Source organism: Emys orbicularis (genome assembly GCF_028017835.1).
Source record: "Emys orbicularis isolate rEmyOrb1 chromosome 21 unlocalized genomic scaffold, rEmyOrb1.hap1 SUPER_21_unloc_1, whole genome shotgun sequence".
NCBI classification, from domain to species: Eukaryota; Metazoa; Chordata; order Testudines; family Emydidae; genus Emys; species Emys orbicularis.
Genome location: NW_027045151.1, coordinates 515,666 through 582,601, shown reverse-complemented (window position 1 = coordinate 582,601; position 66,936 = coordinate 515,666). Strand labels below are relative to the sequence as shown.

Sequence of the window (66,936 nt, the reverse complement as noted above, 5' to 3'; positions counted from 1 at the left end):
TCCGGAACCTTTCCCGGTACATCTCAGAAGTCAGCCCAAACTCACGTAGCAGGGCCTTTTTGAATAGTTCATAGTCCCCTTTTTCCGCCTCTTCCAGTTGGCGGTACAAGGCCACGGCTTTGGGGTCCAGTAAGGGGGTGAGAACCCGGAGTCTGTCTGCAGGATCAACCTGGTGCAGCTCGCAGGCCGTCTCAAAGGCATCCAGGAAGTCATCCATGTCCTCACCCTCCTTGCGTGGGGCCAGGATGCACTTATCAAAGCTCCATGCAGTCCTGGGTCCCCCCTCACTCACCGCAGCCGGGGGCTCGCGGCCCTTCAGCCTCGCCAGTTCCAGTTCATGATGCCTCTGTCTCTCATTCTCCTCCTGATCATGCTGTCTCTGTCGCTCTTCATGCTGTCTCTGGTGTTCACGATCCTCCAGCTCTCTCAGTTTTAGCTCTTTCTCCCATTCCAGCCCATTCCGCTCCACGGATGCTGCGCGTGACCGGGAGGATCCCCTGCTGGCCGGGGGGGTCACGGTGCCCTCGGTATTTGCTGGGCTCCTCCCCACCCTTCCCCTAGGCATAGGAAGGAGGGGTCTCGGGAAGCCCTCAGCAGCCGGCTGACCACTCCCAGCTGGGACAGACACTGGGGCCTGCGCTGCATCTGCCAGGCTGCTTCCCTCAGAGACAGGGATCAGCTCATTCGCGCGATCTCCCTTCTCCAGCTGGGCAATGAGCTGTTCTTTGGTGAGCTTCCCAATGCGCACCCCCCTCTGCTTGCACAGCTCCACCAGGTCGCTCTTAAGCCGCTTGGCATACATCTTCCTGCTGGCCACTCACAGGCCTGTGTGCTCACCGCTCCCCACAGTTTCCAGGGAGACCCCTAGTGTGCCAGCCCTTCTCGAGGTCACCACCTCTCTGCCAGGGTCGAGCTGCAGACTCCTCCGCCCCTGGGACCACTCGCTGCGATCCCCCGGGGGACCCTGTTACTGCAAAAGTCCTTCTCGCTGGTCACACACTCCCAGGGGTGATAACCGTCTCTCTCTGACTCCTCAGCACGCCTGGTCCCCGTCAATCCCCTTTCGTTTTACTTCTCCCCAGTCACTTACTGCAGGAAGCGCCGTCCACGGGGTGCAGTAGATCCCGCCGCTGCCACCAGTTGTCACGGAGTAAAGGGGGACTCAGGGCCCTGCACCCCCGGCTTCCTGCGATTCACCATGACTCTCAGCCAGCCAGTAAAGCAGAAGGTTTATTTAGACGACAGGAATACAGTCCGAGACAGGTCTTGCAGGCACAGACAACAGGACCCCCTCAGTTAGGTCCATCTTGGGGTCCTCGGGCACCCCAGCCCCCCTCCAGAGGTCAGAGCCCTCCCTGCCTGCCAGCCACCTCACCAGCCAGCTTCCCCGACTCTGCCTTCAGCGACCCCTCCCACAGCCTTTGTTCAGTTTCCCGGGCAAAGGTGTCACCTCGCCCCAGCCCCCTCCTGGGTTCTCATGTTACAGGCTCAGGTATTTTCAGTCAGACTCCCATCCCCCAATGCAGACTATCCCAGCCACACTCCCCTGTCAGCACTCACAGACCGCAGTAGGAACAGTCCCAGTTCGTCACAGTCCCCTACTAGGGGGTCCGAATCTGGGTACATTATTCCTCGGGGGAGGCCCGGTGCTACCTCTGCCGGGCGACGGGGCACATCCAGAGGGACTGTCCCTTGGCCTGGCACAGAGGAGCATCTGGGACCCTCAAGCTCCTGGTTGCCTGGCATCCGTAGTCACCCCTCCTTCTTCCCAGCCTACCACCGCTCCCACTCGGGCCCCGGGGGCAATCCCACCCCTGTACGCCTGGGCGGGCGGGCCCCACCTCCACTGTGCATGGTCCAAGGGGTCCGTGGAGGAGTGTGCGGTGGGGTTATCGCTGGGTGTGGGAGAAGGCCCATCCCAGGGTCAGTTTTCTCTTCCCCATGCTGCCCCCCTACTACTCTCCCGACGTCCCATCCATAGGTGCTGACTGCGTGGGTGCTCTGGGGCTGGAGCACCCACGGGGGAAAACTGATGGGTGCGGAGCACCCATCGGCAGCTCCCCACGCCCCTGCCTCAACTCACCTCTGCCTCCACCTTCTCCCCTGAGCGCGCCGCCAGATCCTGCTTCTCCTCCCTCCCTCCCAGCGCTTGGGCCGCGAAACAGCTGTTTCGCGGAAGCCTGGGAGGGAGGGGGGAGGAAGAGGAATCCGGCGTGCTTGGGGAAGAGGCGGGGATTTGGGGAGGGATCCAATGGGGCAGGGAGGGGGCGGAGTCGGGGCAGGGCCGGGGGGGTATGGGGACAGGGCGGGGATTTGGGGAGGGATCCAATGGGGCAGGGAGGGGCAGAGTCGGGGGGTGCAAGCCCCCACCCTCACCAACAAAAGTTGGGGCATGTGGTCCCATCCCATCGTCCTGCCCCTGCTAGACCTTGGAGTGCTGGGTCCTCGTTCGGTGCAAGCGGAGGGGGCGGAAGCCCCCTGTAAGACCAGGAAGGGGGCCGCTGGGAGCGAGCCTTCTGTCTTGCCCCCAGATACGCTCCGACCACCGGAGCCGGCTGGCGGTGTCGTGGCAGCAATGAGGAGCAGTGCTGCCCCTCTTCTGGAGTCCCTCCTCGTGGGGCCCTCGGCTGGAGCCTCTCCCACCCCCTTGCCATCCGTGCCCCCCCATCGGCACCAGGGCAAGCGTTGCCTCAGATGCCGGCAGGGAGGCCTCTGGGGTAGTGGGTGGAGACTTCTCCATTTTCAAGGAGATCGAGGCCCTGGGTCTGACCCCAGTTACCCAGGGGGAGGACGACCTTCCGTCAGCGAGCCTCCATCTGGCGGCTTTGTGCTGCCCCCGCCCCCCTTCCCACAGCTGCTGCTCCTCTTCTTACTCCCGGGGAGCTCCCGGACTCATCTACCTGCCCGGCCGCGGATGGCACCTCGCTAGTGGCTACCGAGCCCACTGAGGCGACGGCTGGTGCCACGTATCCGGGCGGAGCTCCTCTGGGCGGCGTCCGCTGGCTCCCTTGACACATTCGAGGAGCAGTGGGCGCTGTCCGGGGTTCTCTGCTTGGTGTCCCCTTCTGCTTCCCTTTGTTTGACACTTTGAGCTTCACACCTGTCCCTGTTACATTTTCGGTTGTCCCCCGTCATTATTTGAGTTCCTGGACCTTGCGGACCCTCCCCACAGGCTGAGGGAGGGTCCTTTAGCAGTGGGTGGGTTCCTGGGGCCCAATATGACCACTCTCACACTGCTCCTTGGCCCTGCTGTGGCAATATTTTCACTTTCATTTTCACTCCTACTCAATTATCTCTCGAAGTGGAGAGGAGCCACAGAACCAAACGTCTCCGCGTTTCTCTCCCCCGCCCTGAGTTAGCAGCAGTCTGGTTTGCGAGCCAAAATGGAACTTAAGAAGAAACTTGTTGAGACTTGGCAAAAGGAAATTAGAATTGCAGCTGCTTCATTTGGCTCATTAATTTTGGTAGGGATCGAAAAAATAATGGAAGTTGAATTTAAATGTCCTCCAAAGAAGACCTTGAGAGACTGGTACGGCGTCCTCTATTTTGTTGTTCCAGCTGTGGGTTTGTTTTTCCTGAGCGCGGCTTTTCAGCCAAAATTTCTCAAGAGATGTTGCCATAGCTGTAATCACTGTTTTGGGTCTTCCTTTAAGCTTTTCTTGCCTTCTCTTATATGGATTGTCATTCTTCTCCTGGATGGAAGATACGTGGCTTGTCTGTGTAAAACATCTGAAGAAGACATCACAGCAGACAATACAGAACAGCCCAGTGACTGTTATATAAAATCACAGGTAAGGTTCTCCCATTGCAAATCTCTCATGAGAAACTCAACCATCTCTGGCATTTTGCTCTCCGCTGTCTTGGGTTCTTGGTCTAGTCTGGAATTTTTTCAGTTTCAAATGTTTAATACGGACTGGCTAAAACGAGTTCTCTAACAGGTTTCAGTGTTTAAAAAGACGCTAGCCAATGGAGATGAGACAGTTACAAATACAGGGTTGAAAAAAGTACCTTGATCCAAAGCCTGGGTCAGCCATGAAATGTTAGCATTGTATAAGAACGATTGGCAAATGCTATGGGAGATGTATTGATTTCCATTTTCTAAAATGTATTGCTTTGCGGCACTCAGGCAATAAATAAAAACACACACAACAGATCCAAAATAGAGAGTTAATTCAAAGCATATGTAAAATAGGTCACATTAAAAGAATATTGAGGTTGGAAGTCAAATGCTCTGAAGTTAGGAAATGCCGGCTTGATGGTTGCCTGTGTGGCCTTGGTTATGCTGCAGTCTTTAAGTACACGATCACACGCTGTTTTTCCAGGTGACCCCTGTTGTCAAAAGAACGTCTCAGCAGCACTGAAACATATGGGATCACAGCCACCGTTTCGTACGCTGCTTTCTTCACTTTTCGGCTTTGTCTAGCGTAGGAAAAGAGGATCATTCGTGGGGTTGCTTTGTACAGTCGAACCTCAGAGTTACGAACCTCTCGGGAATGGAGGTTGTTCGTGACTCTGAAACGTACGTGACTCTGAACGAAACGCTGACCATTGACTGAGTACAGCTTTACTATACAATGCTGCTTTCCCTTTACGTTTAACACAGCACTGTCCTGTAGTTGCGGGTTTGTTTGTTTTGGTCTCTGCTGCTGTCTGATTGTGCATTTCCAAAGGAGGTGTGTGGTTGACTGGTCTGTTCGTAACTCTGAGGTTCAATGATATTGTGGTAACATCTCAGAGGCCGAGTCACAGCCCCGGGCACCCACTCAGCACCCACTGGCCGACCCCACCAATCAGGTCCTCCCCCCAGCAGCTCCCGCCCACCTCTGATCAGCTGTTCATTGGCGGGCTGGGCACGCTTGGGGGAGGGGGTGAAACAGGGCAGGAAGAGGCGGGGTGGGGGTCTGGGGGAAGGGGTGGAGTGAGGGAGGGGTCTGGGGCGGAGCGGGGGTCAAGCAGAAAGTTGGCGCCTCTGGCAGGGAAAGTGGGGGAGGATAAGTGTCTGTCAGTCTCACATTCTCCCCTCGACCCGGATCGTTTTGAAATGTGATGTGTTATGGGGCGTGGGGCAGGGGAGGGATCCAGATTGCTAAATTATACTCACGATATTTTACAAACTGAGGTTTGTATAACTAGATTGTGCCAGTAAATACTCCAAGGCTTGATTCACGCCTGCCTGTGCACAGGGACAATAAACTGTACGTCCCCCTGTCCCTACCCCTGGTGGTGGGACACCAAACATTTGTGAAGAAAAAGTCCAATGTAAATAACACATCTGAATGTGCTGATTTTTTTTCCTCCCCAGATTGCGGGTCTAGGCATCAGTCTCGGGATTGTCTTATTTTTTTCCATATACAAGTGCTCAAACTGCGGTGAAAGCGATGAGACACAAGATCAACATGAAATGGAGGAAACTCTGACCAGAAAGCAAAAATGTATGCAGAAATTAGTGACGGACATCGTGGAACCTCATGTCTCAGTTTGTTTGGACAAAGTTTTGGCTGTTATTGAGGAAGAGGGTTCATGTGCTCGAAGTTAAGCCGTTCATGAGTAGAGTGACCAGCTAGCACAGGGGTGGGCAAACATTTTGGCCCGAGGGCCACATCGGGTTTGCAAAACTGTATGGAGGGCCGGGTAGGGAAGGCTGTGCCTTCCAAAACAGCCTGGCCCCGACCACCTGTTCACCCCCTCCCACTTCTCGCCCCCTGGCTGCCCCCCTCAGAACCCCCAACTCATCCAACACCCCCTTCTCCTTGTCCCCCTCCCGGGACCTCTGCCATTAACCGCCCCCCGGGACCCCACCCCCTATCCAACCCCCCCCCCTGCTCCCTGTCCCCTGATTGCCCCAACCCCTATTCACACCCCTACCCCTGACAGGCCCCCCGGGACTCCCTCGCCTATCCAACGCCCCCTCCCCATCCCCTGACTGTCCCCCCCACCCCTCAGAACCTCCCCCCCAGCAGGCCAGAGCGCTATTAGCGCGGCACACTGAGGCTGTGTGGGGGGGGACACAGCAGGGGAGGGGCTGGGGGCTTGCAGGACAGTCCCGCAGGCCGGATGTGGCCCGCGGGCCGTAGTTTGCCTACCTCTGAGCTAGCAAGTGTGGAAAATTGTGCCAGAGTGTATGTGTGGGTGTAACAGCCCTTTATATCAGGACATCTGGTCACCCTGTTATGAACAGACAGCAGAGATCTACAGATTAGCTGCTGATTTCAAATATTCCTGTAATCCCACCTTTATGGTAAGTGTCCCATATGAACAGAACAGAACAAAAAACAATTGGTTTTTTTTTTATAAACATACAGCTAAGAGGTAGCATAAAATCCCTTCTGGGTAGCTGTACTGAATCTTTACCTGTAAGGGGTAAGAAGCTTAAATAAGCTAGTTGGCCCCTGACCAAAAGGGCCAATGAGAAAATAAGATACTTTCAAATCTGGGGGGCGGGGGGAGGGTTTGTTTGTGCTTTTTTTGTTTGTTCCTCTCTGGACGGAGAGAGAGACCAGGCTGGAAAACCTCTCCTAAAAACATACCTAAAATGAGCATCTAAGATTACAAAAATTGTAAGTAATGGCAAGGAAATGCATTAGATTATCTTTTGTTTTGGCTTGTGAATTTTCCCTGTGCTAAGAGGTAGTTTATTCCTGGTTTTAGAACTGTAAAGCTAAGTTCAGAGGGGAGTCCTCTGTGTTTTAAATCTTTTTATCACCCTGTAAAGTTACCTTCCATCCTGATTTTACAGAAGCGCTTTTTTGTTTACTTTTTTCTTTATAATAAAGTTCTTCTTTTAAAAACTTGATTGATTTTAGTGTCCTAAAGATAAAGGGTCTGGTCTGTACTTATATTAAAGGCAATTGGTTGGTATATTATTCCCAAGCCTCCCAAGGAAAGGGGGTGAAAGGGCTTGGGGGGATATTTTGGGGAAATAGGAACTCCAATTGGTCCTTTTCCTGAATCTTTGTCTAAATCACTTGGTGGTGGCAGCAATACCGTCCAAGGACAAGGGAAGGATTTGTGCCTTGGGGAAGTTTTTAACCTAAGCTGGTAAAAATAAGCTTAGGGGGGGGTTCATGTGGTCCCCACGTCTGTACCCCAGAGTTCTGAGCCCTGTCCCCCGCCCCCGCTGCTCTGTGGAGATGGGGTCAGGAACGGGGGACGGGGACACCCTGACAACAGCATCCCTCTTCCCCCTCCCCCTACCCCTCCCCTCCTGCACATAGGGTGACCAGACAGCAGGTGTGAAAAATCAGGACAGGGGGTGGGGGGTAATAGGAGCCTCTATATGAAAAAGATCCAAAAATCAGAACTGTCCCTATAAAATCAGGACATCTGGTCACCCTACCTGCACAGCAAGCAGGAGGCTCCCGGAGCAGCTCCAAGGCAGAGGGCAGGAGCAGCACATGGCAGAGGGGGGGGACACCTGAACTGCCCAGCAATTGATAGCCTGCTGGCTGGCAGCCGCACAGGGAACATAGGGGAGCTGATAGGGGGGCTGTCGGCCCACCCTGGTTCCAAGCCCCCACCAGCTAGCTCCAACGGGCTGCTCCTTCTGCAAGCAGTGGACTGTGATTAATCTCTGAGCAAAAGTATTGCCAAGCTTAAAATGAACAAAGGTGTTGTCGATGTTAGGCCTCAAACTTCTGCTTTGCAGAGGTGAAAAGGACAAGCTTTGCAGAAGTAAGCTAAGACTTGTGGTCAAAACGCGCTGCAACCAGATAACACTTTCTAACTCCTATAAAGCGAGATAAGTTGTGCCCCCCAGGCACAGCTTGTCTAACCCACCATTAAAACAATTGGCTACAAGGAGATAAGTAAACATAAATTATACGGTCAAAGCGACACAAGGAGATAAGTAAGCATAAATTATACAGCCAAGGCAACAACGTTAACCACATTAAAGATTTGGCTGACCCTAATTGGTCAGTCTGTTTTAAGACACGGCCAACAGATCAGATAAAAAGGACGAAGGCATGGGACTGTGTGTGTATTTCGGTCATAAGGGAAACCTGACCCACACCCCCTGAACCGAAGGGACATTCACTGGTTGACTGTCTGTACCTGGCCAGTGCGAAAAACGGCCGACTGAAGGGTAACGTATTTTCGGGCAAATTCAGGGTAAGGTTATGGAGTAAAGAAGTCTGGTTGCTCAGGCAGAATTGATCTCAAATTGTATCGATACTATAGTGTTCAGACTAGTAGTAAATAGGTAATGAATAATAACTTTACATGTACTTGTGCTTGTCTTCAGTATAACTTGCCATTTATATTAATCCTTATTCAGTGCTGGTCTTTAATCTTGCTTTTCTTATTTTGTCCATGTTGCCTTTATAGTCGAAAGTCATTAAAAACCTTTTTTGAGGAATAATCTTAATTTTTCTTATACGGGCACTACTCAACCTCATTACATCTGTGTTGGGTGGTGGGAAGTAGTGATCACCCAGGGCCCAATTAGGGTCCTGACACGTGCCTCCATCTTCCTTTATCTCCGCATGGACAAAGCAGGCGGCTGCCAAACAACACTATAAGGGAGCATTGGGCAACTTTAAACGAGCACGTTCTCTAATTCAGAGGTTCTCAAACTGTGGTCCACAGACCACCACTGGTCCGCGAGCTCCATTCAGGTGGTCCGTGGATAGTTCCCTCTAAAGAGCACTCCTGGGCAGCCTCACATGAGAGAATGAAGGGCCACCCACCTAATTAGTGGAGCCGCGCGGGCGTGGCTCCTCTAATTAGGTGCCTGGACCCTGGAGAAGATGCACATGTAAGGTGAGGTGGTGGAGTTGGGGGGAATAGGGGGTAGGTGGGAGGGGGCAGTGGGGTGAGAAGAGGGGATGGGGGGAATTTGGGACGTGCAGGGCTACGGCAGCCAGAGAAAGAGGCTCAGGGCCGCGGCTGCTGGGGAGAGACCCCCCTCCTTTCCAGCCAGAGCTCAGGGGCTGCTGCGGTGGGGGACAGAGGGAGAGACCCCCCCTTCTTCCCAGTCCCAGCTTGGGGGCTGCCGCGGCGGGAGAGAGAGGGCACATCCATCACATTAGAAAGGTTAAGACTACTGATATGAAAATATGAGTTGTGTGCTTTTATGTGTAGAACAAAAAAAGTTTATTATTATTTAGGGTTTTTTTATATAGCGCTTTTATCCAAAGTGCTCTACAATAGTTCGCTAACGGTACAAACCACGTTTGGAAAGATCATTAAGGGGTCCGCCGAGACCCTCAGCAATTTTCAAAAAAAAAGTTTGAGAGCCACTGCTCTGATTGATCAGCAACATATCAACAACACAACGTTAACGGGGACAACTTTAAGTGAGGAGTTACTGTCTATTGGCTTACAAGGCAGGTGTGTGGGGGGGGACTTGGATCTGTTCTGGGCACCACCAAAAATGATACAAACCTGCCGCCCCTGGGTGTGTTATGTACGTGTCGCTCTGAAGGGGCACTTCAAATACTGCAGCCCCGAGCACTCGGACCAAGGTTGCAGCCATCACAGTGTTCCCCAGCAAGAACAACACGAATCAATAGACAATCAATACATCAGACGGCCCATTTTTTTATGGAGTCCAGGGAGCGTTCGCTTACACCAGAGGCACGGACTGCTCAGCACTCACCGGCAGCCCCCCCGATCAGCTCCTCCCCGCCAGGGCCGTAGCAACAAAGAACGTGGCCCCCTCCGAACATATGTCCGGGCGGGGCCCCTTACAATGCAGAAACTGGAATGCGGTATTTATTTTGCCACTTTTAGGGGCCCCCTTCCTTGCAGGGCCCCCTCCGGTCGGAGGGTACGGAGGGCGCTCGCTACGCCTCTGCTCCCCGCAGCACCTCCCGTCGGCCGCGATCAGCTGGAGGACATGCCAAGTGGGTGCTCAGATATCCGTTCACTTTCCCTGCTGCTGGTGTGTAACAAATTTCCTTAATCCCTTTCTTATCAGAGACTTTCTAAGTTTGATTCTTTTCAAGGCCAGTATTTCATTATTTGCCCCTAGCGTCAGTTGGGATTTCCCCTTTTCAGCCATTTCTCTTAATAGCCCAAAGTCCTGCTCTGGTTTAGATCTCGTCACATTTCTCTTTCCTAGGGCCGGATCTTTCCTTCTTCCTTCCAGAGCGCAACCATGAAAAACCAGGCTCCCCAAACCCTCTGGGCCGACCCGCTCATCGGGTCCCAATCGACATACGACACCAACCCCACCCTCCAGGGGCAGCCTTCCCTTGGATCGCCAACCTCCCTTCCGAGCACGAAGGAAGCGGGCACCGAGGAGGGTGACCAGACAGCAAGTGTGAAAAATCGGGAGAGGGTGGGAAGTAAGAGACGCCGATGTAAGAAAAAGCCTCAACTATCGGGACTGTCCCCATAACATCAGGACATCTGCTTTGAGCAGGGGGTTGGACTAGATACCTCCTGAGGTCCCTTCCAACCCTGATCTTCTATGAGTCTATGATCTGGTCACCCTAGCGCCGAGTGAGAGGGGACCGAATTGGGGCTTGGGGAGAATCAAGCGGAGGGGGGCATAACTGGTGGGGGGACTCTCACGGGAAGACTGTGCTCCCGCCCCGGCAGCCAGGGCCAGCAAGGAATGACAACAATAAGAACGCTTTGTTCGTGTGTGACCAAAGCAGGGTCGACTTTTAATTCTCAGCCACGTCTTGCTTCCGCCATGTAAGCTGGGCCTGTGAGGTCAAGGGGCCCTGAGGCTCCACCTCTGTTGTAAACAAAGCACCTTAGCAAGTCCTCTGTGGGTCTTTCACCCCGAGAGTCAACAGGAAGTGGGTTGGGCGCCTATTGACACAGGAAAGGCAGCGGCTGCCTGCACTCACGCTTATTTCCTGAGCGAATGGAGGCGGAAAGAGAGAGAGAGAGCCATGGGGGACTTCGGCCCACGGCAGACAATTCTCCCAATTCAGGGCTGGTCATCGGAGGTGGCCCGAGAGCTGCCCCACAGCCGGTCCCGTGGTGCTACGGGTCGCACGCTGACTCCTCTGAGTGCAAATCCCCGTGGATGTGCTGGCACGAGGGATGGAGGCCCCTATGTCTCACCTGCTGTTTGTGCAACCCATGTGCCTCATGGGGAGATCTCTCTGGTGTGTCTGGGCCGTTGGTGCAAGGCAGATTTAGCCCTTCACCTTTGGGGGGGTAGTTTTGGGTCTGCTCCAATAGGCTCCCTGCTGCTGGGGCCAGACGCCATGGCAGCAAGCAGTCAGGGCAGGGGGCAGGGCTGTCCCTAGGGGGGCCCGGGTGTCCATCTGCCGGGGGGAGCTCCCCACGTCTCCGTCCAGGCCACGCCCCCACCCCACTGAGGCGTGTGCCTCAGTTTCCCCTGCGTACCGCATGATTTACCGGGGGGAGGGGGAAAGGGCTTTTCTTTGCAGAAGAATCCAGAGATCCTGCACCCTCCCACCCTCCCCCCGGACAACGGCCTGGCGATTCGTTCCCTAGCAACCGACGACCCTGGCCCTCTGCATGGGGGGCCCGGCGGGAGAACAAAGAGCGAGTCGGGAGGAGACCAGGTGACCTTGTTAGCCCTGGCTCCGGGTACCGGGCTGGGGTGGGCCCCGGGCCCTGATCTGTTTTCACTGGAGGGTTTTCATTCACTTCACTTCACCGGTTTCACTTCACAGGGTCTCGGACCAGGTTCTCGGGGCCCTGCCAGCCTGCGCGGGCGTCTGACCAGAGACACACAGCGAGAAGATTTCAACCAACGGGCTTTATAAATTCGTGTGAACGGACAGACAGACACAGGAAGGACAGACGCCCCCCGTGGGGGAGACACGCTCGGGCCTCACAGATTACAACTCTCAACCCACTCGGTCAGGTCCTGCTTTTCGCAATGTTCCTTCCAGTCGTCCCTGAAGGAGAGGAAGTGATAGATGAGATGGGGGGTCACCAGGACGGTAACACTGACAGAGAACCTGTGGGGATGGCTCGGCCGGCGCTGGGATGCAGCCACTTCTGGGCGGGGCAGATGGAGAACGGCCGCACATAACGACACACGGGGATGGCTCGCCCGGTGCTGAGGTGCAGCCACCTCTGGGGCGGGGCAACTGCCGAACACCCACACATAATGCCACACAGGGAGGTCTCGTCCAGTGCCGAGATGCAGAATTCCTCTGTTGGGAATACCCCACCGCCCAGGGAGCCCCCTTACCAAGCCTCCATGCCCTGAGGATCCTGCGCCACTCTCTTCACACAGTTGATGTCGTCCTTGATGTCGGGGTTCAGTAAATCTAGGAGCAAGGGAGGGAGGGTAAGGCAGGGATGGGCCCCCTTGGGGAGGCTGCAGAGGTGGGGCGGCTGGGATGAAAGGGGAGGGGTTCAGATCGGCTCCAACCACACCTCACCAAATCCACCACCACCCCGAATCCCCGCTGCCCCCCGGTGTCTGTTCCCACCGCACCCCCTAACACGCCCCCCAGCACGGCGTGGCAGGCAGGGAAAATACCCCAGATCCTGGGGGGCTTCAGGACGCAGGAGTGGTTAGAAGCATGATTGGGTGTCGCACAGGAATGTCCCAGAGCACGGTGCCCCACTGCTGAGCCCCCCCACTGACCCCAAAGCATGGTTCCCCCCCACTGACCCCCTGCCTGACCCCTGCAGCCCGGTGCCCCCCGCTGAGCCCCCACTGACCCCCCGCCCGCCCCCTGCAGCCCGGTGCCCCCTGGCGGCCTCACCCTGGCAGCGCACATGGCACAGGTTTTCCGACGGGCCCTTGGCATCCTGGCACCACCAGCCGCTGTTGATCTGGAAGATGCCGTAGTCGGAGCTGCCGTCCGCATTGGCCCCCACGGCCTCCGTGTCGAAGCCACTCGTGTAGAACGCCAGGCAGACCCCTGGGGGGCACAGCCCCATAGAGATGGGGAGAGGTGTGGGGGGGGCACAGCCCCATAGAGACAGGGAGCGGTGGGGGGGGGCACAGCCCCATAGAGACGGGGAGAGGTGGGGGGTGCACAGCCCCATAGAGACAGGGAGCGGTGGGGGGGGCACAGCCCCATAGAGACGGGGAGAGGTGGGGGGTGCACAGCCCCATAGAGACGGAGAACGGTGGGGGGGGGGCACAGCCCCATAGAGACAGGGAGTGGTGGGGGGGGGCACAGCCCCATAGAGATGGGGAACGGTGGGGGGGGGGCACAGCCCCATAGACGAGCACATGGGGAGCAGTGCGGGAGGGACCCACTGCCCCATCGAGGAGCCCGTGGGGCAGGGCCGAGGGCTCACTCACAGTTGGCCAGGCTGTATCCCTCGTATCCGTCCATCCCGCCGTCCTGCAGCATCTGCGCCAGCTCACAGCGGGAGAAGATCTTCCCCCGGCCCCCCGCACTTAGGCAGGCCAGCAGGGTCACCAGCCCCAGGACCCCCATCCCCGCAGGGGGGAGCAGCCGGTGTGAGGATCGAGGGGAGCTGAGACAGGGCGCTCCGGGAACAGGCCAGTGGCTCCGTCGGGGCCGCGCTGCAAAGAGAAAGCGATGGAGAGATGGGGGGGGGGATGTATGGGGCTGGGCAGCGGCTGGGAGCTGTATGGGGACTCCCCTGCTCTCCGTGGCCGGGGGTCATGGCCTCCCTTCTAGAACGCCCAGCGGTGTCATGAAGGCCCCGTGTTCTAGAACCGCCCCTCGGGGTTCTAGGAAAGGGAGTGACTCCGAATTGACCCGGGCACAGGGGTGAGGGCCGATTCCCGCCCCACCCCCACTGCAAGCAGGGCTGACTTCAGCTGGAGACAGGCCGCAGTGCGACCCCAGGATCGCTCGGTGCCGCCGGGCCGGGGGCGCTGGGCGTAGGGTGACCAGATGTCCCCATTTTATAGGGACAGTCCCGATATTTGGGGCTTTGTCCTATATAGGTGCCTATTACCCCCCCACCCCATCCCGATGTTTCCCACTTGCTGTCTGGTCACCCTAGTTTCACGGGGATCCCCTGGCTCCGCTCTGCGCCCGATCGATCCTTCACTAAGGGGCGGCGTGGTAGGTCGCTCCCAAGAGCCAGTCGCCCTCTGCTGGCAGATCTACAGATTCTGGGGCCTTTGTGATTTTAGTCCGACCTCCTGTCTGTCAGGCCCGGGACCTTCCCCACAATAATTCCCGGAGCAGAAACACGGCCCAGTTTGATTTAAAAACGGCCAGGGATGGAGAAGCCAACGCCCGCTTTGGGAAAGTGTCCAGATGGGTAATTGCTCCCAGTGTTAAAAAAAATTACACCTTCTTTCCAGGCTGAATTTGACTAGCTTCCACTTAGACCTTTGTCTGCTAGATCGAAGAGCCTGTTATTAAATATTAGTCCGCTAAGTGGGCACCTTGCTGGCTACACCCAGTCCTCCAATTTATCAAGATCCCTTTCAATGTTAGCTCTGTCCTCCCAAGGACAGACCCCCTCGCTTGCAAACCCCCCTCGCTTTGTATCATCTGCAGATCGGATCCGTCTCCTCTCTATTCCTACCGCTGGGAAATGACACCGGACCCAGAACAGTTCCCTGTGAAGACATATAAAATGCTGGGGGCTAAATTAGCTGCTGCCACTCAAGCAAAAGATCTTGGAGTCAGTGTGGATAGTTCTCTGAAAACGGCAGCAGTGAAAAAAGCGCACAGAATGGTGGGAGTCATTAAGAAAGGGAGAGATAATAGGACAGAAAATATCATATTGCCTCTATATAAATCCATGGTACGCCCACATTTGGAATACTGTGTGCAGATGTGGTCGCCCCATCTCAGAAAAGATAGATTGGAATTGAGGTTCAGAAAAAGGCAACAAAAATTATTAGGGGTCTGGCACGGCTGCCGTATGAGGAGAGATTAATAAGACTGGGACTTTTCAGCTTGGAAAAGAAACAACTCAGGGGGGATATGATCGAGGTCTATAAAATCATGACTGGGGTGGAGAAAGTAAATCAGGACGTGTTATTTACTCCTTCTCAGAACACAAGAACTAGGGGTCACCCAATGAAATGAACAGGCAGCAGGTTTAACACACAAAAAAGGAAGTATTTTTTCACACAACGCACAGTCAACCTGTGGAACTCCTTGCCAGAGGATGTTGTGAAGGCCAAGACTATAACAGAGTTCAGAAAAGAACTAGATAAGTTCATGGTGGATCGGTCCATCAATGGCTATTAGCCAGGCTGGGCAGGGATGGTGTCCCCAGCCTCTGTTTGCCAGAAGCTGGGAATGGGCGACAGGGGATGGATCACTTGATGATTGATTCCCTGTTCTGTTCATTCCCTCTGGGGCACCTGGCACTGGGCACTGTCAGAGACAGGACACTGGGTTGGATGGACCCAGTCTGGCCGTTCCTTCAGGGAGGTTCCCACTCCCCTCCAATCCCTCGTCCTTCCATTAATAATGACTCTTCATTTGCGGTTGTTTAACCATGTATAAAGCCACTTAATGGTAGGTCTGCTGAGCCCGCCTGTCTCCAGCTCACGTCTCAGGGTGTCATGGAAGGAAATCGGCAAGAGGAAGCCAAACTGGACCAGGTGCAGAGACCGGCAGCTGGGCTGAGCAGGGGGATGGAGGAGACTGGAGGAGGCTGGCTGGTTTTGGGGAATAAAATGAAGGCTGTAGGGGGCTCTGGTTACTCTCGATAGCTACATCGGGGGCTACGCCCCAGGGCCAGAGAAGAGCGACGGAAGCAAAGGGACGATCTAAACAAATGGGCAGAAACGTGCCACCAACCAATTCCGGCTGGAAAATAGAAGACGGTTTCTAACCATCAGCAAGGTGAGGCTCGGGACCAGCCCCCCACTAGGTGTGGGGGTGGGGGGCAAACAACATAATTACTTCGAAAAGCAAGCGGATGAGAGCAGTCACAGGCCGGCATTGCTTGTGAGAGCAGGGACAGGGCTCAGCTACCCTGGGGCTCCATTTTGGGTTACGTCGTATGTCGCTAACGTTCATGCTTCAGGGCTCCCGCTGGCCACCAGCAGGGGTCAGGAAGGGATGTTCCCCCAGGTCAGTTTGGCAGGGACCGGGGGAGGGGGGTTCCCCTTCCTCTGCAGCGTGGGATGTGGGTGATCCGCCGGGATTATCTGGGTGTCTCTCTCTTAATCCCCGCCCTGCCATTGGGGGGCCTCGGGCATTGGTGCACCCCGGTTCCACCTCTCTGCACAGCGCCGTCTCGTCTCCCATGGGCTGTGATATGCGGGTCTCGTTCGGCCATGGGGGTTGGTGCGCCGGCGCCAGGGAGTGGCCTGTGAGATCCAGAAACTCGACTGGGTGAGCTGGGCTCTTCCGGCCTTGAACTCAGAGAAGCCAGGAACACAGAAAGAGCAGGGCCCGTCCCCTCCAGCAGGGGGCAGCAGGGACACACACACATACACACACACACACACACAGCAGGGACAGTCCCCTCCAGCAGGGGGCAGCAGAGGGACACACACACACACACAGAGCAGGGCCCATCCCCTCCAGCAGGGGCCGACAGGGACACACAGAGGGAGAACATTGTATACACTCTGGGGCTGCTTTCGCCATCCGGACACGTCCCTCGCCGATCAGACCCCTCTTCCCGTCCTCTCCCCCCGCCCCAGCCTCTGGAACTCCCTCCGGGTCCCTCTGGCTGCAGCGACTGTGCCTCCTGTGGTTCCGGACACCCCCTGGCCCCATGCCGGCCCCCAGCCTCGACCCCAGCGACCCCACAAGCCCAGCGAACTCGGCGCTCGAAGGGACGGGTTTATTGAGCTTCCCCTTCCCCACCCATTGCGTCTAACTCTCCCTTGCGCGTGGGGGGCCCCTCGCCCCAGCCCCGCTGGTGGAGCTGGACGCAGAAGCCGGCTGGGTCCTTGGAGATGGGCGCCGAGGTCCTCTGGCCAGATCACAGGTTGCAGGAAGCCACCCAGTGACTTAGGTCCCGGCCCTTGCAATGGTCGCGCCAGGGCATCCTGACAGGGAAGAGAAGAAAGGTCAGGGGACAGGAGCAATGAAGACGCTGAGATGCAGCCACCTCTGGGGCAGGGCAGCAGAGGAACAGCTGCACATAACAGGGATGGCTCATCCAGCAATGAAGGTCAGTTTCACGTTACCCTGTGTGGTGTTACGCTATATAACACTATGGGTTGGACTGCACTGTGTTGTGTTCTCTTGTGCTACATAATCCGTCCATTTCTTGTATTGTGTAGTGATTCTTAGGGTTGCAAAAAGACAGAGCTAAGAGTGGAGATAGATAGATAGATAGATAGATAGATAGATAGATAGATAGATAGATAGATAGATAGATAGATAGAGGGGGTTTATGGGGATAGATAGATATGGGGTGTATGGGGATAGATAGATAGATAGGGTGGATGGGGATATAGATAGAGAGAGAGAGAGATGGGGTGGATGGGGATAGATAGATATGGGGTGGATGGAGATAGATAGATAGATAGATGGGGTGGATGGGGGGGATAGATAGATAGATGGGGGGGATGGGGAGGATAGCTAGATGGGGTGGATGGGGATAGATAGATAGATAGATAGATAGATAGATAGATAGATAGATAGATAGATAAAGGGGGTGTATGGGGATAGATAGATAGATAGATAGATAGATAGATAGATAGATAGATAGATAGATAGATAGATAGATAGATAGATAGATAGATAGATAAAGGGGGTGTATGGGGATAGATAGATAGATAGATAATGTTTCCCATACCAAACTCCCATCCCCTGCCAGTCCATCACGACTTTCTTGACACAATTGATGTCGTCCGCTAGGTCGGCAGTCAGTAAATCTGTGGGGAAAGAATGAGATGAGGTGTGAAGGGGGTCAGGCTGCGCGGACCCCAATCCCCCAGCTGGGCAGGCCCCCCTGTGCAGGCCTGCGGGCCAGCTATCCTGGCCCAGACCAATCTACGCTGTGCAGGGCTGCTTCACCCGGTGCAGAGATGCAGCCACCTCTGGGGTGGGGCAGCTGGGTTACTAGACTGCAGGTTGTATGTCATGCTGGGAAAGGCCACGTGGCTGGGGAAACCTATGTCCTACCTATCTATCCCCATCCACCCCCTCTAACTATCTATCCCCATCCACCCCCTCTATCTATCTATCTATCTATCTATCTATCTATCTATCTATCTATCCCCATCCACCCCCTCTATCTATCTATCCCCATACACCCCATATCTATCTATCCCCATCCACCCCCTCTATCTATCTATTGTGACAGACCCAGACCAGTGGGGTACAGGAGTCTGGTCCTATTGGGATCCAGGAAGTGGGCGGGCAAAGCCTAAGGGGGGGGTCCACAGGACCTGGAGACCAAAAAATTACGGGGGACAACTAATAAAAGAACAGGGACAGGAGTGAGGTCAAAGGGTCAAACGAAGCGAACCAGATGGGGACACCGAGCAGAGAACCCCGGACAGCGCCCACTGCTCCGTAGAGGGCAAATATACTGGTCACTGGATGAGTCGTTTTCTGTTCCCTGAGTGAGCAGAGCAGGGGCTGCACTAGAGTAATCAGGAACCTGCTAGAACCAGTTAAGGCAGGCAGGCTAATTAGGACACCTGAAGCCAATTAAGAAGAAGCTGCTAGAATCAATTAAGGCAGGCTAATCAGGGCACCTGGGTTTTAAAAGGAGCTCACTTCAGTTTGTGGTGCGAGTGTGAGGAGCTGGGAGCAAGAGGCGCAAGGAGCTGAGAGTGAGAGGGTGTGCTGCTGGAGGACTGAGGAGCACAAGCATTATCAGACACCAGGAGGAAGGTCCTGTGGTGAGAATAAGGAAGGTGTTTGGAGGAGGCCATGGGGAAGTAGCCCAGGGAGTTGTAGCTGTCATGCAGCTGTTACAGGAGGCACTATAGACAGCTGCAGTCCACAGGGCCCTGGGCTGGAACCCGGAGTAGAGGGCGGGCCCGGGTTCCCCCCAAACCTCCCAATTGACCTGGACTGCGGGTTCTTCCAGAGGGGAAGGTCTCTGGGCTGTTCCCCAACCCACATGGTGAATCTCTGAGGCAAGAAAATCCGCCAATAAGCGCAGAACCCTCCAAGATAGAGGAACTTTGTCACAGTATCTATCCCTATCCATCCCCTCCTATCTATCTGTCTATCCCCACACCCCCTCTAGCTATCCCAGACTCTCCCCTGCCCAGCTGGGCGGCCCTGTGGGGCTGGGGTCCCTGCCTCCCTCTCCCCCGGGGGGGCTGTACCACGGCAGCGCGTCTGGCACAGGTCCAGCGTGCGGCTGCGCTGGTCGCTGCACCACCGGCGGCTGTTGATCTGGAAGATCCCGTAGTCGGAGCTGCCGTCCGAGTTCTCCGTCACCGTCCCCGTGTCGAAGCGGCTGGCGTAGAAAGCCAGGCAGATCCCTGCACAGGGGGAGACATTGCAGGCAGCCCCTTGGCCTCCAGGGCAAAGAGAAAGGGGGTCCCCATCCCTCCTGGCTGGCAGGCGGGACCCCGAGCGGCTGAGAGCCCGGAGGATGGCTGGAGGCAGAGAGAATTGAGGCGGGCTGGCTCGGTCAGCTGGGCCCATTCAACCTCTACGGACCAGGGCCAGGTGCTACCCCTAGGAAGGAGGAAGGCCGGCCCGACTGGGTCGTGCAAAGCAGGGACCCTGGAAAGGGTCTGGGGTCCCCGGTGGACAAGGAGCTCAACAGGGCTCAGGAAATCCTGGGACGGGCAAACAGGAGAGAGATGCCTGGGAGCCAGGAGATGGTTTTGCCTCTGGAGCTGGCCACTGGTGAGACAGATAGTGGCAAACTGAATCCTGGTTCCCAGCCCCCCCTGCTCTAACCACTAGACCCCACTTCCCTCACAGCACCGGGGAGAGAACCCAGGAGTCCTGGGATAGTTGCGGGGGGGAATGAATTGTTGGGAGCCTCCAAGGGGAGAGCCCGAGACAGGGTGAGGGGGGAGGAGAGGATGGGGGGGGGAGGGAGGAGGAGCACGGGGGATGGGCACTCACAGTTGTCCAGGCGGTACCCCATGAACCCGTCCAGCCCCCCTCTCTGCAGCAGCCGGGCCAGCTCACAGCGACTGAACACCTTGCCCTGGGCCCCGGCGCTCAGGCAGGCCAGGACAGGAAGCAGCACCAGAGCCCTCATGGCCACAAGCCGGGGCGAGGGTGCCGGGTTCGGGGCCCCACACCCTCCGTGCCACCTGCGGGGGGATAGAGAGGCGAGGGGGCGGAGGCAGGGCGAAGGGGAGAAGTGTGACACTGGCCTCCCGCATAGAGCGGGCAAAGAACCCAGGAGTCCTGGCTCCCAGGCCCCCCTGCTCTAACCCACCATCAATCCCCTCTCCCCTCCCAGAACCGGGGAGAGAACCCAGGAGTCCTGGCTCTCAGCCCCTCCCTGCTCTAACCACTAGCCCCCACTCCCCTCCCAGAGCCAGGGAGAGAACCCAGGAGTCCTGGCTCCCAGCTCTCCCCACTAGACCCCACTCCCCTCCCAGAGAACCCAGGAGCCCTGGCTCCTAGAACCCCTCCCCCTCCCCCACTCTAACCACTAGACACACCCCCCCGCCTCTCCTGCTGGAGCCAGAATAGAACCCAGGAGTCCTGGCTCCCAGCCCCCCCAGTCTAAGGCACTTGTCCCCAAGCCGTTCCATGCCTCTGTTTCCCCGGCGGGAAGGCGATGCTGAGCGGGTCCCCCGGGGGCAGCAGTTCTGTGGGGCGCTTACAGGCCCTGCAGCACCCCAGTGACCCCCAAGCCGCACACCCGCCCCTTGCTCTGATGTGTCCCAGCCGCCCTGGGTTCTAGAACATCCCCGTGGAGACCCACTATGACATCACAGCGTGCCCCGGCCTGGAGCCGGTAGAGCCAACCCCCCATCTGCACACAGCCAGGACTCCTGGGTTCTCTCCCCGGCTCTGGGAGGGGAGTGGGGTCTAGTGATTAGAGCAAGGGGACTGGGAGCCGGGACTCCTGGGTTCCCTCCTAGCTCTCTGGCAGGGGCATTGGGCCTCAGGAGTGAGGGGCACCAGCAGCACGTGGGGAGGGGAGCCCAGACCTGGGCTGGCAAGGGGCTGGTGTTTTGTGTTATGTGCACCCATTCCTCAGCCACCCCGCCCCAGAGGTGGCTGCATCTCAGTGCCGGGCGAGCCATTCCCATGTAATGTTATGTTTGTCTGTTTGCAGCTGCCCTGCCCCAGAGGTGGCTGCATCTCAGGAGTTGTACATAGAGAACTCGGCTCCTGGGGGTGCAGTGGATTGGGGCACAGGGGAGCAGCCAGGGATTGGTGCCTGGGGGTGCTCTGGGGTATGTGCCGGGGGCAGCTCGAGCTGGGGCTCAGTGCAAGGGGTTCTCACACCCCCCAGCCCTGGGCCAGCAGACGACAGCGCAGATCTGGGTTCCAGCAATTTATTTATTTAAGAATCAAACTCAGCAAAATCATTTTAACCGAGCCCGAGCTGGGGTGGGGGAACAAAGGGGGACGGGGTGACAGTTCTGGGGGTTAGGCTGGGGGTCAGGGGGTATTTTGGGGGGTCACAGTCTGGGGGAGTTGGCTGTGGCCTCGGAGAAGCTGTCCTCAAGGGTCTCCCAGGCGCAGAATCTGTCCTCGAGGGTCTGGCTGGCGTGGGGCAGGCAGGCCTGGCGCTCGGCCTGGGGCCCCTGCCAATTCCAGTCCTCCAGCCCGTCAGTCCAGGGGCACTGGGCGTCGCCCGACAGCTCGCATGGCATGGAGTGACACGGCACCACCTGGGGAGGGGGTGGGGTTAGAGAGAGCCACGCCCACCCACAGACCCCGCCCTTATCGCATAGACCTTGCCCCCTGAACCCCATCCCCCCACTTGTGTGCTGGGAATGGTTGTGGGGGGGGGAAGAGTGGATGGAGTTAGAAAGAGACCCGCCCACTCTGCATAAATTTCCCCACCCACCCGCAGAGGGGCACCCTGGGACATGCCCATCCGCCATTGACCCGGCACCTCCAAGCCCCACTTCTGCCCCCCCACCAGGCCTGATGTTACAAGGCATCACCTGGGGGGGAAGGAGGTGGGGTTAGGGACACCCCCAGCCCTCCAAGCCCCCATCTCCCAGCCCCTGCCCCCCAGGCCTCCCGCCCCCATCTCCCAGACCCCTCGCCCCCCATCTCCCAGCCCCTGCTCCCCAGGCCTCCCATCCCACAAGAACTCACCTCACAGGTGCAGCCTTCTCTGTAGGCCTGGCTGACCCCACGGCGCTGGCTGGGGGGGACGCTCCCCCAGGGGCGCACGAAGGAGCACAATGAGATAATCAGGGGCTTGCCCTGCCACTTGGCTGGGGGGAGAGGGCAGAGGGAGTGGCTGGCATCACACCCCATAGTGATCAAAAGCCCCCCCAGTGACCCCCAGAGCCTCCTCTAGCCCCCCACAAAGCCCCCAGATCCTGTAGCCCCCCCAGTGTCCCCCACAAATCCAGAGTCACCCAATCCCACAGAGCCACACAGACCCACATCCACCCCCCACAGAGCCCCCAGAACCCCTCCCCAGAGCCCCACACGGACCCACAGAGCCCTCTAAAGACTCCTAGAGCGCCCCATAGCACTGCACCGCCCCCCCCCTCCCCACAGGACCACTGGGCGGGGAGTGCTGTGTCTTGGGGGGGCCGTACCCGGGGGGGAGGCTGAATGGGGAGGGGGCCATCTCCAGGGTGAGTGGGGGGGGACGCTCAGCAGAAAAGATGTACGGGGGGGCTTGGGGGAAGGGCAGGGGGACAAACCTCTGCGTTCACATGGCTGGCTGGGAGTCACTCCAGATTAAGGAAGTCCGGAGGACTTCGCTGCCTTGGGGGTGGGGTCTCTTAGAGGGGGAGGGGAATTACCCCAGGAGGGGGCTGGTGTCGAGGGGCCCTGGGGGGTATTGGGAAGTCCCCGGGGTGGGGGGCTGCCCCAGGTGGAGTCGGGGTGCTGGGGTGCCTTACCCATGATGAGGTACTCCTCCTTCCCGTCCAGGGGCGCCGGGTGTCGGTACCCACAGAGGCTCTCCTCCTCCCAGGAGTCGATGAAGAGCACGTCCCCCAGTGACCTGATCCCCTTGTAGGTCTGCGGGGAGACGCGCGTCAGAGCAGCAGGGGGCGCTGTGGGGAGCGGGGCAGGGGGCTGGCTGTGGGGGGAGCTCCTGGCTACCCCAGTCCTGGCCTGGACCAGCAGGGGGCGCTGTGGGGAGCGGGGCAGGGGGCTGGCTGTGGGGGGAGCTCCTGGCTACCCCAGTCCTGGCCTGCACCAGCAGGGGGCGCTGTGGGGAGCAGGGCAGGGGGGCTGGCTGTGGGGGGAGCTCCTGGCTACCCCAGTCCTGGCCTGGACCAGCAGGGGGCGCTGTGGGGAGCGGGGCAGGGGGGCTGGCTGTGGGGGGAGCTCCTGGCTACCCCAGTCCTGGCCTGGACCAGCAGGGGGCGCTGTGGGGAGCGGGGCAGGGGGGCTGGCTGTGGGGGGAGCTCCTGGCTACCCCAGTCCTGGCCTGCACCAGCAGGGGGCGCTGTGGAGAGCGGGGCAGGGGGAGTGGGGGGGTTGGCGGGGGCTGGCTGTGGGGAGCAGGGGGGTGTTTGGGGGGGCAGGTACCTTCGTGACGTTGATCTCGTAGCGAATCCAGGACTGGAACTCCTTGCTGCTGGGGCTCAGCGGAGTGACCCCCACGAACTTGCCCCGAATTACTGCGCGGCAAAGAGACAGGGGTCAGGGCACCCCCACAGGCCCCAAGCCCACCGGCAGCCCCCAGGCATCTCGAACCACCAGAGTCGACTCTGATATGACCCAGACAACAGGGGGAATCCCTCCCTCCCTCCCGGACTCCAGGGTCCCCCTGTGCTAGGGTGACCAGACGTCCTGAGTTTATAGGGACAGTCCCGATTTTTGGGTCTTTTTCTTATATAGGCTCCTATTACCCCCCCACCCCCTGTCCCGATTTTTCACATTTGCTGTCTGATCGCCTTGGGTCTGGGATTCAGGACTCATGGGTTCTTCCACGCCTCGGAGGGAGGAGGATTCCCTCCCACCCACACACTCACTCATTCACTCTGTGGGGCGTTGGGGCTGGAGCCGTGACCCCAGAATCAGCTCGGAGCCGCTCCAGCGAGTAATAGCTATGCTGACGCTGGGGCACACAAGGGCAGGGGGAGCACTCCTGGTTGACAGGTGCAGGGGGGGGGGGGGGCAGGACGTATCAGCTGGGAGATGGCGTTTATAGCTCTGGGGGTGGGGCACAAGAACTTATGGGTGTTCGGGGGAGTTGCAAAAATTACGGGGGAACTGTGCTGGGGGGTGGGGCATTGGGGGGTCACTCACCTACGTCGGCCTGGCAGAACGGCATCTTGGGGTGCTGGGGGACAGGGTGGGGGGGCTCATAGGGGAGTGCTGGGGGCAGGGTGGGGGCTCAGAGGGGTGCTGGGGGGGCAGGGGGTGGGGGGCAGGGGTCACTCACCGACATCAGCCTGGCAGAACACCGTCTGGGGGTGCTGGGGGGCAGGGTGGGGGTTTAGAGGGGTGCTGGGGCAGGGGGTGGGGGCAGGGGTCTCTCACCGACGTCGGCCTGGCAGAACGCTGTCTGGGGGGTGCAGGGGGGCAGGGTGGGGCTCAGAGGGGTGCTGGGGGGCAGGGTGGGGGCAGGGGTCACTCACCGACGTCGGCCTGGCAGAACGCCGTCTGGGGGTGCTGGGGGCAGGGTGGGGGCAGGGGTCACTCACCGATGTCGGCCTGGCAGAACGCCGTCTGGGAGTGCAGGGGGGCAGGGTGGGGCTCAGAGGGGTGCTGGGGGGCAGGGTGGGGGCAGGGGTCACTCACCGACATCGGCCTGGCAGAACGCCGTCTGGGGGTGCTGGGGGGCGCAGGTGCAGGCATCCGTGGGGTCCCCCAGCACTAGGAGCAGGATGGCTCCCGCCAGCAGCCGGCTTGAGGCGACAGGGCTCATGGTGACGCTGGGATCGAGGGGCCTGAGGGTGGGACAGAGCCGAGAGATGGAGACATGCCCAGAATCACCCCAGCCTGGCCTCTCTCAATAGGGGGTGCTATGGGGGGGCTCCCTCCCCACTACTCCATCCCCGGCCTCTCCCAGCAGTCCCCTCTCTGGCATGAACTGGGCCTGGAGATGGGGAAAACCCAGGCCTGGGCTGGCAAGGGGCTGCGGGTCGGGAGTGAGGGGCACCGGCAGAGCTGGGGGGAGCCCAGGGCTGGGGTAGCAGGGGCTGCGGGTCAGGAGTGAGGGGCACCGGTACAGCAGTGGGGGGGGGGGGGTATTTCTCTGCCAGAAAATAAGGGCAAGTTAGAAGATGGGGGGGGGGGGGGCCTGGCATGGGAGCCAGGGGGGCCCAGTGGAGGGGACAGCAGGGGGCCCGGTGGAGGGGGGCGGCAGGGGGGCTCCTCTCTCCTACCTGAGACCATGGGGCAGGCGAGGGCTGGAATCTCGTCGTGCTCGGTGTGAGGTTCAGTCCCACTGGCTCGTATATAAGCGGCACCACACCTTTCCCCTCCCCCCACACACACCTGCCAGGCTGGACAGGAGGAAAAGAGGTGATGTCAGCGGTGGGGGGGTGTGTTAATTATTCTCTGACGTCTCTTGCTCGGTGCAGGGGGGACACACACCCCAGCACCCCTCCCTGGGGGTGGGGGAAATTTCTGGTCACTCAGCGCCAGCAGCAAGTCGGGGAGGAGAGGGGTGGAAACCCAAGGGAGGGGGGCCGCATGGGGCAGAGCAGGGACTGTGATGCAGGGGGTGGGGGGCCTCTGCTGTGGGCAGGGGGGGCTCAGTGGGTCGCCGTGCTCTAGGGGATAGGTGGGGGGCAAGCATGCTGCACGGGGTGGTTGGGGGGCAATGGATGGAGTCATGAGAGAATGGATGGATAAATGGATGGATGGGGGGATGTGTGGGGCCGGGCAGGGATGGATGGATGGATTAGTGGATAGGTGGATGGGGTTGGGTGGGTGCATACATGGGTGGGTGGTAAGGGATGGGGGGTGGGGAGCACGGATTGTTGGGTGCTTGGACAGAAGGATTAAGAGGTGGGTTGCAGTGAGGAAGGGGGATGGCTGGTTGGGTGGCTGGACGGATGGATAGGAATGGTTGGGTGGGTGGAAGGGGGATGGATGTAGATGGGGTGGGTGGTGGAATGGCTGGGTGGGTGCATAAATGAGTTCTGGGGAGGGAGTGTGGATGGGTGGGAGTTGGGCGGATGGATGGGAGTGTGGGTAAATGGATGGACTGGTCAATGAATGGGTCAATGGGTGAGTGGATGGATAGATGGTTGGGTGAGTCAATGGGTGGGGTCAGAGGGTGGATGGAGGCTTGGGTGGGTCTGTGGTGGGTAGGTGGATGGTGTGTCATTGGTGAGTAGATGGATGGATGGGTCAATGGATGGATGAGTGGGTCAGTGGATGGATGGATCAATGGTGGGTAGCTGGATGGATGGGTCAATGGGTGGATGGATGGATGATGTATCAATGGTGGGTAGATGGGTGGGTGGGTGGGAGGACCCACAGTCATACTCTGCTGTCTCTGGGGGTCTCCTCGTCTCTCCCCCGCAGTGGACGGGCGCTGGTCGGAGTGGGGGGAGTGGTCCACTTGCACCCGTCCGGGTTACACCGGGAGCATCAGCTGCCGGGAGATCGTGGGGCAGCAGAGGCGGACGCGGGAGTACAAGGGGCGCAGCCCCGATGGGAAGCGCTGTGAGGGCAGTACTATCCATATCTGCAGCTGCTACAACGTGTTTTGGTGCAAACGTGAGTGTCCGAGGTGGGGCAGGCGGGATACCGGGCTGGAGGGGCCACTGGGTCTGATCCAGAGGCCCGTGGGAGGGGTCTGGGCCCGGAGCTGATCTCTCCCCTCCCACGCAGGATGGTGACCCAGGGAGTGGGGACCACCAGGCCGGTGAACGTCAGCTTCTGGGGCAAACCCTGGCCCCAGTGCGAGTCCATCAACGGGCAGGCCCTGGAGGAGGAGGACGGTGAGCTGGGGGGATGCTGAGTGGGTCAAAGCTGGGGGCGTCGGGAGGGCTGGGAGCCAGGACTCCTGGGTTCTTTTCTCATGATACAACCTGGGTGCGGGGCTACAAGGTGGAAGAGGTTCTGCTGCAAGATCTGGTGAAACCTGCCCCTTTGGCCAGGACACCGTTACTTGCCTTGAGCATGAACCCAGGGCCGGGCTAGCAGGGGGCTGCGGATCGGGAGCGAGGGGCGCCTCTGCCCTGTGCATGCCAGAATGGGTTTAGCCCTCCCCCCCAGTGCCCTGCCCTGCTCCCCACAGCGTCCCCTGCTGGGAGAGGCCAGGGCTGGAGCTGTGAGGATGGGATTGTGTGTGGGAGGCCCCATGTGGCTGTGGGGGGGAGGAAGGAAGAAAAATATCTGATGCACTGCTACAAAGTGGGGACTAGGCGGTCGCACGGCTGAAAAGGATCTGGGGGTTCGAGCGGATCCCGAGTGGAATAGGAGTCTACAACGGGACGCGGCTGGGGGGGAGGCTAATCTCATTCTGGGTGTGTTAACGGGGGGGGGGGTCGCATGTGAGACATGGGAAGTCGTGGTCCTGCCCGGGTCGGCACTGGGGGGGCCCCAGGGGGAGGACTGTGTCCGGCTCTGGGCGCCTCCCGCATTAGGAAAGTTGTGAACAAATTGGAGAGAGTCCAGAGCAGAGCAACCAAAAGGATCGAAGGTTTAGAAAACCCGACCTAGGAGGGACGGTTAAAAGAAACGGGGCACGTTTGGTCTGGAGAGAAGGAGACTGAGGGGGGACCTGAGAACAGTCTTTAGCTACCTCACGGGCTGTTCTAAAGAGGACGCTGGTCAATTGTTCTCCGTGTCCGCTGAGGGAAGGATGCGAAGTAAAGGGCTGAATCTGCAGCCAGCGGGATGGAGGTTAGATATTGGGGAAAAAATTGTAACTCTCAGGGTCATTGGGCTCCGGAATCAGCTCCCAAGGGGGCTGGGGGACCCCGTCATTGGAGGGTTTTAGGAAGAGGTTGGACAAACACCTGTCAGGGCTGATCTAGGTTGACTTGGTCCTGCCTCCGCACAGGGGGCTGGATTTGGTGACCTCTTAGGTCCCTTCTAGCCCAACATTTCTATGATCCTATTCCAGTCTATCGATGTTTTTATATTGCGCTCTCCACGGAGTATCTGGCTGGGTGGGAGACAGGAATGGAGGGTGGACGGGTAGTTGGGGGATGGGGGGCAGGGATGGATGATTGGGTGGTTGCATGGACGGATGGATGAAGACATGGATGGTTGGGTGGATGATGTTGGGACCTTATCCACGCAGTTCCCAAGAACTCAACTCAACGCCAAGCTCTTCATGGAGGTTCCTCTCCTGGCATCCAGGCCCTGATGCTGAGGGACAGGCTCAGGGGGTGGGTCCAGGGTGAACCACTGTGACATTCTCTACCTCGGGGGGAACGTGCTGTGACCCCCATGTTCCTCATTTTCATATAATCGTGATCTTGCGTATAAAGCAGGCCTTGTAAGGTATCAGGGGAAAGGTTATGATCTGCGGAGTCATTTCTCTATCCATCTATGTGTATCAGTAATACATATGAAGTTATGAGAATTGTGTTGTATGGTGGTCACTAAAACATGCTGTAAGTTGGGGAATCAGACAGATATTAGCTCCCCAGAGGCAACAGCAAGGAAAGTAACCAATGCCCAGGCGGGGTGTCAAACGACCCATCAACAGCCATTGTCCAGCAAGGGAGCTACAATGCGATGACTCACCTGCATGAAGCCACAGCAGGGGAATTGCTCAACCTTGCCTGGAGAGACTCAGTCATGCCCACCTGACTCTGAAGGGGGGGTGGGGGGAAGCCATGAGGGAAGAAAGGACATGATAAAAGGGAGAGACGTTTGCCAGGCTTTTCCTCCCTCTTCCTCCTACATCTACAGACACCACCACCCAGCGACTGAAGCGCTGATCAAAGGGGAGAGCCTGGCTGAAGAGCAACCAGCCAGCCTGCGGTGAGAAGCATCTCAGTTTGTAAGGGCGCTGAAAGTGTTAAGATCAGCTGAGAATGCGTTTTGCTTTTATTTCATTTGACCAAATCTGACTTGTGGTGCTTTGACTTATAATCACTTAAAATCTCTCCGTATAGTTAATAAATGTGTTTGTTTATTCTACCAGAAGCCGTGCGTTTGGTTTGAAGTGTGTGAGGGGCTCCCCTTGGGATAACAAGCCTGATACATATCAATTTCTTTGTTAAATTGGTGTAACTGGGCACTGCAAGACGGAGGTTCCTAGGGTTGTGTCTGGGACTGGAGATATTGGCTAGTGTCATTCGATTGCAAGTAGCTAGGAGCAGCTCACATACCAGAGGCTGTGCGTGAACAGCCCCGGAGTGGGGGTTCTCACAGCAGAGCAGGGTACGGGTGGCTCCCAGAGTCAAGGTTTGGAGAGGCCTAGCAGATCTCCGGTCCAGATAACATCAGAGGAGAACGTCACAGTGGCGCAGCGAGCAGGGTGTATGTACGGCTTGTTACTCCAAGTGAAGGTCACCCTTTAAGCACTGATAGTTGTGATTTTAAGTGAGTCTTAAGTGCGGTGGCTAAGGACAGTCAGGAGGAGGTCACGGTTTTGTTATTTTCTGTTTGCTTCTTTCGGGAAAGGGGAGTAAGAACAGGAAAGCAGGAAAATGAGTGAAAGCGGAGAAGCGATGGCGAAGTTGGAGCTTTTGGGGGCTTCGGTCTGCAGAAAAGGAGAGGGAGCACCAGAGATTACTGCAACTGAAAGAACTGGAGATCAAAGAGAAAGAGGCAGCCAGGGAGGAAGCGGCACACACAAGGGCCATGGGAGAAAAAGAGAATGAGAGGGAAGAAAGAGAGAGCGAAAACACCAACTGGACCTACTAGAGAAGCAGAAGCAGAACCCCCCGACCCCAACTCCCATCACTCCAAAAATCCACAAGTGGGAACACTTATGTCCTGCATACAGTGAGGACGATGATATTGCTGAATATCTGACTTCCTTTGAAAGGCTGCGTGTAATACATGAAATCCCTGATAAGAGAGTTCCTACCCCGATTGCGAAATTAACTGGTAAAGCTCGAAATGTATTCAATGGAATGCCCATCGAAGATGCTTTTGACTATATTGTAAATTTAAAGATACTGTTCTGTGAAGTTTTCAGATTACCCCTGAAACATATAGAGTTAAATTTAGGAATCTTAAGAGGGATATTGGTAGGAGTAATGGGGACTATGTAAACAAAATGAAAGATTTGTCACAACCACACACCCAAAATACCAATTCATTCACCAGCTGGTAAACACATCCTCACACAGCTGCCGCCCATGCTCTCTGTTCTACATCCCTTTGCATACTCTGTGATCGGTTCCTTAGTTCCTGGGAACCGATCCCCATACAGGTGACTGGCTGTTCACACGTTCACCCTCTGCCTGCAGTTCCCTTATCTACTAACTACATATTTACAAGGCTGCCGGGAATTCAGTCTTTGTTCATTGTTTCATAGCCTTGGTCAGAACAGATCTATAAATAGGTGAGGGGGTAGGGATGGTTGGGTGAATGGATGGATGGATGAGTGGATGGGGTTGGGTGGGTGCATAAATACGTGGTTGGGAAGGGGTGGGTGGGGGTTGGAAGGCTGGATTGGTGGACGGGGATGGATAGGTGCTTGGATGGGTGGGTGTTTGGGGAGGTATGGATGGGTGGGTCGGTGGTTGGAGGGGAGCTGGGTGAGATGGGTGGGCAGGGATGTTTGGGTGCATAGGTGGCTGGATGGGTTGTTGGGATGGTTGGTTATAGGATGGGTGGGAAGGGATGGTTGTGTGGTTGGTCGGATGGATGGGAGGAGGATGGGTGGTTGGATGGGTTGTTGGGATGGTTGTGTGGTTGGTTGGTTGGATGGGTGGGTGGGAAGGGATGACTGGGTGGATGGATGGGAGAGGGGATGGGTTGACAGGTATGGTTGGATGGGGGATGGTTGGGCAGAGATTGTTGGGAGAATGGGGTGGTTGGATGGGGGGGATGAGTGGGCAGCCATGGGTGGGTGGAGGGAGGGGGAGCAGGGATGGATGGTTGGTTGTAGGACGGGTGGGCAGGGATGGATGTGTGGTTGGTCGGATGGATGGGTGGAAATGGATGGGAGGAGGATGGGTGGTTGGATGGGTTGCTGGGATGGTTGGTTATAGGATGGTGGGAAGGGATGGTTGTGTGGGTGGTCGGATGGATGGGAGGAGGATGGGTGGTTGGATGGGTTGTTGGGATGGTTGTGTGGTTGGTTGGTTGGATGGGTGGGTGGGAAGGGATGACTGGGTGGATGGATGGGAGGGGGATGGGTGGACAGGTATGGTTGGATGGGGGATGGTGGGCAGAGGTTGTTGGGAGAATGGGGTGGTTGGATGGGGGGATGAGTGGGCAGCCACGGGTGGGTGGAGGGATGGGGAGCAGGGATGGATGGGAAGGTGTCATGGATCCACAGGCCCGGTGCTCTCGCCCGGCTCTGGAACAGGTCCCCTTTAGCGTGGCAGCCCCTTAGGGGCACACTCCCTCACTGGGGCGAGCCCCTCGGCTTCCCAGCCCCATGGGACCGAACCTCCGAGCTGTCGGCACCCCTGCCTCACCCCGTGAGCCCCCTGCGGCGAGTCTAGCTGGATTGGACACCTGGGGAAGACTTGTCCCCCCCCAAAGGGAGCAATGCCCCCCCAACGCCCTGACTCGGGAGTGACGCTCAGCCGGTGGTAAAAGCAGGAGGGTTTATTCAACGTCTGGACACAGCCTAGCGAGTCCTTCGTTACCACAGAGAAAAGGAAGTTGCAGCCTGGTGTTAGGGGGCTTATTCCTTCACCCGCTCACTTCCCGGGTCCTTCTCGCATGAACAGAGCAACAATACCCGAAGGCCAAAGGTGCAAACAATTCGATGTTTATTGGGGTGAACTTCCAGCAAGCAATGATTCCAGTTTCCTTCCTCAGTGTCCCCCTTCCCAGCTCTGACACCACAGAGCCTGGCCTGTGTCCCTGTTCCTGTTCCCATTCCCCCCCTTAGCAAAACATGATTCCAATTCCCCCTCCCCATTCCCTGTTCCCATTCCCCCCTTACTTCCTGATTGACTGCAGACTATCTAGTAAAACTTGAGTTTTGCTTAGCCATACCTTAACCAATCATTTTACTGAAATGTAACTAACCAATCCTAACATACTGTAACATGATTAGATAACCAATTATATCCCACCACCTTAATTAGTTTACACCCAGCAAAATTAATTATACAGCAGACAGAAACAATTGCACAATATTCAAAATATGATGAAAAATTCCCACTTCATCACACGCCCTCCAGCAGGGGGCGCAGGGACACACACACAGAGCGCAGGGCTTGTCCCCTCCAGCAGGGGGCGCAGGGACACACACACAGAGCGCAGGGCTTGTCCCCTCCAGCAGGGGGCGCAGGGACACACACACAGAGCGCAGGGCTTGTCCCCTCCAGCACGGGGCGCAGGGACACACACACAGAGCGCAGGGCGTGTCCCCTCCAGCAGGGGGTGCAGGGACACACACACAGAGCGCAGGGCTTGTCCCCTCCAGCAGGGGGCGCAGGGACACACACACAGAGCGCAGGGCGTGTCCCCTCCAGCAGGGGGCGCAGGGACACACACAGAGCGCAGGGCCCGTCCCCTCCAGCAGGGGAAGCAGGGACACACACACACACACACACACACACAGCGCAGGGACACACACATTGTCTTCTCCAGCAGGGGAAGCAGGGACACACACACACACACACACACAGAGCGCAGGGACACACACAGAGAGTGCAGAGCTTGTCCCCTCCAGCAGAGGGCGAAGGGACACACACACACAGAGCGCAGGGACACACACAGAGAGTGCAGAGCTTGTCCCCTCCAGCAGAGGGCGAAGGGACACACACACACAGAGCGCAGGGACACACACAGAGAGTGCAGAGCTTGTCCCCTCCAGCAGAGGGCAAAGGGACACACACACACAGAGCGCAGGGACACACACACAGAGTGCAGGGCTTGTCTCCTCCAGCAGGGGAAGGAGGGACACACACACAAACACACACTCTCTCTCTCTCTCTCTCTCTGCATGTGATTCCCTAACTGGGTGGGCAGCTTCCTGGGTGCACTATGGGGGGAGTGGGAGGGGAAGCCGGAGTTCAGGGTTAACTCCGTGTGTGTGACATCGATGACCAGTGGGGGGAGGGGGTGCTGCCCCTCCCCCCACCCCAGGCAGCACTAAGGGGCTGGCAGCCCCCAGGACCAGGCCAGTTTCCCCGGGTACGTCCACACCACAGCCAGGGCGCTGTAGCAGCGACGCTCCCCACCCCCGGGGGGAAGGGCCTTACCCCGGGCGCAGCTCAGCGGGGATGACCCCGTCCACCACCGACCTGCGTCTGTACCAGGCATGGCGCCACCTCGCCCTGGTGCGGGGGGCTGGCAGCCAGGACTCCTGGGTTCTCAACAGGCACGTCTCACCAGTTTGAGACCCTCTAGGTTAGAGCGGGGGCACTAGAGGTCAAGTAGGATTTCATGTTTCCTCTTGGCCTTCCGAGCATGGGAAATCAAAAAGCCACTAGAGGGGAGCAGAGGCCCACGGTAGAATCATAGATTCATGGAAGATTAGGGTTGGAAGTAGGATGACCAGACAGCAAGTGTGAAAAATCAGGATGGGGGTGGGGGGTAATAGGCACCTATATAAGACAAACCCCAAAAAATCGGGACTGTCCCTATAAAATCGGGACATCTGGTCACCCTGGTTGGAAGGGACCTCAGGAGGTATCAAGTCCAACCCTCTGCTCAAAGCAGGACCAATCCCCAACTAAATCATCCCAGCCAGGGCTTTGTCAAGCCAGGCCTTAAAAACCTCTAATGAAAGAGATTCCACCACCTCCGTAGGGAACCCATTCCAGTGCTTCACCACCCTCCTAGGGAAATAGTGTTTCCTAATATCCAACCTAGATCTCCCCCACGGCAACTTGAGACCATTGCTCCTTGTTCTGTCATCTGCCACCACTGAGAACAGCCGAGTTCCATCCTCTTTGGAACCCCCTTCAGGTAGTTGATAGCAGCTATCAAATCCCCCCTCATTCTTCTCTTCTGCAGACTAAATAACCCCAGTTCCCTCAGCCTCTCCTCATAAGTCATGTGCCCCAGCCCCCTGATCATTTTCGTTGCCCTCCACTGGATTCTCTCCAATTTGTCCACATCCCTTCTGTAGTGGGGGGCCCAAAACTGGACGCAATATTCCAGATGTGGCCTCACCAGTGCCGAATAGAGGGGAATGATCAGGTCCCTCGATCTGCTGGCAACGCTCCTACTAATGCAGCCCAATATGCCATTGGCCTTCTTGGCAACGAGGGCAACCTGCTGACTCATATCCAGCTTCTCGTCCACTGTAACCCCCAGGTCCTTTTCTGCAGAACTGCTGCTTAGCCACTCGGTCCCCAGCCTGTAGCGGTGCATGGGATTCGTCCGTCCTAAGTGCAGGACTCTGCACTTGTCCTTGTTGAACCTCATCAGGTTTCTTTTGGCCCAATCCTCCAATTTGTTTAGGTCCCTCTGGGAGCCCTACAGAAGGGCTGGAAGCCGGCCTCTCTCACCAAGAACAGATCTTACCTCCCTCTAGGATCCTGGCACTGACCCGGTTACAACTACGCTGCATACCTGATACCGTGAAGCAGGGTCACCCCCAGAGCTGGGGGAGGGGGTGGAAACAGGAGTGGGCTAGCGGGGGGTTGTGGGTCAGAGATGCAGGGGGCAGCCCAGGGCTGGGCTGGCAGGGGGCTGGTGTTTTGTTTCCGGCTGTAAGCGCGTGAGCCCAGGGCTGGAGCTGTAACAAACCTGGGGGTCTTGGCAAGGAAATAAGAGAGAATCGTTAGACCATTGGAAAGCAGGGAGCCAAGGAGAGAGAGCAGAAAATGAGACATGAGGTCTGTCCCCTCTAGGGGGCGCTGCCCTGATCCGGCCCCAAGGTGGGGACTGGCTGGCTCCTGGGGCGGGGAATGGGACACAGGGCCGATCCCCTCGGGGGGGGGGGGGCGCCAGTTCCCATCCGGCCCCAGGGCAGGGACTGGCTGGCTCAGGGGGGCGGGGAATGGGGCAGGGTCCTGTCCCCTCTAGGGGGCGCTGGCTCCCATCCAGCCCCAGGGCAGGGACTGGCTGGCTCCGGGGGCAGGGAATGGGGCACGGGGCTTGGCCCCTCTGAGGGGGACGCCGGCTCCCATCTGGCCCCAGGGCGGGGACTGGCTGGTTCAGGGAGTGGGGAATGGGGCCGGGGCCTGTCCCCTCTAGGGGGCGCCGGCTCTGATCTCTGGCTCTGTAGCCCAAGGGTCCCGATGGGGCGGAGTGTTTCGATCACCGTGGGGAAGAAACGTTACTAAGGGGCTCGTCGGTCCAGCGGCGGGAGGTCGAACCCCGTCCCACGGCTGGAAGTTGAAGCTGGACAAAAGCCTGGGAATAAGGTGCAAGTTTTTCCCCGTGAGAGCAATGAACCCTCAGGACCCTTCCCCAGGGCGCGGTGGATTCTCCGTCCGGACAAGGTTTAAATCAGGACGGGCGGTTTTGCTGAGAGTCCTGCCCTAGATCAACCAGGAATTAATTCGGGGCAGGTCTCTGGCCTGTGTGATGCAGGAGGTCAGACGAGAGGCTCACAATGGTACCGACGGCCGTCTCTGACCCCCGCTGGCTTGGCCGAATCCCTATTTCGGGAACCTCACTCAACCAAACACGGAGAGTCCTTCAGTTCATGTCCCAGTTTTGTGGCTTTGCTGTGCTGCTCTCACCCTGCTGCCTCGCCCCAGAGGTGGCTGCATCTCAGTGCCGGGAAAGCCATTCCCATGCGGTGTTATGTGTGGCCGTTCCCCAGATACCCTGCACCAGAGGTGGCTGCATCTCAGTAGCTGTACATCTAAAACTCAGCTCCTGTCCCAGAAGCAGAGACCTGGAGCTGATGGAGGAATGACTATTAGCTCTTGGCTGTGTAGGGAACACAAGTGTCAGTGTTTCAAGCTTATTGCACTAACACACACACACACAGAGAGCAGGGGCCGGCAGGGACACACACAAACACACACACACAGCGGCCACCTGGGTTCTCTCCCACCTCTGGGAGGGGAGTGGGTTCTAGTGGGTTAGAGCGGGAGGTGGGGTGTTGGGAGCCCGGACTCCTGGGTTCTCTCCCTGGCTCTGGGAGGGGAGTGGGAGCTAGTGGTTAGAGCGGGGGGGGGCAGGACTCCTGGGTTCCATGGCAGAGCTTGCTCCAGCGATAACAGGAATCCTGTTTGCCAGCGGTTGCTCAATGCCATACAACGCTGAGGGCAGCCAGAAAGGGGGCAGACTGCTCAACCTCTAACCCACCCATTACATGCCCTGCAGGGAAAGGCCATCAAAAAAAAATCCAACACCTGTGCGCACCCTGGGCCCCCTAGTGCCAGGCACTGCTCAGGGCTGGGCTAGCAGGGGCTGCGGGTCGGGAGTGAGGGGCACTGGCAGAGCTGGGGGGTGGGGCGGGGCAGGGCTGGGCTAGCAGAGGGCTGTGGGGCGGGAGTGAGGGGCACCGGCAGAGCTGGGGGGTGGGGCGGGGCAGGGCTGGGCTAGCAGGGGATGCGGGGCGGGAGTGAGGGGCAGTGGCAGAGCTGGCGGGGGGGGGCAGGAGGTGGCTGGTTTTGTCTCTGCTGCTGTTCCCAATCTCGGTGGATTTACACTGACAATGGGCAGCCCTGATTACTGGAACCTTATCCCAGACCTGGGCCGGGCCGGGGGGGGGGGGGGGGGGACGGGGGCTGCCACACACAGAGCCCCCCTCCCCCGAGCCTCCCAAATGCCACGCCCCCACCATGGACCTCCCCACAATGACCCCCCCACTGGGTCACCCCAGCCTCTCCCCCACTAACTGACCTCCCCCCCAGTGCAGACCCCTCCCCTCCCCTCTCTTCACAGGTACAACACACAGACACACACACAGAGTGGGGCCCATCCCCTCCAGCAGCGGGCGCAGGGGGACACACACACACACACACAGCTAACTACCCCCAACCGCTGCCCCCCTGCTGTCTAGGGGTCGCAGCACCTGGGGCCCCTCTCTGGCCCTGACCCTCACCCCTGCCAGGACCTGCCTTGAGGAGGGGATGGTCCCCAAGAGGGGATGGGCGGAGTCAGAGACGACTTAAAAGTTTGGGCTGGGGGCGCAGGGCGAGGAGGAGGGAGCGTGGGGAGGGAAGAGGAAGGGTGCGGGGTTAGGTGACGGGTACCCCCAAACTGTCAGCTCCACGGCCGGTGAGTGGGGACCCCCCAGCCTTCAGGGACGAGTCCCTTCTAGAGAGGGGGCAGAGAGAGGAGGGGAAAGGGGGGTCGGGGTTCAGGGAGAAAGATGGGGGAACCTCTCTACAGCCAGAGGGGCTGGGAGCCAGGACTCCTGGGTTCTCTCCCTGGCTCTGGGAGGGGAGCGGGGTCTAGTGGTTAGAGCGGGGGGGAGGGGCTGGGAGCCAGGACGCCTGGGTTCTCTCCCCAGCTCAGGGAGGGGGGTCTAGTAGTTACAGTGGGGGAGCGTGGCTGGGAGCCAGGACTCCTGGGTCCTATCTTATCCCCCAAGGCTGTTAGTCGGCTCTTCCTTCCGACGCCGCCCTGTCCCCAGGTGCTGAGCCCGGCCACCCAGCACTGACCCCACATCCTCTGGAGCCATGGCAGGGACTGGCGGCTCGAACCGTGAGTGGGGTCCAAGGGAGGGGGCCTGCCACTCCTGCTCCCCCAGGCAGAACCAGGGTGAGGGCTGGGAGCCAGGACTCCTGGGTTCTCCCCCTGGCTCTGGGGGGGGGAGGGGAGTGGGGTCTAGTGGTCACAGCAGGAAGGGAGGGATGAGAGCCAGGACTCCTGGGTTCTCCCCCTGGCTCGGGGGGGGGGGAAGGGGAGTGGGGTCTAGTGGTCACAGCAGGAAGGGGGGGATGAGAGCCAGGACTCCTGGGTTCTCCCCCTGGCTCTGGGGCGGGAGGGGAGTGGGTCTAGTGGTTACAGCAGGAAGGGGGGGATGAGAGCCAGGACTCCTGGGTTCTCCCCCTGGCTCGGGGGGGGGGGGGGAGTGGGGTCTAGTGGTTACAGCGGGGGCCGGGGGGGCTGGAAGCCAGGTCCGAGGCCCCAGGCTATGTACACGTTAATGAGAAAACTGCTTGGCACAGACTCTCCGGGGCTCAAATTCCCCCCCTGCTCCCCTCCCCCAGTCCCAGACTAATTAGCCTCCCGGGTGCATTGTGTCCCCCGGGGCGCTGCATTCTCACGCTCTCAGGTTCGGTGGGCCGGGTGGGGAGGGGCGATCAAGTTCCCCCCACTTAATCCCGGGGATCACAGCCGGGAATTACAACAGCCTCTGTCCCCGGCGGGGCGGGGGGGGGACTCTCAGAGGCTGCCACCGACCTGCCGAGAAGGGACCTTGTTGGGGCGTAGAGACGTTCCCCCCACAGCCTGCGACGCGCCACCCCAGTGGCACAGACCTCCATGCACTGAGCTGCAGGGGGAGCGCTCCCCGCGGCAGAGGTATTAGGGCTTTTACCCTTGCTGGGCCACTAGGGGGCATAGCACACTGCCACGGGGGCACTGAGCATTGCAGGCCAACGCAGGGACAGAGGTTAGAAATATCCCCCCTTTTAAAGTATAGGAGGTGGGCTAGCAGGGGCTGCGGGTCGGGAGTGAGGGGCACCGGCAGAGCGGGGGGCTGGGCTGGGCTAGCAGGGGCTGCGGGTCGGGAGTGAGGGGCACCGGCAGAGCTGGGGGGGCAGGGCCGGGCTAGCAGGGGCTGCGGGTCGGGAGGGAGGGGCACCGGCAGAGCTGGGGGGAGCCCAGGGCTGGGCTAGCAGGGGCTGCGGGTCGGGGCTGAGGGGTAGCGGCAGAGCTGGGTTGGGGGATCCGGGGCTGCGGGTCAGGGGTGAGGAGCACCGGGAGGGCTGGGGGGAGCCCAGGGCTGGGCTAGGAGGGGCTGCGGGTCGGGAGTGAGGGGCACCGGCAGAGCTGGGGGGGTCAGGACTAGGCTAGCAGGGGGCTGCGGGTCGGGAGTGAGGGGCACCGGCAGGACTGGGGGGGTCAGGGCTGGGCTAGCAGGGGCTGCGGTCGGGAGTGAGGGGCACCGGCTGAGATCCTGACACCCCCCCACCATCTCCAGACATTATCAGCCCCCCCTTCAGGAAGGCCCCAGAGATGCCCGGCCTGGCGGGGGGACCCCCGGCTGCTCCCCCTTCCCTGCACTTCGCCACCCCCACGCGCCGGCGCCACCGCACCAGCTTCACCCAGGAGCAGCTGGAGCAGCTGGAGGCCGCCTTCGTCAAGAACCATTATCCGGACATCTACGTCCGCGAGGAGCTGGCCCGGGCCACGCGGCTCAACGAGGCCAGGATCCAGGTACTTGGTGGAGGGCTGCGGGGCGGGGGGGGGGTCTCCCTGGCAGTCAGTTCTGGGCACCGCAGGGCGTTCTGTGTGGCTGTTCCCCAGCCGCCCCGCCCCAGAGGTGGCTGCATTCAGCGCCGGGCGAGGCATCGCTGAGGTCCCAGCCAGGCGCACTCCTGGGTGAGGGGCTCCGTGGGGTGGTGCGGCTGGGTCTGGACGGCGTCTTTCTCTCTTTCCAGGTGTGGTTCCAGAACCGCCGGGCCAAGCAGCGGAAGCAGGAACGGGCCCTGCTGAAGCCCAGCCCTCCACGGGGCCTCTCGGTCGGGCCGGTACCCGCTCCCCCACCCCGGCAGTACCAGTACACCCCGACCCTGGCCCCCCACCACCACCATCTCCCCCGCTTCCCTGTCTCCTACCCCCCTGGGCTCCCGCCTCCCCCTGGCCAGTTCCCGTGCCCCCACCCCCCGCCATCCCCCCGTGCCCCCGAGGACTGGTACAGCTCCCTGCGCACTATGACCTCCCCCCCTGCTCCCCCACCCCCTGTCATCTCCCTCAGCCTGGACCCAGCCGCCCACTGGAACTGAGACCCATGGGGCGCTGGATGCAGCATAGAACGGTCATAAAGGTGTTGAAAGGTCTCTGACTCCGTCTCCTTCATTCCAACACACGAGGATGGCTCTCCCAGCACTGAGATGCAGCCACCTCTGGGGTGGGACAGCTGGGGAACAGCCGCACATAACGCCACCCGGGGATGGTTCGCCCGACACTGAGATGCAGCCATTTCTAGGGCAGTGCAGCAGGGGAACAACCGCACATAACACCGCATGGGCATGGCTCACCTGGCGCTGAGATGCGCCACCTCCCATTATATTATTATGAAATAATTCAATATGGGCAAACAGGACGTCCCAACCTGTAACGTATTTTTTTCTCTGTGCTTTGAATGGGCTTATTTCCTAATGGAAAGAAAAATTATGAGTGAAATAGACTCGGAGGAAAAAATTAGATGGTAAAATATGAATGCAAATGGGGAGTTTTCTAAGAAAAGTTTCTCAGATGATCAAAAATCACAATACCAGAAATCAAGAAAGTGGATACACTTGACTAAAAGCCCATGCTCTTTCAGTGGGGGAAATGAAGGCATCCGTTTGAAATGTAAAAAGCCACAAATAAAAAAATGGGAAAAAATACGAGATAGTAATTGATATAAATTAGTAATCAATATAAATTAGAAGTGTAGAAAACTGATAAGGGAAGCTAAAGGTAAGAGCAGACAGTGCATAGCTGGCTAAGGACAATAAGGTGGAATTTTTTTAAGCTTATCAGGAACAAAATAGACCCTAGCATAGATAGAGATGGAAAAATTGTTAATAATGGTACAGAAAAGGCAGACGTATTCAGTCAACGTGTGTGTCCCATATTTGGCTAGAAGCAGGATGAGGTACTCATATCAAATGAGGGCGATGGAGCATTTTCCAGGATATTAGGCCTGGACCCCCAAAGGGACTTAGGCATTGTGATGCTGCCCTTCTAGGCCCCTTGAAAAATCGCTGCGATCCACAGAGCCCGAGTTAGGGCGCCCCAGAATGTCACCCACAAGAATCCTGCCCCTCTTGTGGCTTTCAGCACCTAAGTCTGGGCTCCAAGCAGGTCCTGCTCATCCACAAGGGGAGGCGCCGGGACCGCCCTGCCTCCGAGGGCTGGCCCGCTTCCCATGATGCTCAGCCTCCCCCTCTCCCCCGCCCTTTAAAGTCTCCCACATGCCTTGAAATGCCTTTTCCGGCTTGCCCAGCTTGGCGGGCGCATCTCACCGCTCTCCATGGCCCTGGGCAGCGCCCCAAGCGGCCCTGCCGGCTCCTGGATCAGACGGGAGGTGTCGGAGCTCCACAAAACTCAATGGTGAGAGGGACGCCCCTCTGGCTGTCAGCCCCCTGGTGAGAGCCCATATCCATCACGGGGGAGAGCCCCCATCTCCGTCTGCCGAGAAGAAGGGATTTGAACAGGGATCGCTACCGGCACCCCTAAGCACCGGGCTGCAGAATCACCGGCCCAATTAACGTTGAATGAGTTAACCCAACAGGGGAGGGACCCGCCTGAGAACATTCCCCAGTTCAGAGATTAGGGCGCTTGGCTAAAATACCCGTGTTCAAATCCTTCCCGTGTCCTGGCCGAGCACCGTAACCACTGGGCTAAAGGCAACCCTAGGATCAAGGCCGCAAGGAGCCCCCGGGCTCATCTCGTCTGTATCACACGGGCCGGAGACCGTCCCCAACATCATTCCTAGAGCTGATCTGGTAGAGAAACAGCCCAGCTGGACTGAAAAATGGAGAATTCACCGCGCCCCTTGGGAAACCGACCCGGTGGTTCATGACTCTCATCGTAAAAAATTAACGTCTTATTCCCAGGCGGAATTTGTCCAGCTTCAACTTCCAGACATTGGATCAAGTTCGACCTTCCTCTGCTGGACGGAAGAGCCTGTTAATAAATATTTGTTCCCCAGGTTGGTACGTACAGGCTGGGATCGAGTCATCACCCCTTTGCCGTCTCTTTGTTCGGCTAAACAGATTGAGCTGCTGGCATCTCTCGCTCTCAGGCAGAGTCGTTAATCATCCTCGCGGCTCTTCTCTGACCCCTCCCCGATTTATCAGCATCGACATCCAGGAACAAAGGACGAGGGCCAGACTCACAGGCTGGGGGACTCTCTCCTGGGAAGCAACAACTCGGAAAAAGATTTGAGGGGCATGGTGGAAAATCAGCGGAACGTCAGATCACAGTGGGACTGGGACCAAACGGGAGCCTAATGTGATCCCGGGATGTAGAAACAGGGGAATCTCAAGTCGGAGCAGAGAGGGGAGGGGATTTTCCCTCTGGCTTTGGGACTGGTGCAGCCGCTGCTGGGATCCTGCGTCCCGTTCTGGTACCCGCAATTCAAGAAAGATGTTGCATAGGCGCCAACTTTTCCCGACGCCATGCTCAACCCCCCAGCTCCGCCCCTGCCCCCATTCCAACCCCTTCCCCAAAGTCCTCACCCCAACTCCGCCCCCTCCCTGCCCCTATTGAACTCCTTCCCCAAATCCCTGCCCCGGCCCCGCCTCTTCCCCCGAGAGCGCCGCGTTTCCCCTCCTCCCCTCTCCCTCGTGCTGGGAGCTAGGGGGAGAAGCGGAGCCGCAGAGCGCTCAGGGGAGGAGGCGGAGGCGAGCTGGGGCGGGGAGGGGAGCTGCTGGTGGGTGCAGAGCACCCACCAGTTTTTCCCTGTGGGTGCTCCAACCCCGGAGCACCCACGGAGTCGGTGACTATGGGATGTTGATCGGTCGGGGAGGGGTCAGAGAAGGGCCCTGCCTGAGAGTGAGACACCAGCAGCTTGGTCTATTTAGCTCAGGGGTGCTCAAACTGGGGGTGGGGACCCCTCAGCGGGGTGTTAGGTTATTATGTGGGGGGTCCCGAGCTGTCAGCCTCCACCCCAAACTCTGCTTTGCCTCCAGCATTTATAATGGTGTTAAATATACACCTCTACCCCGATAGAACATGAATTCGGATAGAACGCGGTAAAGCAGCGCTCCGGGGGGGCGGGGCTGCGCACTCCGGTGGATCAAAGCAAGTTCGATATAACGCGGTTTCCCCTATGACGCGGTAAGATTTTTTGGCTCCCGAGGACAGCGTTATATCGGGGTAGAGGTGTATTAAAAAGTGGTTTTCATTTATAAGGGTGGTCGCACTCAGAGGCTTGGTGTGGGAAAGGGGTTACCGGTACAAACGTTTGAGAATCACTGATTTAGCTGAACAAAGAGGTGAAGGGGTGACTCAATTCCAGGCTACAAGTGCCACCAGGGGGAACAAATACGTGGTACCAGGCCCGTCAGACCAGCAGAGGAAGTTCTCACGTGATCCAATGGCTGGAAGTTGAAATTCAACAAATTCCACCTGGAAATAAGGCGTCCATTTCTTTACCCTGAGAGTAATGAACCGTGGGGGCAATTCCCCAAGAGGGCACGATGGATTCTTCGTCACTGGCCATTTTTCAGTCAAGATGGGCTGTTTTCGACAAGATCTGCTCTGGGAATTGGCGTGGGGAAGCTCTCCGGCCTGTGCGACACGGGGGCCAGACTAGATCATAACCACGGGGAGATGAAAGCCAAAAAATGCGTGGGGAAGCTGTGCTGGACCACGGAGGTGCTGGGTTATTGTAGGGTCTCTTAGGAGTGCTGGAGTCTGGTTTGTTATGGTAGGGTCTCTCGCGGCCGGGTCGCTACGGGGGGTCTCTTGGCAGCACGGGGGGGAGAGGGTCATTAGGGCAGGTCTCTCGGGGCCGGGTTGTTACAGGGGTCTCTCGGGGCCGAGTCGTTTGTTAGGGCGAGTCTCTCGGGGCTGGATCATTACAGGGGGTCTCTCGGGGTCAGGTCGTTACAGGGGGGTCTCACGGGGCTGGGGTGTTACGGGGGGTCTCGCGGGGCCGGGGTGTTACGGGGGGGGTCTCGCGGGGCCGGGGTGTTACGGGGGGGGTCTCGCGGGGCCGGGGTGTTACGGGGAGGGTCTCTTGGGGCCAGGGTGTTACGGGGGTCTCGCGGGGCCGGGGTGTTATGGGGGGGTCTCTTGGGGCCGGGGTGTTATGGGGGGGTCTCGCGGGGCCAGGGTGTTACAGGGGGTCTCACGGCCGGGATGTTACGGGGGGGTCTCTTGGGGCCGGGGTGTTACGGGGGGGTCTCTTGGGGCCGGGGTGTTACGGGGGGTCTCGCAGGGCCGGGTTGTTACAGGGGGTCTCACGGCCGGGGTGTTACGGGGGGGGTCTCTTGCGGCCAGGGTGTTACGGGGGGGGTCACAGGCTGGGGTGTTACGGGGGCGGGTCTCGCGGGGCCGGGGTGTTACGGGGGGGGTCTCGCGGGGCCGGGGTGTTACGGGGGGGGTCTCGCGGCCGGGGTGTTACGGGGGGATCTCTTGGGGCCGGGGTGTTACGGGGGGTCTCGTGGGGCCAGGGTGTTACGGGGGGGGGTCTCGTGGGGCCGGGGTGTTACGGGGGGGGATCTCTTGGGGCCGGGGTGTTACGGGGGGGGATCTCTTGGGGCCAGGGTGTTACGGGGGGGGGTCTCGCGGGGCCGGGGTGTTACGGGGGGGGTCTCGCGGGGCCGGGGTGTTACGGGGGAGGTCTCGTGGGGCCGGGGTGTTACGGGGGAGGTCTCGTGGGGCCAGGGTGTTACGGGGGGGGGGTCTCGTGGGGCCGGGGTGTTACGGGGGGGGGGTCTCGTGGGGCCGGGGTGTTACGGGGGTGGTCTCGCGGGGCCGGGGTGTTACGGGGGGGGTCTCGCGGCCGGGGTGTTACGGGGGGTCTCGCGGGGCCGGGATGTTACGGGGGGGGGGGGTCTCGCGGGGCCGGGGTGTTACGGGGGGGGTCTCGCGGCCGGGGTGTTACGGGGGGGGTCTGGGGCTCGGCGGGGGCTCGGCGCAGACCAGGCCGCGTTGTTATGGTAACCATGGCGCGCGGGGAGGGCAGGACCCGGATGTTCGCGGGTTCGCGCGCAGGGGAGGGCGGCGCGCCCCGGCGTTCGAGGTGGGGGGGAGGGGGGAGTTATTGAAGGACCCGGATGTCGCCCGGCGGCGGGGCTCAGGGGGGTTCTCAAGCAGGGCGCTGGGCTCAGGTATCGAAGGGACCCGGATGTTCCCGGGGCGGGTGGGGCTAGGCTATATAAGGAGCCGGATGTGGCTGGGCGGGCGGGGCTCAGGGATGGACCCGGATGTGCGCCAGTGGTGGGGAGAGGGCTGAGCCATGCGCAGGTCCCGGGTTTTTCCCTGAGCGCGGCTTGGCGGGAAGAGGCGGGGCGCAATGGCGGTTGGGCAGGACCCGGATGTGCGCCGCGTGCCAAGGTCCCGGATGGGCGCCGTTCGGCTGGCCCCTCCCTCCCTGCGTCCTTCCCTCGCGCGCGCGCTCGCTTTAGCGCCCGGTCCAATGGGAGCGGCGGGTGCGCGTCACGTGGCCTGAGACCGGTGGGCGGGGCCGCTATATAAGGCTCGGCCGGGCGCCGCCTCGGCCGCCTTCTCAGCAGCTCCAGCCCGGGACAGATCCGCTCGGTGAGTGGGGGAGGTCGTGTGCCGCTTGGGTGGGGGTCGTGAGCGGGAAATGGCGGCGTTTGGTAGCTCTCACGCAGGGGAGTCGGGGGATCGTTGAGGCCGCAGCGGCGGCCTTAAAATGCGCATGCGCGGCCGGCGGAGCTCGAGTAAAACGTTGGGGGCCTGGGGGTTCTCTTCGGTTTTGGGGGGGGGCGGGCTGCGGTGTGCGCATGCGCGGGGGAAGTCTCTACCGGTCTGGGGGGTTCAATGGGGGGGTGGAAGACGGCGGGCGCGCACGCGCGTGAGGCGCCTGCGTCGTCGTGTTCGTTTGGGTCGTTCCCGCGCTGGTTCCGCGGGGGGTGGGTTGGAACGCTGGAGTGGTCGGCGTTCCATCCGGCGCTGGCCTCCCTACTGCGGCCACGTGACCGCCGCCATCTCTTCTGCGCGGGACACAAGATGGCGGCCCTTGGGGGGAGGGGCGCGAGTCCCTCCGTGGTGGAGGGAGGCTGGGGCCATGTGGCCTTCATCGGGGTGGGGGAGCAGGGCACGTGCGGGGGTGGCCTCCCTGAAGGCTAGGGGGGCGGGGGATTTAGCAGATACTCCATTGGGTTGAGGGGAGCAGAGGGGTCCTTGGTGGCTTGGGTGAGGGCTGGATCTGTGGAGGAGAGGCCCTGCCCGAAGCTTGGGGCGGGAGCGGTATGTCCTGTTCTGCGGGCTGGATGGGGGGTCACCCTGCGAGCATAGCTCTCCCTAGATTAGCAGTGGTAGTGTGGAGGTTGGCAGATCCATCCAGGAGCTGGTGATTTCATTCCCTCCACCAGAGAGCTAGTCCAATCGGAGCCTGGAACCCTTCTCCCCGGAGGGCAGGAGCAGACAGGGATTGGGCTCTGAGGCTAGGGAACAAGCTGAGGATTTCAGGCTCCATAAGGCCCCCAGGGAGCAGGGACTGAGGAAGAGCAGTGGGGTCCAATTGCTCTCAAGGGGTATTAGTTGCTCCCTGCCCCTGGGGGGGGGGGAGGTGGGGAGAGCTCTTGGGCTCCTTACCAAGGCAGGAAAGGCTGATGCTGGGGAGAGTGCCTCCCCTGCTGCAGTGTCTGTCTCTTCCCTTCCCTTCCATGTGAGGACTGTCCCCAGGCTTGGTAGGGAGAAGCCCTGGTGCAGCTGTTCTGTTCCTTCTAACCACCTTGCCTCTCCTTCCCCAGACTCCTCCTCCACCACCACCATGTCTTCTGAAGAAGGAAAACTCTTCGTTGGGGGTCTGAATTTCGAGACCGATGAACAAGGCCTGGAGCAGCATTTCGGCTCTTTCGGCCCAATCTCTGAGGGTAAGGATCCGGTTACGCCCACACTCCTGGTCCCTACAGCTGTGAGGAGAATTGGTTTTGCTGGAGCACTTGAGGGGGTCATGTACCCAGGACCTAGTTGCAGTGGGTGCTTAGGCCACTGCTTCAAAAAAAAGCTGTTTTGTTCTAATCCTTAATACCAGCTGCCTAAGTAAGAGTTGTACAGATCTGGGTGTAAGAGGTCATCTGCTGATACCACATGGCGGGTTCAGATACCCCAGCACCTGACACACTGCTGTAACCATGCTGGTCCCAGCGATACACAATGTCTGTACTACGTATGGATAATCTGTAGCCCCAGGGCAGTTCCTATTGCCTAGGCTCAAAGGGTGAGGACCAAAAAGTGATTTATTTCTTCTCCTTCCAGTGGTCGTAATTAAAGACAAGGAGACCCAGAGGTCCAGAGGCTTTGGCTTCATCACCTTTGCCAACCCGGAACATGCGTCGGATGCCATGAGGGCAATGAATGGAGAGGTGAGTCTTTCCACAGGGATGGGGGCTGCTGCCTACCCCGCTCCCCCTGTGTGCCTAGCTCCCCCTTTCCTAAACGTGTCTTGTTCCTCTGCAGTCCGTGGATGGGCGTCAGATCAGAGTTGACCATGCTGGGAAATCTTCCCGTGGATCCAGAGGTGGCTCATTCGGAGGCAGAGGCCGAGGCCGCGGCTACTCCAGAGGTGAGTCTAGCAGCCCTCCTGTTCTGAGCTGAAAGCCAGCCGGCCCTTGGGAGGAAAAGCACTCATGTCTTTCTGTCCTTTTCTCTGCAGGAGGTGGAGACAGAAGCTACGGTGGCGGCCGCTATGACAACAGAAGTGGAGGCTATGGCGGGTCCCGGGACTACGGCGGCAGGTAACTCATGCAGAGGTGGCTGGTACCCTGCTGGTGGTGAATTAGAGAGGGCCCAGGCAGAGCTACCAGAATGATTAGCAAACTCACTTAGTATGACTCCAGGAGCTCTTATCTATGTAGCTTAACAGAGAATGTTAAGGGGTGACTTGATTGAAGTCTAAGTACCTACATAGGGATCAACACTTTGATATTGGGTGCTCTCTGCTCAGTTGAAGAGGTCTAATGTGATCCAAGCACTGGAAGTTGAAGCTAGACAAATTCTAGAAATAAGGCACCTGGTTTGTAAGTGAGGGATGTTATCTACTGGAACTGAGTGAGGGCTGTGGGGGATTCTCCATCACTGCTACATTGGACTCAAAATTGGGTGTTTGTTTTTTTTTTTGTTTTGTTTTTTAAAGATCTTCGGTTCTTGATTAAACTAATCTTGGCTGGCCTGTCTTATGGGTCTGATTAGATCAGTGTTCCCATTGCCCCTAGAATCGAGGGCATCTGGAGCCAGTGTAAAACAGTTGTGCTTTGCTTTCAGAAGTCAGGGAGGATATAACGACCGCTACTCCTCTGGAGGCTCTTACAGAGACAACTATGACAACTAAGGTAGGTGAAGCCCAGAGAATGAAATACAGCACTTCTCTTGCTTAGCAGGTGTACATAAAACCTTTGCAACGCACCATCTTGTGCTGAGCAGTGGCCGTACTCGAGGCTTATTATCTGGGACGACTCTTTAACCGCCTTAACAAGCCTGTCCGAGTCTTACTGCCAGGCCTTGGTTCCGTGACCCTGGTCGATAGCTAACATTAAATGCATGTGGAGGCTTAGAATTCCATTTAACACCAATGACCGCCATCGAGCGTCCAAGTGACTAGCTAACTGGGGGAGGGGGAGTCCTGGAGATTCCTAGCCTCGCTGAGCCCAAAAAAAAGTCTAGGAGTTGGTGAAATGCTACAAACATGTCCGTATGCTACAGTGCCTTTACGATTGTACCTACTTCTTGTCCTCAGCTCGCAACGAGTAAAAACCCTTCCTGACTCAAGATCGTCCTTCCAATGGCCGTATTTATAAAGAGTTTTGGAGCTTCGCTGAATCTTATTGTTTAGTTATCTACCTGTATCTTCCCTTTTGTAGTCTTGTCACACGCAGCCTGACAGCTTCTGCTACGAGATGGCCCGTTGAGACTTTCCTCAAGAAAGCTCTGTTTATTTTTGAGTGTTTTTTTAAAAGCATTTTTGAAATCTGGTTTATTTTTCTCCTTTTGATTTGTCAACAACCCAAGGTTTCTTTTAAATTGCCAAGACGGGGCCCTGAACTCACTTTAACACATTGTTCCCGCAAGCTGGAGTTTCTTAAGACAAGTGCAATGATACCTTGGAGTTCTGTTCCTTTAGTGTATAGCAAGGGAGGGGTGAAATGCGCGGCAGCCTTTGGTATATCTAAAGGGACACAAGTGACTCGTAAGTTCGATCTGCAGAAAAAAAGGTATTTTCACTGTACAATGTAACAACCCCCAGAACTAAGACTTGCAAAAACTTTCCACGAGAGGTTCTTGAAAATGTTTGTTTATATTGTCCTTTTTTTACTGGAAGAAATGCGCATAATTCCATTGGTATTGTATTTGAAGTGGTGAAGGAATTCCTGTATTCAGTTCTCTGGCTTTACGAAGCCTATTAAAAGACCGTTCTGAAACGAACTCTTTGCTCTCGACATTTTGACATTTCGTTACACTGCACAAGACAGACAGAGATGGGAGTCAGGTTAGGGTAGAGGAGACTGTTTCTGATCCCACTTACGCTGACCTAAATGTCACTGTACGTGGAACCAGACGGCAGCCTGGCCCTGATCTCCTGTCAGTGTAGCACAAACATTAAACCCCGTTATCCCCTCTGTCTGCCTTGTTGAGCAGCCGAAAATATCGAAAGGGGTTTTGCAGTCTAATTCTGCTTCTGAAGCTTTGCGGCCGCATCAAGGACAAATTCCTGGCTAAACCAGCAAGGATTCTCAAATCTGGCTCCAAAAATTAGCCTTTAAACCAGCACCGGTTTCCGTGACTCCTTGGGTGCTCCCTGCAGCGTCTTGCAAGCCAAACGTTGCCATCTTGTGCTGCCGCATGAGCCGCAAAGTGAAAGTGCTCGAGCCTGAGCTGGAAGCTCTAGCAAGTGGATTTGGTGGTGGAGGTGATTTTTAGGAAAGCTGTCTTTTGGTTTCCTTAGAAACCAAAGCAAGACGCAGCTGGCTGTCCAGTGATGCTGGAGGATCTTGGATTGTCTAGGCTGCTCAGTTCCTAAACAGCACGAATCCCTAACTGAAGTCGCTTCAACTTCAGCCGGCACGTCACATCTTCCATTAATGCCCTCCGTTCTTGGTGGCGGTGGCAACAGAAGCTGGAAAAGGGATAGTGACTTAAACCACTGAATCTCCTGGAGCTGGCGCATATGCCATGGGGGTACGGCCGCCCCTTGCTCTGTGCTGTGACACTGGCTGGGAGGGTGTATTTGCTCGCCCTTCCCAGGGTGTGTGGGAAGCCAACCTGGAGTGCGTGGCCGAGATTAAATCCAGCAGCTTCATCCATAGCTGATGAACCTGGGAGGTGTCTTCCCAGCCCACAGCAGCAGGATGGTGTGTCAAATCATCCCGTTAGCGTGCACCCCACCTCGGGGGGGTGTCTCGTCCCTCCGTTCTCCTTTTTAATGCTTCGATCTGTCGGCCGAGTGGTCAAGAGGCGCTGCTCTTTGGACCCGGTTAGCACAGAGCTAGGGTCAGAGACGGCCAGCTGGTGTCAGAGGGGTAGGTGGGCCTGTTGTAGTTAGCCTTGTCCTGATCTTACCCGCTGTGAGCATTCTCTGCTAGCGTATGGAAACCAGTGTCCTTCGAGACCCCGAAGTGAGTTGTGACTCTCCTTCAGTGCGATCCGTGTGAGACGAAAGCTGCTCTCTTGCCTAGTTCATATGTGGATATAGTCCTGTAATTCGAGGTAACTCTTTTGCTCGTGTCCGCATCTTCTCTCCTCCACAGCTCGTTCCCTAGGGCTAATGCTGGTTTTTTTTTGACTGATTCTTTTTGGGGGCCTGTCTGAGCTGGGCCTGACCCCTACTGCTGTGGGAGTGGGGGGAGGCAGTCTGGCCTGTACCGAACACCCAGCCTCCCCCTCGCCATCACTGCCGTTCGGTCCAAGATTTTAATCCATGCCTTGTGCAGCCCTTGGACTCGTCTGCTGGGAGGGGCTGTTCCCAGTGCAGCAGGGGGGTGGAGGGGACTCCGGTGCCTCTGGACCTGCCAGGTTAAATTGCTCTGCGCCGGTGACTAATAGACACCTTTTGGGTGGGGTTCTCAAAACGTGGGGTTGGGTGGAGCCTCCGTAGCGACTGACACTCGAGGGCTGGCCAATGGGCGGCATCGGCCAGCCCTGGAGTAGCCCGCTCAGACCGCCGGGTTCAGCGAATTGTTTGTGTAACGTGCTGGGTGAGTGGAGACTGGCTAGTAACACGGCTTTGCTTTGGCAGGTGCAAGAGGACGGCGCCAGCTGCTCTACCCTGAAAGGAGGGGATACGGAGACTAGAACGGACAGTTCGGCCCAAGGTATGGATCCTGGCCACATCCCATGGCAAAGGGCATAAATCCACTTGGCTACAAAGCAGTGGTGGGCCCATATCCCTTTGGGCCGGGGTGGGAGCGGATGGAGGGGGGCGTCCAGTCACTAGCTGGAAGTGGGGTGGACAAAGTTAGCAGCTTAGCCCTGAGCTTGGAAAGAAAATGGCCTGCCAGAGCCTCCTGAAGCATAAACCTGTGTCCATCTCTCCTTCCAGGTGGTCGGCACGCACAGGAGTTTGCCACAAGGGCACCCGCACACCTGAGCTGGACGGGCCCGATGACTGCTGTGGGGAGAGTCAGGCCCTGCTGAGCCCGTTAGCCGGCGAGGGCACAAACGAGCAAATCCTTCCTTGGCCAGGGTCCTTTTCAGTGTAACAATAAAGACTGCTGGACCCAGTGTCTGTGGTGAGCCTTGGTCTGGGCAGCGGGGCTGAGGGAACACCTGGCTGTGTCGCTCAGCAGACCGGGTTGCTGAGTGAGGGTTGGGTGGGATGACTCCCTTTGTACCCCTGTGTTGGGCCAATCTGGAACCAGCCTGGAAGAGGAGCTGATGCGGCGGGTTGGCAGTGTCAGATCACTGTCTTGTCCACACCGCTCAGTGGAGTTAAGGCCTGGGGCGGGGGTGACAGCCGCAGCCTGACAGGGGAAGGCGGCTGGCGTCCTGGGGCTGCATGCTCCTGCTTTGCTCTCAGTAGCTCCAGGCTGCTGGGTTGAGTAGATGCCCAGGAACGTACCTTATTTAGGCTGCTCAGAGCTCGGCAGCTTCCTTCCTGTTGAAGCAGCCACCCTCCCCCGGGGGAGGAAGCAGGCTCCTGTCAGAGGCCCAAAAGCTAAGCTCTAGGGGAGGACAGCCGGTGCTGGCTTGTGACCTCCTCAGCTGGGTTCTCGCCAGAGCCAGCAGGCACCTGCTTTGCCTCTGGTCTCTTGGTTCTGGGCATAGACCTGTAAAGCCCCTGCACCGGAGGGGCTCACATGACTGCTGCCTCGGCACCAGGGCTGGGGGAGCCGTGGCTGCAAGGGGGCAAGCAGCGATGGCTGGCTGCAGCCCAAGGCCTGTGGGCACTGGCAGGGAAGGGCCAAGCAGCCTGGCCCGGTCTCAAGGGGGCAGCGTCTCCCCTCCCTGCCCCGATATCTGAGCTCCTGGCCTCACCAGCAGCCTTTAGCTGAGATTTCAAGGCTGGAAGGCACCAGAGTCCTGCCCATCACTGTCCCTAGCTGCTGCTCCTGGGGCCAGCTTGCCTCAGAATGGCCCCTCCCCATGTGCTGAGTGCTGCCCGAGCGTGTGGGGCTGGCTGGGGGGAAGGCGTTAGCTTCCTGGCAGGCTTCCCTTTAAGCCTGCTTCCTCATTCGTGTGTTTGCCCGTGACCATCTTCCCCCGCCGTGGGGTGAGGCCTGGCCCTGGCAAAGCAGCCTGCTGAGCTACCCTTTGCTTACAAACCCACTCTCCCAGCCACTGCATCTGTACAGTGGGAGGGCTGGGCAGAGACCCTACAATAACACGAGCAGGGGCCCTCCTGTAGCCAGTGCTGCTGCACGGTGGAAGGTGGGGGCTGAACTGGGCCTGGTTTGTAAATCGAGGGGCAGCTGGGGCCTGTGGGTGATGAGTGGGTGCTCACCTGGGGATGGTTGAGGGGAGCAGGCCCACCCATGCACCAGAGCAAAGGGCCTGAGGGTCAGGCTGGGGGTCTTCCCTCCAACCCCAGTTGGGAAAAGCCCTTTCATCCCCCATGTCGCTGGGCCTGCAGTGCTATCTGCACCCCCCCCCCCCACCCCAGCTGCTCCCTTCGTGAGCCTAGAACAAACCAGCTTTGCCCCCAACTTGTCACCCTCTCCTCAGCCAGCACTGGGTGTGTTGTAGGGGGTGCCCCAAACCTCTTGGCCTGGGCAGGAGAGAGGCAGCTCCATGTTTGAACACCTGCCTGATTTGAGCTGGATCTCTGGGCTGTCTGGCTTCCCGGGGGCGGAGCTCACAGCAAGGAGCCTTACCCAGGCTGCCAGCTGGGGGCCTGGCACAGCTTCACAGGCTGGCTGCTCCACTGCCTAGTGGAGGCCCTGGGCAGTGAGGCAGTCCCTCAAGGGGTCACACTGTGCCTGCTGGGCAGGCCATGTGCCCTCCACCCCTCCTGGTGTGGCCGGAGCCAGGCACTGGGTAGAGGCGGGTACCTGCTGCTGGGGGCCAGGAGGGCTGGGGCCATGGGCCAGCCTGGCCACGCCTGCTAGTGGTGTTACCGAGCCCCTTAACAAGCCATCCACAGCACCCCAGGTGGGGATGTAGCACCCCCACTTGGCACCTGCTCTCCCCAGGAGCCCTCGCCTTTCCCCTCTAGGACAAAATACAGCAGGAAGCTTAGGCAGGCAAGGCCTCCTCCCCATCTCAGAGCACGGTTCCATGGGGGGGCCTGAGACCCTCCTGTGTGGGGGACAGAGACTATTGGGGGACTGGTTCTCACCCCTAATTTCTGCCTCCCCGCCCCCCCCAGCTCTCACGGTGTAGAGCCTATGGGCGGGGGAGACTGGTTCTCACCCCAAACAACACACGCACACCCCTGGGCCCTCAGTGCCTAGAGCCATGGGGGGGCTGGTTCACACATGCTCAGGGTTTGGGGCCCATGGTTATGGGGGGCTGGTTCTCACCTCTGCCCCCCAGCTCAGGGCCATGGGGGGGTGGCTGGTTCTCACCCCTAACACCCTACCCCCCTAGCTCTCAGGGCCTGGGACCTATGGCCCTGGGGGGGGGATTTGAAATGGGCGTGGCTTTTTTTTTTTCGCCCCGCCCCCTCCCGACAATCCGGAGTCCAGTCTTCAGGCCTGGCCCCTGGCTGGGTCGGTGATCTCGCTCACCACGGGCCAATCAGGGTTCCAGGCGGGGAAGGGGCGTGGCCTTGTTTCTGTCCGTCACTCCGTGCCTGCCAATCAGCGTTCCTGTCACGTAGGGGGCGTGGCCTTAGCCTGGTCCCAGCTCTGGCCATTCCAGCCAATCAGCGCTCCCGGCAGTAAGGCGGCTTCTTCACTAGCCAGTCAGGGCTTCATGCTGTGAGGGGTCGTAGCCCTGCCGCTGTCTGTCTCTGTGCCAGCCAATCAGGCTGCCAGGGGGCGTGGCCTAAGTGTGTCCCTGGCTGTTTCTTACTCAGCCAATCAACGGTCCCTGCGTTGTGCGGGGGCGACCCTGCTAGCCAATCAGGGCCCCGGCCCGCGAGGGGGGCGTGGCTCTTGTTTCGCTGACCAATAGGCGGCGCGCTCCTAGGACGTGACCGTTGAGGGGGGCGCGCTCCGCCCCCCCTCAGCTTCCGGCCGCCAATCAGCGCTCGGTGGCGGGAAGGGGTGTGGCCTGCGTAGCCTCGCTCTCATTCTCGCTTCTCCCGCCGACGTCGAGGCAGCAGCAGCTCCGCCGCGCTCCGCTCCGACCCATCCCGGTGAGCGCTGCCGCCCGCCCGCTTGCTCGCGGGGCCCGTGGCGGGGAGAGGCGGACGGGGAGCGGTGATTGGGGCGGCCTGGCTGGGGAGAGGCAAGCGGGAGCGGGGGGTCAAAATGGCGCCGCTCGCCGCCGCCTCGGCTGGGCCTGGGCGGCAGGGGGAAGAAGCGCTGCGCAGCCTGCGCATGCGCGGCGGGCGCCGAGGTCGCGGCGCGCAGGCGCGGCCCCGCGTTTCCCTGGCCGCGAGGCGAGGCGGGGAGGGGCGCGGAGGTGGGCGGTGGAAGGGCCGCGGCCGCTGGCAGCCGCCGCGCATGCGCCTGGGCGCGCGCGCTCGCTCGCGGCCCTGAGGAAGCCTGGGGTGGTCGCCACGTGCGGCGACCGGGCCCCACGTGCTCGCTGCCATCTTGATGGGACCCGGCCTCGGGGCGGGGGGGGGATCGCTCCCCCGCTAGGGATTGTGGGGCGACAGCGCCCCCCAGCCGGGTGGGAGCCCCCCTGAAGTGAGGGGGCGCCGCCCCCTCCCCCAGCCTGGAGGGAGCTGCCCCCCTCCCCCCTTGCGGGGTCTTGATCTCTCAGGGGGGGGGTCCTGGGGGCTGTTTGCAGCTCCCCCTCTGGGAGCCCTGGGGGCTGGTCCCCTGCTCCCCAAAACGCAGCTGGCTCCGGGGAGGGGCGCCGGCCCGGCTGCTGCTGCTGGGCAGAGAGCGAGAGCCCATCTCGCTGCATCCGGCCCCCCGCGGGGGGGAGCAGCCCGCCTAATCCCTGGCCGTGGGAGAACTGCATTTTTTATCATTTTGGGCGGGTATCCGTGTGTCGTAAAGCGGTTTTTTTGTTTAAGTTTTCACAGTTGGGGGGGGGGGGGAAATCACAGCTAACCTGTTAGCACCCACATCGTCACCCCCACACTCCCAAATATGCAGCGAATGGTCCTGAAATCTAACTCCGGTCCTTTCTCCCGCAGCACCCATTTTACCGTCTGAAAATTTCTGTGGATAGGGATATTTTTTCCACTGGTTTGTGTGGGTGTCCATTGAAATCGATGTTTGTTAATATTTGCCAATAAAAATCAAATCTAACCTTTGGGTTACCATAGAGCCGTGCGGGGGGGGGTGCCCATGTGCAAGGCTCTGTACAAACGTACAACAAAACGATAATCCTTGCCTCAAGGATTTTCACCATCTAAGTATAAGAAGAGAGACAACAGATGGAGACAGGCAGATGGGGAATACAAGGAAACAATGAGACAATATTGATCGGCAGTGGTTTCAGCACACCAGCGGCCAGGCTGTTGAGGGTTTTGTTTTTGGGGATGTGGGGGGGTTTGGGGTTGATTTTTTGTTTTTGTTTGGGGTTTTTTTGTAGGTATCGTGGCAAAGGAGGGATTTGACAATAGATAATGGGGTAGCTCTGCAGATGTTTACAGGGAGAACTCCCAAATGAGAGGGGATGCATGGGAGAAAGCACGACAGGGCAAGTGGGAGATGCAGGCTGCGAGCGGGAATGTGTGTCGAAACCAAATGAGGGCTGATGGGCCATGAAAGGGCCTAAAAAGTCGCTCGTGTCTGATGCAGTAGAGAAGGGGGAGATGTTGGAATGGGACACAGGATAATTTGGTCTGTAGCAGCTCTGAGGTCTCGTACATGCAAGAAATTCCCCCTCATCTCATTTATGATGTCACTTGCACTGAGTTTCTGGCTCTCTGAAGAGCTTTAAAAGTGCCTGCCACTGGAGATGATGTGCCAAGCAAACCAGGACCTCCAGTCTGATCTACCATTGGGTGTTGCGGCAGGGCAACTGGCCAGGGTGGGACAACTGGTCTGATGTGGGGCAGCAAGGATGGGGTGTGGGGAGAGTACTTGCCTGAATGGGACAATTGATCTGCGGTATAGGGCAGGGATCCTGGGCTAAATATACCATTTCCTTGATCTGACACAGTTCATTTCGGAGCCTCTTTGGTACCAAACCACAGCTGCAGCCCCTGTCCTGATTGACCAAGTGTTTGCTTCATCTGCAGGTGACTTCAGTCATGGCATCTGACGAAGGCAAGCTCTTCATCGGAGGACTCAGCTTCGACACCAATGAGCAGAACCTGGAGCAGCTTTTCTCCCCTTATGGTGACATAGCAGAAGGTAAGTTTGCCTGGCATCCAACCCCACAGCAGAAAACCAACCCCCTCTCCCCTCGCTAGGAGCCCGGTGACATCCAGGACTCAGCCGTGGAAATACTAAAACCTGCAGCCTGCCTGTTAGCATGGGGGCTGCTTATGCATAAATGGAGGCAGGTGTTCGAGTGAAGTGTTGGGAGAGGAGAGGTTAGTGTGGCTTAAATATTTCTGGGTTATGTTTTAACAATGGTGCCAGATAGGAAACTGGATTTCTTCATGGAAAGCGCCTTTTCCCTGCAGGGAAAAGTCAATATTTTGGCTGAAAACTCAAAAGTTTTCCGGTTTCGGCCAAAAACTGGGCTTGCTTGGGCTCATTCAACCAACCCTAGCTAACAAGAATAGAGACTTGTGGGAATCCGCTTTGCTTCTTCCGACCATAACCTGGGCTCGGCCCAGCCGTGTAGTCTGAAGATTGTGCCTGAAAGCGGCTCAAGCGAGAGCAATTGAATTGAATTGTCACAAAGAGCACGCCACAACTTCAACCCCAGCTCGCTTTCAAGCAGTCGCATCCTGGTGCCAGCAGTGTAGTGTTAGCCACGGCAGTCCCAGGATAGGAGAGACACAAGGTGGGCGTGGTAATATCTTTTAATGGACCATCTTCTGTTGGGCAAAGAGACTAGCTTGCGAGTTACAGCTGTCCTGTGTATCTGGAACGCTTTTTTCTCTGCCAGATATGACTTCCCACCTACCTTGTCACTCTCGTATCCTGGGACCAACCTGGTTACAGCTACATGGCAAACATTTGTAAGCTGTCAGTTACGATTGAGTCTAAGGGCCAGCCAAGAACGGGGCCCCGCTGTGTCTGTCCAGCACAGGAGAGGGTTGAACCCGCCAGAAGAGAGATCAATCAATGGGATGGCAGCAAACACCATGGTTTTGTGGAGGGGATCAGTGAAATGTAAATTCAAGGGGCAGGGCTGGGGGAATGAAGCAGAGGTGAAAGATGGGAGAGGAGGGGTTGGAGCAAACAAGCTGAGAGCTCTGGCTTCTCTCTGCAGTCCACCCCCTGCCCACACCGGCCACAGGGGGGTTCTCTCCTGCACTGGTCTAGGTTCGGGACGTGCCGAGTGGGAGTGGTGGCCCCAGCTGGGTCCCATTTTACCCCCTTGCTCTCTAGCGCTGTCCCTGCTTCGGCTGTTTCTGCCCTGGCCGGCTGGAGTCTGGTGTCTCCAGCGTGTCGCCCTGACTCGTAAAGCACTGCGCAGAGGGGGCGTCTCATCCCCTTCTTAAACCGAGGCCCCCCGGAGTCAAGTGTAGAACCCAGGAGTCCTGGCTGCCAGTCCCTTGACTCCTCCCCCAGGCTGTCTCCCTCTGCACCTCGGATCCCTGGCGCTACAGAATGGGTGTGATGGCTCGAGGAGGCCCTCGCGGGTGGGTTTGACCAGACACCGTGGTGATGGGTGACACCAGTTAGGAGGGTTGTCTCACAGTGTGGGGGGTGAAAGTGCAGGCACCCCACTATGACCCTGGCCCCCATCTGTGTGCACAGAAACCAGTGGCTTATAAGGGCTCAGAATTAATTCAGACCAAGGCAGGGTGTGAATGTGAAGCCGGGCTGCTGTTCCTGACTATTTCCATGTGTGGATGGGCCCTAAAGCCCTTCCTTCCGATGAGCGTGGTCGTGGGGTGCTGTCAGCAGGGTCTCTAGGGCACGTCTTGGCTGCAGCTAGCCTGGGGGCAGCACCCATCTGCAAAGCTGGGCCCATACGCTGGGGATCACTGGCGGGGTGTCCCGTGGCTCCAAGCGGGGCGGTGCCTGACTGGGTGAGGAGGCTCCATGGCCTGACGGGAGGTCGGCGCGGTTGTGGGTTATGTCCCGGGGCCCACTGGGCGTGCTGACACCCTGCCCCTCGCTCTTCCAGTGGTGGTAGTGAAGGACCGAGAGACCCAGAGATCCAGAGGCTTCGGCTTCATCACCTACCGCCGTCCAGAGGATGCCAAGGACGCCATGAGAGCTATGAATGGGGAGGTGAGTGGGGACCAGTCCTTCCTGGCAGCCCTGTAAGTGGGGGACCCCACTGGCAGCAACTCAGATGTAGTAAAAGGGGCTGGGAGCTAGGCAAGCTGGCCGCCCCTGTGCCCGGGTTAAAAGCTTTTCCAAGCCCAGTCTGTGCCCCCCAGACACCCTCAGTGGAGCGTGGCTCCGGAGGCAGTGCTCCTGGGTGTGCACGTAGCCAGTCACGGACAGCAGAGAGGCTGCGGGTCAGTAGCCCAGGCAGCAGACATGGTTCCCTGGAGCTTAGAAGATCTAGCCTGATCTCATGTATAGCCCCAGCCATTAGATTGCCCCCAGCTGCCCGAGACTTTAGTTAGACCAAAGCATTTCAGCCCGTGGGAGGCAGCGAAGCCAAGGTGCCACCAAGGGCAGGGATTTGGCAAGGTGAGATTCCCAGATGTCCCAGCAGCTGACCCGCGCCACAGAGGAGGGTGAGAACCCCCAGGGTCCCCGTTGATCCACCCTGGGTGGGAAATCCCTTCCTGGCCCCTAATCGGAGCGGGACACGGCTGCCAGGCCCACGAGACGGGGGATTACCCCTTCAGTCACAACTGGGACCGGCGCTCTGAGTCCATGTGCTTCTGAGGAAGGCAGGTGGTGGATGGGACACAACAGATCCATCTGGCCTGCCTCAGCAGCCGACCCGCTGCAGCCCTGAAGCAGGAGGACGTCTTAGAGTCATGGTCTGCATCCCCTGCTCTGTCACAGCCCCCCTTCCCTGCCGGGCGTGCGAAGCCACTTCTAACCGCATCCTTTCCTCTCCCCAGTCTGTGGATGGGCGCCAGATCCGAGTTGACCAGGCCGGGAAATCATCCCGTGGCTCTTCAGGGGGCAGAGGCCGTGGTGGCTTCTCAAGAGGTGAGTGTCCCGCCCGACGCACCTATCGGTGCCGACCCCCAGGTGCCGCCAGTGTTAAACACCCCCCTTCTTCTTTCTCCACTGCAGGAGGTGGGGACCGAGGCTACGGTGGCGGCCGTTATGACAACCGAAGTGGAGGCTACGGCGGGTCCAGGGATTACTACGGCAGCAGGTGAGCGGGCGTGGGGGGTGCTGTGATCTGTTTTTGATAGTAGCTAGAGGATGGTTGAGGGGCGGATTTATTCAGGATGGGCTGTTTGTAACTAGTGACCAGCTGAGATTGGAGCCCTGTTCACTCTTCTGCCATGTGGCGTGGGCTGCCCCGTGCCCTTCACCCAGCTCATTGTGTGGCATGTTGGGGAGAGAATCCGGCCGATTCTCCCTCCCCAGCTTTCTGTGGCCTTTGCAAGCCACCTCCGGCAGTGAGGCTGTGACCCTGGCACTGCCCGTGTGTGTGGGAGAGAAACTGGCACAGAAGCAATGCTGGAACCGCAAGGGGCGGGCAGAGAGCAGGTGTGACTCTCCTGGCCCTCCGTCATCTGATCTAACTAGATCCCTTGCAACCTCCCCGCTACAATGGAGACCCCCCTGGCTGGGGGCCCGGTTTCACGCCTTGCTGTCTCCACAGGAATCAGGGAGGCTATGGGGACCGCTACTCCGGAGGCTCCTATAGAGACAGCTACGACAACTAGGGTGAGTCTGTCCTGTAGTAACCGGCCTGAGCCGCCCGGTCTCTTCCGTCCCGCCCGCCGTTTAGCCTAAATGCATGTGGAGACTCTAACCCACCAGGGACTTTTAATCCATCCAACTTCTCTCTTAAAGGGGCGCTGTTGGGCTGTCTTATAAAACCCCAGAGCTGCCTTTTAACCCGACTGGGGGAAAACACCCGCCAAACTGTACGTTTGTAGGGGGATTTAACTCCCCGCCTTCATGTAGGACCTACTCCAAACCAGTGGGGGCTGCAGACGATGCCCAACCAAGGAAATAAGCGACGGCTGGAAGCCGACCTGGGTCCTTTTAAGAACCACACCCTCTTGGCCCCCCGCCCCAGGGAGGGGGGGCAGGGCGCGAAATGCCGCTGGCATGTCTGTGTGCCGCAGTGCCTTTACCATTTTACCTGCTTCTTATCCTCAGCCCGGCAATGAACAACAGCCCTTCCCGAACTGAGATCGTCCTTCCAATGGCCGTATTTATAAAGATTTTTGGAGCTTCGCTGAATCTTACTGTTTAGTTACATCCGCCTGTACTTTCCCTTTTGTAGCCTGGTCACATGCAGCCCCGAGAGGAGAGGCCCGTTCCAGGGGCCCCCCCTCCCTTCCACCTCCCCTTCCCCCGCAAAGCAAAGATCAGGCTGGTTTCACGAGTTCTTAAAGCATTTGGGGATCTGTTTATTTGTTCTTTTCAATTCGGCTTCTTTTAATTGGCCAAAATGGGAGGTGGGGCCTGATTCTGACCCGCGGAGCGTGAGCTGTGGAGGGGTTTTCACTTTTTTTTATAACACCTTTGTAGTTTTGTAAATTTTCTTTAGCATGTAGGAAGGGGAGAGGCAAATCTCTCAGGTAGAACAAAGGGAGACTCACGACTCGTGTGCAAAAGGTATTTTTCCTGCGAGATGTAACCGAGCCCGAGCTTAGATTTGCAAAAACTTTCCGCGAGAGGTTCTCGAAAATGTTTGTTTATATCGTCCCTTTTTTTTACTGGAAGAAGCGCTCATAATTCCATTGATACTGTGTTTTTGAAGTGGTGAAGGAATTCCTGTATTCAGTTCTTCGGCTTTACGGAGCCTATTAAAGACAGTCCGAAACAAACTCTCTGCTCTTGACCTTTTGCCAGTAGCGAAGACGGCCGAAGTCGGACGGGTGTGGATGTTAGAGAGGGTGGGACGACGGGAATTCGATCGCAGGATGACTGAGCTATCGAGGTGGCTGTGAAAAAGGCACCCCTAAGAACAGCCGTCTAGCCCTGTGTCCTGTCTCAAGGGGAACGTACAGATCAGGGTGATTATGGAGTAATTCACCCCTGTCTGCCTCCCCCGGCTTCTGGTAGTCAGAAGTTTAGAGTGGCCCCAAGCATGTGTCCCTGATGGTATGCCGGCCGGGCCGGGACTCAGGGAAGGGCTTTCCTGGGCCCTCATCTCCGCTCCTGTTGGCGCTTTCAGATCCTTGGTAAGAATCCGGCTCTCCCCGTTGACCCAGGGCAAGCTGCCAGGGATCTGGGGCCAGCCGCAGCCACGTTGGGCAGGGCTGAATTTGGCCTGTGTAGCTAGCTCTGTCCTGACCTGGCCCACCTGCAGAATTTTCTGTTAGCGTGTGAGACCAAGGCCAACCCACATGGGGTTTGAGGTAACTCCTGCTCCCACATTCCTCCTCCAGGGCATGTTCTACAGCTAGCACAAAGCATGGCCCTTCTTTAGGAGGCCGGTCTGACACTTTCCCTAGGGGGCAGCCTGACCTCCAAGGCTCAATTCCAGATCCTTTAGCCATCCCTTTCAAAGCAGCTGTGCCAAAGCGGGTAAGGGAGGGCAGGAAACTAGACTGGTGGCAGGAGACTGGTGCCCCAGTGAACAGCCCTGCGTAAAACCTTTGAAAACACCCACTTGCTCCAACCGGGAGACTCACCCAGAGCTGGTCTTGTGCCCGCTTTCACCCTGGCACTGCATTGTCTCTTGACAAAGCATGTCTGTCCACTCCGCTGACACTTTGCACTCAGTGACCATTTCCACGGGCAGAAGAGAGGAGCACAGAGCAAGACAGGAGCTGGTAGCTGGGAACAGCCCTGAGAGAGCTTTTGGGCAGAGGGCTGGCTGAAACAGGCTAGGAGCAAGGAAACTTTGGGGCTCTAGAAATAAAAACAGGGATGGCCAAGACTGCAACAAGGGAAATAGCTGACTCTAGCACCAATGTCTCCTGCAGAACCTTGAGTTTGGCTAGGCTAAAAAGGGATAACAGCGGCGCATCTGAACAACCGAGCTGCGTCAGGCTAATGGCCCATCTAGCCCAGCATCCTGTCCGACAGAAGCCAGTGCCAGGTGCTTCAGAGGGAATGAGTAGAACGGGGCAATTATCAAGTGACCCATCCCTTGTCTACAGCTTATATACTCATAGAATATCAGGGTTGGAAGGGACCTCCGGAGGTATCTAGTCCAACCCCTTGCTCAAAGCAGGACCAATCCCAGCCAGGGCTTTGTCAAGCCGGACCTTAAAAACCTCTAAGGAAGGAGATTCCACCACCTCCCTAGGGAACCCATTCCAGTGCTTCACCACCCTCCTAGTGAAATAGTGTTTCCTAATATCCAACCTAGACCTCCCCCACTGCAACTTGAGACCATTGCTCCTTGTTCTGTCATCTCCTACCACTGAGAACAGTCTAGATCCATCCTCTTTGGAACCCCCTTTTAGGTAGTTGAAAGCAGCTATCAAATCCCCCCCTCACTCTTCTCTTCTGTGGACTAAACAAGCCCAGTTCCCTCAGCCTCTCCTCGTAAGTCATGTGCTCCAGCCCCCTAATCCTTTTTGTTGCCCTCCTCTGGACTCTTTCCAATTTTTCCACATCCTCCTTGTAGTGTGGGGCCCAAAACTGGACACAGTACTCCAGATGAGGCCTCATCAACGTCGAATAGAGGGGAATAATCACGTCCCTCGATCTGCTGGCAATGCCCCTACTTATACAGTCCAAGCTTCTGGCACTTGGGAGATTTAAGGACACTTAGAACATGGGTTTGCCTCCCTGACCATCTAGGCTAATAGCCACTGAGGAACGTATCCTCCAGGAACTTCTCTTCTGTCTTGAACCCAGTTCTACTTTTGACCTTCACAACATTCCCCGGCGAGGAGTTCCACATGTGGACTCCGTTGGGTGAAGATCCTTTTTCTGTTTTAAACCCGCCTGTTCATTTCAACAGGTGCCCCTGGGTTTGTCTCTCCCGTGAAGGGGTAAAGAACACAATGTTTCGCTAGTCACTGTCTCCATCCCACCCATGATTTTATAGACCTCAAAGTCTATCCTATCCCCCCTGAGTCGTATCTCTTCCAAGCTGAACATGTGGAAGCTGTTCTGTGCCCCTGATTGTTTTGATTGCCCTTCTCTGCTCCTTTTCCAAGTCGGATACAGCTCTGCTTTTCCTGGCTGATTCTGCAGGCAGCAGAGGGCCCTTTGCCCTTGGGTGGGGTTTATTCCGCCTTGCGAGCCCGGCTGCATCACCCTTAGCAAAGGGCAGGGGCCAGGTGCGTCAGCATTGGCGTTACAGCTGTGGCCAGCACGGTGACGCTCCTCCAGGGCTGGGCTAAAGGCAGCAGGCATGGGATCTGGTGGCCCTTTCATCCCCTGCTGGGCTAGAAGGGGACAAGGCAGCTTTTCTTCCCCAGAGCCAGGGGGAGTCTGCTTGGCTGCCTTTGGGGCGCCCCCCTGGCTTCCAGCTGTTGAGTGAGTGTCACTCTGTGGCTGGGTCTCCTGGGAAGTTGAGTCACCAGAGGGGAGTTAATGGGGGGAGATTAGCAGAGCTGGGAGCTGAGCTTGGGGTGGGGGGTCAGAGCAGGAGGGGGGCTGGGAGCCAGTTCCCTTATGGCTGTAGCTCTGGGGTGAATGGGGTGTGGGGGTTCTAGGAAGGGAGTTGGGTCTAGTAGGGTGTCCGTCTTATAGCTGTCTGGGGCTGGGATCCTCTCAGAGCATTAGAGGGTCGAAGGCTGGCCTACTGCAGCTGGAAGACTCTTCTCAAGCCATCGATGATTTCCCTTCCCGGGACGGGCGTTTTTCACTGTCCCACCGTTTGTGAGGGGGCAGCGAGCTGCACACTTGAGGACGCTACGGGGCTGGACGATGCAGAAGGATACTTAGAAGGGCTGTGAGAGTGGTGGCTATTAATGTTTCAAGGACACGTCTCTCCTGGGACAATCCTGGTATCGGACAGGAGAAATTCACCTATGTTCCTGTTATTCTTCAAGTCTCCCATTTGCCAAACATGAAAGATCCTAGGACTGGAAGGGACCTCGAGAGGTCGTCTAGTCCAGTCCCCTGCACTCATGGCAGGACTAAGTATTATCTAGACCACGGTGGGGAACCCACGGGCAGCATCTGAGGTTGCTTAATTTCATCTGGCCCTCAGCAAGTCTGTGATTTGCCCCCCGCCAGATTTGAGCCGTGAGCGCCGGCTCACCCTGACACTGGTGGGAAGCCCCCAAGCCTCGGTGTCCTCTACCCCTCATGGGGCTGGATCTGCAAGCGCCGGCTCACCCCACTAAGGCCCTGAGCCTCTGCGCCTCCCCAGGCGGGTGAGTTGAACATTTTATATTTCTCTCAAGTCAAAACGTGCATGTGCGTGTGTGTCCGGCCTGCAATTGATTTTTTCAGTGGGTCAATGGCCTGTGATAGAAAAAAGGTTCCCCACACTTGATCTAGACCATCTCTCCCCACCCACCTCCTTCCCTTGAGGTTGGTCACCATTATAAATGGGGGGGCTTGTTCCCAACTCAAATGTGGCTGGATTTAACTTCTAGGGAGGTGGGTTTCCCTGCTACGTTAAAGAGTTCTTTTATTTAAACAGCCTGGCCTCTTGCAGGGCAGAGCCAGGAATAAGTAGCATTCCATGCCTTCTATCTCAGGAAAAAACGGGGCACTAAGAGGACCAGGGTTCAAAGCCCGCCTGTGCTCGATCTGCTGGAACCACTCTGTAGGTAGGTGAGTGGTGCAGTGTTTGAGAATCAGGTGGGGCGGTGTCAGGATGCACTCTGCATTTCAGATTTGTTGCACCTCAACCTGAGGGTCAGGGTCTTCCCTCACCCCGCCCCCTGGCTCATCAGCACCAAAAACCAAATATTAGAGGTCATTACGTCCAGCCCCCTGCACTGAAGCAGGGCCAAGTAAATGTACTCAGGCTTTTCAACAGACCGCAGTGCCCTCTAAACCTTTCAGAAGTGGTGTGCCGAGTCTTCATGTATTCCCTGATTTAAGGTTGTGTGCGCCAGTCATACATTGTTTTTAGAAGGTCTCTTTCTATAAGTCTCTAATATACAACTAAACTATTGTTGTATGTAAAGTAAATAAGGTTTTTTAAAATGTTTAAGAAGCTTCATTTAAAATTAAATTAAAATGCAGAGCCCCCCGGACCGGTGGCCAGGACCCGGGCAGTGTGAGTGCCACTGAAAATCAACTCGCGTGCCATAGGGTGCCTACCCCTGCTCTAGGCTATCTTGCCACCTAGGCAGGGTTTCCTGGAATAGATGGTCCCTTACACCAAAAATCACAAGTGTGGTTACTACCAATCCCAAAGGACTCCCCCGGTCACTTGCACTTTAGCTGTGACACCAAAGCCAAGGCTTGCAGCCAATCCTGTCGTTAACTGGAGATTTATAAAGTTAAAGCCGGTGAGACACACAAATGAGTAGTCTAAGGGCATGTCTACAAGTCAGCTGAATCTAAATCAACATCCAGCCTCCGCAGCAGTTAAGTCGGTTGTGCATGTCTACTCGGGGGGGTGCACATTCTCGCTAAGGTCGATGTGGAGTGGTGCACTATGGGTAGCTATCCCACAATGCAACTAGCTGCCTGGGTTTGGGAAAAGGCTTGCAACTGCAAGGGGGGAAATAGGAACATGGTTTTGACCTCCCATTATGGCAGTTTCTTTCCTTCCCACTATGAACCGCAAACAACCCACGTATTTTTGTGTTTTCAGAAGCCTGGCTTAGCCATGGGTACGCCATAGCCAGAGAAGCATGGACCCTGTGCAGCCTTCTTGTGAAGGGAGAGAGATTTCCGCAGGGGTGGGACGGGGAGGCAGATTGGCTGCTGAAAATTCTTCGCTGCCAGCCTGATACCAGGGCAATAAGACTGGGGGGACTTTGAAAAGCCTGTTACAGTAATGTGCACCACTTTATCTGCATTTTGCATTCCCATGCCATCCCTGCTGTTGCATCAGTTTCCCTGTACCTCCTCCAACCCCCCACCCCTGTAATAAATAGAGTATTTCAGTTCTTGAAACATTGGCTTTTTATTGCACAAACCAAATAATGGGTAAATGGTGATAAAACTGGGAGGGGAGAAACCAAGCCAGCCTGTCTGTGATTCCTGTCCATCAAAGGTCTTCAAAAAGCTGCTTTTAGCACTCACCTCCCCCTGCAAAGTTTAGGGGAGGGAGATTGGGGACCGGGCCATGTTTGCACGCCCTTGTGCAGAGGGAGTTTAGCCTCAAGCTATTTTTCTTGAAGCTCAACCAGATGCCTCAACATGTCTGATTTGGCCCTTCAGAAGGTGCAGCGCATCTCATGCTGCATGGCCTTCAGAAGGTACGGCTGCCCCTGTTAAAGCTGGCCGTGGAGGCCATTACAATAAACTCAATAATAATGGGGCATTTCAATTATCCCCATATTGACTGGGTACATGTCACCTCAGGACAGGATGTGGAGATAAAGTTTGACAACTTGACTGACTGCTTCTTGGAGCAGCTGGTCCTGGAACCCATTGGAGGCAATTCTTGATTTAGTCCTAAGTGGAGAACCGGATCTGGTCCAAGAGAGCTGGACGGCTTG

General features: G+C 57.9%; 5 protein-coding genes across 10 annotated transcripts; 2 read left to right on the top strand and 3 right to left on the bottom strand.

The window, feature by feature from the left end:
* Nucleotides 1-11,764: 11,764 nt before the first annotated feature.
* Nucleotides 11,765-15,866, bottom strand: LOC135894940 (lysozyme C, milk isozyme-like). The gene is made up of 5 exons (XM_065422994.1): nucleotides 15,845-15,866; nucleotides 13,202-13,429; nucleotides 12,654-12,812; nucleotides 12,131-12,209; nucleotides 11,765-11,831 (listed from the first exon to the last, which is right to left on the bottom strand). Exons 1-5 carry the CDS (start codon nucleotides 15,864-15,866, stop codon nucleotides 11,765-11,767), a joined length of 555 nt encoding a protein of 184 aa, XP_065279066.1.
* A 916-nt stretch (nucleotides 15,867-16,782) lies between these two features.
* On the bottom strand, nucleotides 16,783-19,989 carry LOC135894939 (lysozyme C-like). Its single transcript, XM_065422992.1, has 4 exons — nucleotides 19,851-19,989; nucleotides 19,094-19,252; nucleotides 17,605-17,683; nucleotides 16,783-16,849 (listed from the first exon to the last, which is right to left on the bottom strand). Exons 1-4 carry the CDS (start codon nucleotides 19,987-19,989, stop codon nucleotides 16,783-16,785), a joined length of 444 nt encoding a protein of 147 aa, XP_065279064.1.
* Nucleotides 19,990-21,373: 1,384 nt separating this feature from the next.
* TIMP1 (TIMP metallopeptidase inhibitor 1) lies at nucleotides 21,374-24,768 on the bottom strand. Its single transcript, XM_065423042.1, has 5 exons — nucleotides 24,642-24,768; nucleotides 23,424-23,515; nucleotides 22,787-22,907; nucleotides 22,023-22,144; nucleotides 21,374-21,586 (listed from the first exon to the last, which is right to left on the bottom strand). The coding sequence occupies exons 1-5, from the start codon at nucleotides 24,766-24,768 to the stop codon at nucleotides 21,374-21,376; spliced, it is 675 nt and encodes a 224-aa protein (XP_065279114.1).
* Nucleotides 24,769-45,154: 20,386 nt separating this feature from the next.
* On the top strand, nucleotides 45,155-51,386 carry LOC135894979 (RNA-binding protein 3-like). 6 transcript variants are annotated; one of them, XM_065423036.1, is made up of 7 exons: nucleotides 45,155-45,239; nucleotides 46,421-46,543; nucleotides 46,929-47,035; nucleotides 47,130-47,235; nucleotides 47,326-47,407; nucleotides 47,937-48,001; nucleotides 50,902-50,977. In XM_065423036.1, exons 2-6 carry the CDS (start codon nucleotides 46,441-46,443, stop codon nucleotides 47,998-48,000), a joined length of 462 nt encoding a protein of 153 aa, XP_065279108.1. In that variant the 5' UTR covers nucleotides 45,155-45,239; nucleotides 46,421-46,440; the 3' UTR covers nucleotide 48,001; nucleotides 50,902-50,977. The 6 variants fall into 6 exon arrangements, with proteins under 6 accessions (XP_065279108.1, XP_065279106.1, XP_065279107.1 ...); XM_065423034.1 differs by having other exon boundaries at nucleotides 47,934-48,001; XM_065423035.1 differs by lacking the exon at nucleotides 50,902-50,977 and adding an exon at nucleotides 48,406-49,091.
* Nucleotides 51,387-54,279: 2,893 nt separating this feature from the next.
* Nucleotides 54,280-61,224, top strand: LOC135894925 (cold-inducible RNA-binding protein-like). Its single transcript, XM_065422979.1, has 7 exons — nucleotides 54,280-54,402; nucleotides 56,413-56,527; nucleotides 58,425-58,531; nucleotides 59,326-59,416; nucleotides 59,504-59,588; nucleotides 60,045-60,109; nucleotides 60,551-61,224. The coding sequence occupies exons 2-6, from the start codon at nucleotides 56,425-56,427 to the stop codon at nucleotides 60,106-60,108; spliced, it is 450 nt and encodes a 149-aa protein (XP_065279051.1). The 5' UTR covers nucleotides 54,280-54,402; nucleotides 56,413-56,424; the 3' UTR covers nucleotide 60,109; nucleotides 60,551-61,224.
* Nucleotides 61,225-66,936: the final 5,712 nt, after the last annotated feature.

What these genes read in the sequence shown, in the direction of transcription:
- LOC135894939 (XM_065422992.1), bottom strand. Translation starts at nt 19,989, where the DNA reads ATGAGGGCTCTGGTGCTGCTTCCTGTCCTGGCCTGCCTGAGCGCCGGG. An exon ending in GTGCCAGACGCGCTGCCGTG is followed by an intron (nt 17,684 to 19,093) that starts GTACAGCCCCCC and finishes CTTTCCCCACAG; the next exon opens with ATTTACTGACTGCCGACCTA. An exon ending in TGGCAGGGGATGGGAGTTTG is followed by an intron (nt 16,850 to 17,604) that starts GTATGGGAAACA and finishes CTTCCCTGTCAG; the next exon opens with GATGCCCTGGCGCGACCATT.
- LOC135894925 (XM_065422979.1), top strand. Translation starts at nt 56,425, where the DNA reads ATGGCATCTGACGAAGGCAAGCTCTTCATCGGAGGACTCAGCTTCGAC. An exon ending in TTATGGTGACATAGCAGAAG is followed by an intron (nt 56,528 to 58,424) that starts GTAAGTTTGCCT and finishes TCGCTCTTCCAG; the next exon opens with TGGTGGTAGTGAAGGACCGA. An exon ending in TGAGAGCTATGAATGGGGAG is followed by an intron (nt 58,532 to 59,325) that starts GTGAGTGGGGAC and finishes TCCTCTCCCCAG; the next exon opens with TCTGTGGATGGGCGCCAGAT.
- LOC135894979 (XM_065423034.1), top strand. Translation starts at nt 46,441, where the DNA reads ATGTCTTCTGAAGAAGGAAAACTCTTCGTTGGGGGTCTGAATTTCGAG. An exon ending in TTTCGGCCCAATCTCTGAGG is followed by an intron (nt 46,544 to 46,928) that starts GTAAGGATCCGG and finishes TTCTCCTTCCAG; the next exon opens with TGGTCGTAATTAAAGACAAG. An exon ending in AGGCCGCGGCTACTCCAGAG is followed by an intron (nt 47,236 to 47,325) that starts GTGAGTCTAGCA and finishes TTTTCTCTGCAG; the next exon opens with GAGGTGGAGACAGAAGCTAC.
- TIMP1 (XM_065423042.1), bottom strand. Translation starts at nt 24,768, where the DNA reads ATGAGCCCTGTCGCCTCAAGCCGGCTGCTGGCGGGAGCCATCCTGCTC. An exon ending in GTTCTGCCAGGCCGATGTCG is followed by an intron (nt 23,516 to 24,641) that starts GTGAGTGACCCC and finishes TTTGCCGCGCAG; the next exon opens with TAATTCGGGGCAAGTTCGTG. An exon ending in GAGAAGGCTGCACCTGTGAG is followed by an intron (nt 21,587 to 22,022) that starts GTGAGTTCTTGT and finishes CCCCCTCCCCAG; the next exon opens with GTGGTGCCGTGTCACTCCAT.
- LOC135894940 (XM_065422994.1), bottom strand. Translation starts at nt 15,866, where the DNA reads ATGAACGTTAGCGACATACGAC. An exon ending in GGGATACAGCCTGGCCAACT is followed by an intron (nt 12,813 to 13,201) that starts GTGAGTGAGCCC and finishes TGTGCCCCCCAG; the next exon opens with GGGTCTGCCTGGCGTTCTAC. An exon ending in CCTCAGGGCATGGAGGCTTG is followed by an intron (nt 11,832 to 12,130) that starts GTAAGGGGGCTC and finishes CCTCTCCTTCAG; the next exon opens with GGACGACTGGAAGGAACATT.